Below are 72,089 nucleotides of genomic sequence, written 5' to 3'. Positions count from 1 at the left end.
CTTAATTCAATATCCTTTGTATGAAATGTAAAATTCAGGGAGTATATTAAGGTTTTTGTTCTAAAATTCTTAACACATGGAAAATATATGTATATAAAATTCTAGTATGAATTTTCATCTTACAAAATTTGAATACTCATTTTGAAAAACAGTATTTCCAGAAAGGAAAAAGCCTTCTTTTCTATATTATATACCACATCCTTAGCCTAACTAGTTTTGCTTCTAGAATAATAGGTGAATTAATTTATAATCTTATCAAATGTCCTGGTTATATCAAATTTCTATCAAGAAAAATATTTTTAGATGTTCTTGTTCATGTCTTTAAGATTCTGTTACATCATGTACATTAGGATTTCTGGGTCCGTAATTTTTCAGCATTTTCATTTGCACTAAATGGATGAGAGCAGAGAAGAGCAGAAATAGCTTTACCCCAGAGTCAATTTCCCATACATTCTAATTCAGGAATGTGGAGGAGAGGCAAATTATGACATCCCTATTTTTGTCACAGTCTCTTGCTCCCCACCATTACCTTCTCGCCTCTGAAAGCTTTTTATCCTATCATTAAAAAGATGCCAGCAATGTGTGTCTATATTCTGGCATTAAACTTATAACTACTGAGAACATGCCCATATTTCCCCTCCAGCTAGGTGATGAATAAATCTTAAATGACAGGAAAGGAGCCCAGTTACCAAGTTCAGGGCCAACCATTTCCATTTCTATGTGCCTCTGATGCTACCTGCCTCCTGAGAATGCTGCTCAGAACTGCAATGGAACTAACCTTACATAAACAGCAGCTGCCAGATGCCTGGACTGCAAGCCGCCTGCAAACCCAACCTGACATGGACAGTGAATGCCACACTGATAATGACACCTTGCTCCTGTGTGGTACCCAGCTTTTGCCACTCCACATTAAGTAGCATGGGGACAGACAGAGAAAGTGCCCAAACATATATACCATATGGAAAATGCATCTTGTGAGTAAAGATGAAAGTCATGTGGGTAATATAGTCTGGTAGGAAAATGCAGGTTTTTGTTGATGCCACATATGGGCTAGGGCCTCAAGGTGAGAGGAACAGGAGGCAAGATATCCTATGGAAAATAGATTGAAAGTCTAGTCCTTTGAGTTCTGGACTTTTATTTCTTCTCAGAAGACTTTCCTTCATTCCACTTATGCCATTAGTTTAACACAGATTCACTTCAATGCACAATTAAATTTCACTATAGTGTGAAGGAGTTTAGAGATAAATGACATACAGTTGAGGCAGAAAACATTACAAATATAAGCTTAGGTTAATCAATTCTCTTGGCATAAGTCTAATACAATAAATTCTTTCAGGTGGCCCCTGTTGACACTTCACTTTCAGACGATAAGAACTTCATAAATGGGAAGTTTCATTTCTAGTTCAGTGGCTTTTTGTTAGTTTCTTTGGCGAAGGGAGAAGGGGAAAGGAGGATAGAGTTATTGACCCCTTTGAGAATCTGATGCTTGCTAAAGATATGATCTTCTCCCCAGGAAAAAACACAGAGACACATGCATTTTTACACACAATTTCAGAGGCGCATGGACCTCTGCCGTTTTACTTCATTTCTGCTTTCCAGTCCAAGGACAATGTCTTGCCTTTGAGCCCCTTTCTGCTCGGGAAGAATAAAGTCCAGATTGAGCCCAGCGCCAGACTGATTTATTTTGGCTTCCAAAAAAAATTGTAATCTTTTCAGACCTGTCCTCACCCACCCCAACAGTGGCTGTGGCCTCTGCGTCTACTCAGGACTGTCTCTCTAAGCTGACCTTGTGTATTAGGCTGTCCTCACACTGCTAAAAAGAAATACCTGAGGCTGGATAATTTATAAGAAATGAGGTTTCCTTGACTCACAGTTCTGCAGGCTGAACAGGAAACACAGCACTGGCATCTGCTTCTGGGGGCTTAGGAAGCTTAAAATCATGGCAGAAGGTGAAGTGGGAGCAGGCACATCACATGGCAAAAGCAGCAACAAGAGAGAGAGTGGGGCAAGGGTGAGCCACACACTTTTAAATGGCCAAGTCTTGCAAAAATTCACTATCTAGAGGCCAGCACCAAGGAAATGGTGCTGAACCATTCATAAGAAATCCACCCCCTTGATCCAAACACCTCCCACCAGGCCCCACCTGCAACATTGGGAATTGCATTTCAGCATGAGATCTGAGTGGGGACAAATATCCGAACTATTAACACATCACCTTCTAAAATGGTTTCCTATGCTTGCTTCCTCACTTGCCATCTCTGGAAAAGCAGGCTCTTCTCTTCACTGTCTCAATGCTACAGGAAGTGTCCCTGGCACTTAGAAGTTCAGTTCAACCCTCTTTCCCCTTTACAATTGCTCCTGTGGGGAGCCACAGTAATGACAGGATAATGACAATTCCACAGTCTTTCCTAGCAAGCTTTAAAGCACTCAAGGCTGCTCCATTTACATTTTAACAGGAGAATCATTAGTCCCTTGATGGAGGGAGTTTAGCTCTTCAATTCACTGCACCTTTTTTTAAACAGTAGGGAACATTTTATCACAAACCCAGATAAAGAAGATAAAGTGTGACTTAATAGCTCCCTTCATGCATATATTTCATTAAAGACTACTCTGTTTTTGTAGCTACCAAGAATCACATTATTTTCATAACTGAAAATAAGTTAAATCAGCATATTTCTTATCCAACCATTTACATTTTCCCACAAAAGTGACAGTATGTGAGAATTAAGACTCTGCATATTAAAGTCCAAAGCACTCTTGCATTTTTCTTATTTTTATTGATAAATAATATTATAGAAAGCAGATTAAAATTACATTGCATAAATATATCTTTATATATGACATGCATAGAATACTTAATTAAACATTTAACTATAAATATAAAAGTCTTATTTTTCCAGAGGAGAAGTAACTTTGAACAATTCTAATTAATTAATGATATCATTTTAGGCTATATGTACCTTATTACCAAGTACATTTTGTGGTTATTTCCTTTTGTGTGTGTGTGTGCTATTTTTTTTCTTTGTATGTCCTTTAAAGAATTATTAAGGATAATGATTACTGAAATGTGTGTCATGTTAAAAAAAATTATTCTCACACTTTTGTTAAGAACAGTAAGGCAGACTTTACTCAGAATTCCTTCAATGGGGTTTTGCAGTAGAGGAGAAAAATTGGGCTTGTTCCAAATACAGCCAGGAGAAGTGGGAATTTACAGCCAATGAACACAGTTGGGAGTTCCATGGATGGAACCTCACTAAAAGGGTAGATATATTAATCTGTTTTCACACTGCTATGAAGAACTGCCTGGGACTGGGTAATTTACATAGCAAAGAGGTTTAATTGACTCACAGTTCCACACAGAAGCCTCGGAAAACTTACAATCATGGTGGAAGGGAAAGCAGGCACGTCTTATATGGTGGCAAGAGAGGCAGCGTGTGAAGGAGGAACTGTCAAACACTTATAAAACCATTAGATCTTGTGAGAACTCACTATCAGAAGAACAGCATGGGGGAACGATCCCCATGATCCAATCATCTCCCACCAAGCCCCTCCCTCAACACATGGGAATTATGGGGATTACAATCTGAGATGAGATTTGGGTGGGGTCACAAGGCCAAACCATATCAGTAGGGTAATTCTTCACTAAACTGACCTAACAAGATTCTTCTGAAGGCAGGCCAGGGTGATTAGATGTCACCTGGGACATGGTGGGGGATGGGTACAGGTAATTTGATCAGATATGGAGGATGGAAGATTCTGGCTAAATCGACTTGAACGGATTATTACCCAAACTGGACTCTGCTGCAAGGATGGAGACAGAAGCCCAAGGTGGGTCTAGTCAAGCAGAGGGCTCAGAGGAGCCTTACTAAAGTTTTGTCAAGGAGAAAATCTCTGTTAGTCAATACAAGATATGCCTTTTAATGTAGAACTATTGAAGAACTCCTTATGCTTTCTTCATTTGAATAAACACATTTAAAAAGAGGTTTTTGACAGGTATTTCCTCAGTAATTTCATCCAAATTTCTGGGAAACTAAACAGTTAGTTAGCTGCACTATTTCTCTTACCATGATAAAGCATAGAAATGAAAGGAGGTGAAAAAGTGGAGACAGTTAGTATGGCCAACTGGCTGACGAATCTTTGAGAATATGATTCTGATGTGGATGAGGATATGCTGTCCCCAAATATGGCACCTTGGTGTTTGAGAAAACTGCAGAAGCAGAAAGGGCTCTCTCTGACCTTTTCCCACCCTTCTCCCCTGAAGCAGGCTATTAGTTCTAGAAAAGGAGTTTCTGACCTTCACCTGAATAGGCCATAAAACCTTCATGTGAGCTCTGATGACCCAGAGAACAAACAGGCTTTGCTAAGTTCCTCCTGGCTTACTATCATTAGACCACACTTCTTTTACTCAGTCATACTTTTCCACAACGATCCATTTCTTCATCAAACTCAGAAATGAAAATACACATGTTTCTCTGCCTTTTTGGATCTTCATTTCTGAAGGCTACTGTGTCATGCAAGACTTCTATTAAATAAGTTTGTCTGCTTTTCTCTTGTTAATCTGTATCTGTCTTTTATTATAGAAGCCTCAGCTATGAACCTAGCAATGGATAAGAAATCTTATCTCCTCTACAGTTCTCATTGACAAGGATGACACAGGCATTAATATTATTAGTGACACTTTGAATATCCCCAAACATAACAGCAAAGTTCTGAGGAGGAAAACAGATGATCCACGGGTCAAGTGCAGCACACCAAATCAAAGCTCTTTCCAGCAGGCAAGTGGGAAGATAGGATGCATCACAGCAACCACACTTCCCAATGGTGCTTTGAACAAAGTTCTCATCAAGGGCTTCTTTAATTCTCTAAGTCTCTACCTGCTTCCCTCTGGGACTGCCCAGTCAAAAGCATGGGTCTGAATACATTTTACTTGTTTTTGTGTCCCAGTGCCAGCTCCATAACGGATGATCAGTAGATACTTCCTAAATGCATATATGACATCAGTTCCCTGTGAACATTTTCTTAAGACTTTCAGTTGTTAGGTTATTTTAATTAACTCTCGTATCATGGTTGCTCAATACTTACCGGGTGCCAACCTGATGGTGCATATCGCTGATCCCTCTTCCTGGATTTCTCCTGAGGTGCTGTGCCTGATTAACATCTACTCATCCTTCAGTCTCAACTAAGACCCCACTTCCTTCCAAGGTCTCCCTAATCATGCTGAACCAGGTTCTTCCCTTGCAAGGTATACCTGTAGCACCCTGTGCTTCCACTTTCACCACCATGTGAAGAGACCAACAGCTCATCAAACTGCTATGGAGATACTTCAAAGTAAAGACATCTGAACTGCAGAAAATTCAGAAAGAAATCTTTGAATTTCCTTCATCTGACAGTGCTTTATGAGAGTCAGCTGCCCCTAAAGCCCCTTTGGGGAGGTGTCCATTCAGGAAGGTAGTGACCTTGCACACCAGGACAATCCAAAAAAATGGTGTGAATGAGGCCCATCAGAACCTTCCAACCTTTGAAACTCTTTCTGCCCTTCTTATTAGAGACTAATAGACTGTCTTATTAGACTGCCAGACTAATACTCTAAGAGACTCTAACTGTTCTGGGAGCTACTCTCTATATAAGGTACTCCTGCATGCCTAATACCTTTTTCTCCTACTTATCTGTTTATTGTCAGTTAATTCACAGGCCCCCAACCAGTAGGACCTGAGTTGGGAGAGGAGAAGTTTTTCCTCCCAGCACATGACACTACTCATTACAAATTAATTTTAACATGAATATAAGCTCAGAGAGCAGAGACTGAGTTTGTCTTATATTCATTGAATCCTCTAGAAGGTTCCCTAAGCCCTTGCTTATCCTGGATGATTTTTTTACTTCATTCACACATGAACAACAAATTAATGTACTACAGTATTTTTGAATATGGAATCCATGTACTATAGTATTTTTTTCCAAAGCTAACTACTTCTCAATTAAACTAGTTATTTGATCCTTGATAAATATACTACTTATTCTCCTTATTCAAGTCCTCACCGCACCCTCTAAATTCATTCAATATTTCTCTATCCTGCTGTGACCACTAGAAGGCTCACAGCTGTTTTCTGCCTCTGTTGGCCCCCTTGCCTGCTGGCTCTGGGCTGGGTTCAGGCAATGGAAAGTACCAGCAGGTGATCAAAAGGCAGGAGGGGAGAGAGAGGTCAGAACTTACCTTTTCCCCATTTCCCCTTTCTCAGTGGAGAATCTCTTACAGCAGCTGTGTTCCTTTGTGATTTTAGAACACGTACAGGGACCCTGCTCTGCTAACTTTACTTCCTCTTCTTGTTTCTTTAGCCCAAGAGACATCAACAGCTTGTTGCTAGTCTCTGGGTGCCTCACCTCCCTGTTTGCTCTTTTAATCCTTTCTGTAAGTAGTGCCTTTATTAAAGTGTCTTCATGAAGCCATCTGAGATGGTTGTTGTTTCCTACAGGAATCCTAACAGACACAGTAGATAACTTGTTGGGGTTGTTGGTGTTATTTTATGTGTGTTGCAGGTGGTGAGGGCAGGAGTAGGGGGGCAGGGTGGTGAAAATGTCTAGGATTTTTGCATTCTCTTAATGGTTGAGCATTGTCATTGTTTTGTTATGACAAAACAATGTGAATGGGAATGTTATTCATACTTTCAATGTCTAGATGTCTAGATTCAAACTCTAGACTGAGTTTCTCTGGATCATTTCTTACCTTAACACTTTGATCTTTGTTTCTGGTCCATCAATTCAGTTGTCTCTTTTGGGAATCTATATTCCTTGATTGAATCTCCATGGCCTTTTCTCCATATTTTTAAATCTCACTCATCACCTCAATCTTTTGCCCATTTCTTCTGTGTTCTGGGAGAGTTTTGCAAATTCTTTTGTACTTCACTAACTGATTTTCTTCTATTGGCTGCTTCCATCTCTGTTTTAAATTTGGCAGTCATGATTTTCAAATTCAGGCAATCCTTAATTATTTTAGATGTTTATTCAAGTTATATAAATGCAATTCTCTCTTGAATCTTAATAAGAAGACAAATCAGTTATTTTTTCAAAACAGTCTACTGAAAATGGCTGTTCTCTGAGTTGGATCATCACTCTCATCCCCCACATTTTTTTGGTTTAAAAATACATTTATAGGCAATATGATTTTTCTGTTTACCTATTGTTCAAAGAATGCTATATGCTTGCCAGTTTTGCTTATAGTTAAGTAAAACTTGAGTTGGTTCTATCAAAATGATTGATATATTTGTACAAATTCTTTCAGAAGGGCATTAGGGGAGAAGCCTTCAGAAGATAGTCAGTTCTTGGATCCAGCATGGAGGTCATCAGAAATGACCTAGAGCTTGAGTTCCTGCCAGAAACCATGTTTTATTCCTTTTTGTATCTCTAGCACAATATCTGATAACAAAGGTTTGATGGATAAACGAATGAATGAGTTCAAAGTTCAAGAGTTTTAAAAGTAGTCACTGGAATAATTTTTCCATATTAAAAAAAATTAAACCTTTAAATATTCATCATTTTAGCACACTGTCAACTGAAAAAAATTGTAGGTTTAAAGAAAAGATTAATTTAATGTTTTTAAGGTCCAAAGTGTCATTTTTCTTAAAATGCCATTGTTTTCTAAGTTCTGAACCAGTATTCTTCGTCTCCGTACTTAGACAGAACAAATATGCAGATGAGTCATCCAACTTGCAAAGAGGCCATGGGAGTCACAATGAGGTCAAGAAAAGAGCAAACTGGCTTAGTGAGACAGAGACCAAAGTTCCACTGCCATCTTCCAGCTGTATGACTTGCATATGCCATTTAAATGAAGTCTGGGTTTTTTTTAATCTGAAAAATTTGCCTTATCTACCTCAAAAGAAGGGGATGAAAGTGCATCTTAACCATGAAGTGCTATGTAAATCTTAGTTGTGGTTATTACTATAATCTCATGTATTGATTTTAAACAAAATGTACTTTGAGTTGGAAGGTAAAAAATATGAAAGACTCTAAGAATGGGGGTGGGGGGAACCAAATGATCTGTGGCTGCACTGAAGGTAGAAAAAAAGGAAGTGAATTTGAACTAAAGAAGCAGAAGTTGAGAAAGTACCAAAGTCTTTGACTTTCAGAGTGACCGAACACCAGCATAGTTCACCAGAGAAGATCAGGGATGCTGTCTCTTCCTAAAGGGTACCAAAAAGAGAGTAAACAGATCATTCTATATTGATCAAGGAGTGGCAAACTGACATCCGCAGAACAAATCTGATTCCCAGATGAGCTCTATTTGTTCAACAAAGATGTCGTTGTTGTTACTTTTTTTATTGAATTTGAGTGCTTTGCGGCATCTAGTCTTTCTGCCACTCTAGGTCCCACGACTTTCTGTTGCCTTATACTCAGCCCTTTAATTATTCAAGATACCTGCAAAGCCCTAAAGGCCTTTGAGGTTATCACTTCTACTGAAGGCCAATGTCCCGCTATCTCTCCTCCTAAGTTTTCCTAAATGTGTTCTAATGGTCACTATGCCTGCAGCCTGTCCTCTCTCTACTCCATCTAGCATATGATAAGTCCTTGAGTCTAAACTTCTCAGCCCAATATATAATATCCTTTAAGAAAAGTTTTCAAACTTCCATTTTCAGTCTCATCTCCTGACTTATTTCCACACTTTTCCCTTTAAGTCCTCCAAACTTTCCATTTGCTAGAGACACCATCCTTATTTCTACTCTCAGCCTTACATTTGGTGCTTTCTATGACTTGAATGCTTTTTATTATTCAGAGCCAAGGTCAGATCTCATTCCTATGAGGCCTTTCCTAATTTTCTTCCACTACCCAAACACTCACTTTAGGAAGAATTAGTTACTCTTTTTTCTGTGTTTCCACATTAATCTATCCAATTCAAGGACTTCTTTGCATGTAAATCTCTATATCCATATTTCCCTACCACATTGTAAAATCTTCAAGGCCAAGGACTGCATCATATTTATTTTTGCATCTATCTCAGGTCCTAATACAATGGTTATACTATGATTGTAACTGAGTAAGAGTTATGGTGGATACACAAATTTCAGCAGATGTCCACAAAGGTAGATAAATGAAGAAACATAGGAAGAGTGCCTGTTGTTTTCTGTTTCTTTTATGATCAGTTAATACTTTTATATAGACCTTTGATTGGGAAGTGATATTTTGTGGGGTACACTGCCTACCACAGGAATGGAGAACCAGTCTTTTTTTTTTTTTTTTTTTTGAGATGAAGTCTCACTCTGTAGCCCAGTCTGGAGTGCAGTGGCATGATCTTGGCTCACTGCAATGTCCACCTCCCGGGTTCAAGAGATTCTCCTGCCTCAGCCTCCACAGTAGCCAGGATTACAGGCATGTGCCATTGCACTTGGCTAATTTTTCATATTTTTAGTAGAGACAGAGTTTTATCATGTTGGCCAGGCTGGTCTTAAACTCCCGACCTCAGGTAATCTGCCCTCCTTGGCCTTCCAAAGTGCTAGGATTACAGACGTGAGCCACCGCGCCTGGCCAGACAACCAGTCTTTCAAACATGTACCTTTGATGACACAGAGCAGTCCGGGAACGATGCTAAGTCATTGCCCCCTTCTTTTGAGGTAGATAAGGCGGATTTTTCAGATTGCTACTTGCAATCTTCTTCCGTATCTAAAACTGCGAAAACTACCGGTTATAGCACAGACTGAAGGAAAATTGCCTGGCACACTCCAGGGCACACCAACTTTCAGCACATATGTGCTCAAAGCTTGGTGACCTATACCCCCAGAACACTGTGATTCTATCTTAACAATGTCAATAAGCAGGACACTTGATTTTTCACATTGCTTTAAAAAAGAAAGAGTGATAGATTTGATTTGCAAAAGAAATACTGAAAAGGAAAACAAAAACACAAACAACACACAGTTTCAAGAATGAAATGCCCTAAGAGGGATTTCATGATTTCTAGATGATACTCATTATATATAAGTCTGTGCGATATTCCTATGTTACGGTGATCCAGCACAATACTGGTTCTTCATGACATTGGAATAAATTAGGAGATTAGGGTTAAGCAAGGTTGTACAAAAAGATTTGACCTTTGAAGTTTGGAAGTACAGTTGCATGGGGAAATAAGAGGAGTATTTGTCACATCTCTGTAACTTAAAAAAAATGGAAAGGGTTCTTTACACAACATCTGAATTTCTTAATTCAATCAGTATCATTGAGAACATATTAGGTACTGTTCTACATGCTGGGACTAGAATGATGAACAAAACACGAAGAACCCTACACTAATAGAACTTGCATTCTTGTGGATGAGGCTGACATTTTAGTGATGGATTCAGATTTCTTCTTTTTAAAATTTCAGAGTCTTGTAATTCCATAGGAAGTCAATATTTTGGTGAAAGGATTTTTACATTATGTAAAACAAAGCTCAAACAACAGTAATAAATCATTTTAGAAGAATAAGAGGGAGACTGAGAAATATCCTGAAATGCAACTAAATAATCTCTTACACTTGCACTCTCTCCTTCCATACCTACAACTGCAAAAAGCACTAGTTAGCATAGGCAGGGAGCGAGTATCTTCTCGTTTTCACTCCTCTCAGGTGTGCTTCATGGTCACTAGGTTGGTCAACTTGCTTTCTCCTAGGAGCTGAGAGGAACTCTTCTGCCAACAAGTTGCCTGTTTCTTTGGAGTGAACAAGGCAGAATGGACCTGTCTGGATCTGGGTCATGTTCTCTGAGACTGTGGTGTAAGCTTGGAGTAACTCTTAACCTGTGGGTTCTGGGGCATGGAGAAGGAGGTGAGCACCTCAGGAGACAGCCAAGTGGAATCAGAGAACCAGAGACCACATGAGCCAGCAGAGCACATCTGAACCAGGAAATGTGACTGCTCTCTGGGGCAATGGGTTTCAACCTTGTCAGACGCAGCATTTTTTTTTTTTTTTTTTTTTTTGAGATGGAATTTTGCTCTTGTTGCCAGGCTAGAATGCAATGGCGTGATCTCAGCTCACTGCAACCTCCACGCTGCCAGGTTCAAGGGATTCTCCTGCCTCAGTCTCCAGAGTAGCTGGGATTACAGGTGCATGCTAGTACATCTGGCTAATTTTTGTATTTTTAGAAGAGAAGGGGTTTCGCCACTTTGGCCAGACTGGTCTTGAACTCCTGACCTCAGGTGATCCACCAGCCTCCGCCTCCCAAAGTGCTAGGATTATAGGTGTGAGCCACTGTGCCCGGCCTGACACAGCTCCTTTTATAACAAATATTTTCGTAGTGTACCTTAAGTGAAATTAATAATATAATTTACTCCACACTTTTTTTTAAAACGTCAGTATAATGCTGTAAATCTATACGCTTAGGCATAGTGGTGGCTTAGTCAGATTATGCATAGAATCCCTGTGAATCCCTAGTAGTGAACGTACACTGATAAAGATATGTTGGTCTATGGCTTAAATGCCACAGTGAGGCAATTTTCCATAATGTTTTAACTCTCAATTTACATGGTGGTTACATTATATTCCTAAAAAATTCAATGTATATTAAAACCATGAACAACAACAACAGCAAAAACCAACTTTGAATTTATATGTAAAATGTAGTTAGGCTCTGGGCCCAGAATAATATGGAGGTTCTTCACCAATATGAATGCCCACCAAAATAATTGTAAATTGTGTGGGACACAGGACAACATATGATTGTGTGAAACTGCCCTGTGCACTGCATCAAGCCTAATACCCCAATCCCTTATTTTAACCTCCCAGTCATGGTGACAACAGAATACCTCTTCTCCTACAAATTTCCAAAGCCCTTGGGGTGTAGAGTGCTACTGTCCCTGGTCTACCATACTTGAGCTAGCCCAATGCTGTCCTACAGATGGGGTCAGATGGGGTTTTCACTTGTATCCAGCCATGTGCTTAAATGAGTTGATCAAACCCATTTAAAGGGCTTGGTATGCAATTGGCATTTTCTTTCAACATTTGAAATGCACAAAACTTTGACTGGAAAATTGTACTTCTAGGGATTTGTCCTTTAACTCATCAACCACAAACATGGCTTAAAGACTATATATCACACTTAACAGCAAATTTCTCTGGGTAAGGAATTGAGAGATAGGAGTATGGGGTGGAGACTTTCACTTAAACTTTCTATTACACAGTCTTTCTTTATAATGAGTAAGTTTCAGTATTTATTAAAACAGTATTTTTAAATGCTAGTTTTACTCAAAAATAATAAAGGGCTAAAAATTAGATGATGAACTTGAGTACTGAACCCATGACTTGACTCAGTGACCCAATCAATTGAGTACATTAGTCCCAACATATTATGGCCATGTCACCTAACGATGTCTGATCAATGTCTTCATCCACTTGGGCTACTATAGCAAAAACCTGTGGAATTACTTGGTAATTTTAAAATAACAGAAATCTATTTCTCACAGTTCTGGAGGCTGGGAGGTGCAAGACCAAGCTGTGATGGAAGAGATGAATGCTGTGTCTTCTCATGGTGAAAGAGGCAAGGTAGCTCCCTTCAACCCATTTTATAAGGGCACTAATCCCATTCATGAGAGTGGAGCCCTCATGACCTAATCCCCTCCCAAAACTTCCCACCTCTTAGTACTATCACGTTGGGAGTTAAGTTTCAACATGAATTTTGGAAGGACGCCAACATTTAGACCACGGCAATCAGTCAATTTGCAGCTTAAAGATCATCGTGCCATGAACTAAAATTGCTTTCAATATATATAATCATCCTTTACATTCATCTAGTATTCTGGCTTAAGAGCCTTTAACTCGGTTATTAACACATTACATCCTCTTTTATGAGCCTTCAATACAAAAATCATTGCTGTCGAAGCTCTAAGATTCACAATGTATTTATTGTTCTTTCTTGAAATGAGAATAATAATTAAAATATTCTATGTAATTTGATACAACTAAGAAATTAGTGGACCATTAAATCAAATAAATTATTGATAATAATTGTTTGAATTTTTCTTGAAGCTCTACCAATGTATTTCTACCTTTAATTATCTTATTAGATATTCACAAAGACTGTATAAAGGAAGTTAGAGAGGTTAGTGTTATTGCCATCACACAGAATAGAAAAATGAGAACTAGAAATGGTGCGTGATAGCCTGGGCCATCAGCACCAGAGCTGGGGGTAAAATCTATATCCCCAAATGTTCTCAAATCTCCACTGCAGCCTGTCTAAATTAATGGTTCTTTAAACAAAACAAAACAAAAAATTCAAAAACAATCTGATTCTTTTAATTCTTCAATAAGGCCTAAGCTGTACCTGTTTCTTTAACAATGTTTTAGATACAAGAAGCCAGACAAGGAATCCAAAGATCAACCACACACTCCATTGGCTTTTGCCATTTCTCATTTTTACTGGCAGCTGCATTTCAAGGAAAAGCTGGTGAACTGCAGGGAGCAGATAATGGGGACTTCTCAAGGTATCAGTACATCCAGACCACTGTGCAAAGCAGATAATCTACGGCATCTGTTTAGAATGAGAGAGACAGCAAAGAAGTCACAGCTGAGCCCCAAGAAACCCTCAAAATGTGAGCACTTTGTTTATGAATCAGCTGCCCGCTCTATGGCTTGAGAATTAAAGAGCCTCAGCCATGCTGTGGTCCTCTCCATACGCTTAACACAGACGCAGCTACAGTGTAGCAGAAGTTGTGGGAGAAATAAAAACAGCAATCATTGATTGAGAGTCTAACTTCCAGGTACCAGGCTGGTTGTTTTATGTATATTGTTTCATTTAATCCTCATAGACCAAGACAGATGGTCATTTCTTTTTCTTTTTCAAGTTTCTCCCTGAAGTTGAAATAAAACACCAAGAAGAGGGTTTACTCGGAAGGCCAAGTGATTAAGAAGTACCTATGTTTCAGTAGTATGTTTCTATCCTTTGCCGTATTTTAGCATTATAATTCTGCTGCTTGCCCTATTTTTTAAAAGTGAAATATTTATACATATAATATTTATAGCCTTTTAATTGGAAAGTTGTGATGACTCGTTTGTAAGAGTTTAATCAAAGGGGAACAAAAGCTTTATTAACCTGCCTCCTCACCCCCCTTCTTTGCACGATGTTCTTGTTTATTATCTGTTGGAACATACTCCTCATATGGTTTGAAATGAAAGGATGATCCATCTCCTCATTACCGATCCTCTGCTTGGTGATGAAAAACAAAACAAAACATATGAACAAAGGAAAATGCCTTCCTGTCATTTCTCAGCCTTCCCCGCACTGCTCAGCCGGATGTTAAAGACCTGGACTTAATGAAAGAAGGTGAGAAGGTGAACAACAACAAAAAAAGCCCTAATGAGCGTGTATTTAGTTATATGGGAAGATCACTGAGAAGTGGCAGTAATTTTCTTTGTACCTAATACAACGCAGTATCTCCCAAGGTCAAAGAGGCCCATGGCCCTTCCTTCCTTACCCATTCATTGCCTACCCTGGCAACCCACTTCTCCACCTACAGCAGGTCTCACAAAGTTTAATTTCTGACGGTGAAGTGAAAAAGAATCTCTTCCAACACCAACTTGTAGTTCTTGAGAAGCACGCAGAAGTGGTGCAGGAGTTTCTTTCAGTTGCTTGCATCGCAGGTGGAGCATCTCAGGAGCAGGCATTTCAGACCTTACGCTGTGGATGGCAGAGCCCCAGCCCAGTCTGCAGGCTTACTGACACTTACCCTTTAGACTGGGAGTGAAGAAGCAGATTCCCATCTAGCAATGCAGAGCCACTGAAAAACAAAACGCTTCAAAGGAGAGCCAATAACAGCTGTCGAAACTCTAAAGCAATGCTCCGAATTAGAATGAAATCGTGTAGTCATAATACCATTCCTAAAATGTCCTTAATCAGCGAGTGTTCCAGCCCTGTAGTGTGAGCATCACACTGAAAATACCAAAGAAAACGTGAGGACCAAACTTGGACCGAACCCCCAAAACTCTAAAAGAGAGTGATGTTGCTTTCCAAACCAGGAAATCATGACTCATCATCCCCAACAGACCACCCATTTGGGGAGTGGGAGAGAAGCACGACAAACCATGACAAAAAAATAAAATAAAACCAAAAACATCTTGAAGTAGAGCTCCTTTTGGATCCACAGCTATCTCACCAAAGCAGACATGCTTCCTTGATGCTCTATGGCCAGTAGAACTCTTAACACTTTGGCAGGCATAAATTGAGATCTTTCTTTGAAGTTGAAATATGCAGCCTTAACTGTGCTCTCATCCTCTACATTTCACTGAGTGAATAACCTAAATTACACAGAACGGCAGTAAATTGGCTCATCATAGCCCTGTTCTAATTTTAAAAGGATAAGGATCTGAAAAACCAGGCAGCCTAGTACTGAAGGGACTAGTGAAGCCTGTTAAGGGGCTGCCAGGGCCTTTCCTCAGAACGTAATGGATTCAAATTCAACCTGGGTTTGTGATGACCAAGAGCCATTCAGCACTTCATGTTAAATTTATGTGTACTCTCAACATAATGTTCCTAATAGGGAGGCTGACAGCTTGCATTTGTCATTCTTGCTGACTGTCTCAGGAGTACAGTGGATGGCCAACCACATGTGGAAACTAAATCATTTCCTCCCACATAAAGGTGATCCTTGCAAAATGTGAACTCCAAGGTACTGAAGAGCATCTTTCCTTCACGCCGTCTGCTGTCTGATCTCTGCCCCTCTTCCGGTTGCCCCACTCCAGGGGAAAAGTACAGCAGCTCTCTTGACTGTCAGTCTGATACCTTGACGAAAATTTAAAGATGCGCATGAATGCCCACAAGAACGGTATTTGCCAAGCAACATAACTCTCTTGGTTTGGACACAGCATTCACTTGTGGTGATAAAATGCCAGGTCATAAGTCAAATTTTGACTCCATTACTGAGTATTATCCTTGAGCTCTAAGTGGAAAGTCAGTACAATTCAGCTGTCAGTCTCCAGTTTTCCCCCAACCCTGAACAACAATAGAATAACAAACTAAACAGTTATCTCGGCTGGAGTCACTACTAGATGAGATTCTGAGTGATTGGCTCTGGCCACAGGTCACACTGGCCCATCATCGATCTTAGATTTCTGCTTGGAATTTCATAGAATTCAGTGAAGAAACCCACCATCAATCAAAAAATATTTGGGATGACTTAGAGACACAATAATCAGATTGTTTCTCTTTATGAAAAAGCAAAAGCTGGTGTAGCTGAATTGAGATACAAGATGTCCATGGAGTACCTTTCACAGGTTGATACTGACCACCACGCAGGTACAGATCAACATGTGGGAGAGTGCTCCTTACAGACGGGGCACCACCAGGGTGTGTCAGTGTTGTTTAGCTGAGTGATGTTGAACAGCTCTGCCACTCCAACAGCACAGGCTCTCCAGCTACAGGGGAAGGTGGCAGCATCCAGGTGAAATCCTGTGGCCTGAAAGCATTCTAGGAGTCCAGCTCCCCCAGGTTTCTTGTGACTAAAGACGTCCTTATCGCAGTCAGAGGAAGCGCTGCCTTGATTCTTTCTTTTAATTACTAGCAGTACTTTGAACCTGAGCTGCCAGGTGGAGGAGAGACTTTGAAGTTGTCATCTGGCCTCTTGGGAAATCAGAGTCTGGGCGGTCATAAGGAGAGAACATTTTTGCAAATATTTCCTACTGCCAGGGGTGTGAGGTGAAGGGAAAATCTAACAACCACGACCCCTAAAAGAAAAAAGCAACAGATGTTGAAGCCTCCTCCCCCTCCCTGTGAACCTTGCTCTGGAGCTGTCTCTGCCATGAAGGTGGGCTAAAAATACCTGTGAGTAGAGCCTGTCCCAAGCAGCAGGGTTAAGGCTCAGCACTAATCCCACATCTACTATCTATCTCCCAGTCATTCTTCCATCTATCGATGGGTCCATCAGACCTTTATTGATAACCTTTGCTAACCACCTACCTAGTAGGACTTAATCATTTCAGCGATGGACTCTCTCAATGGAGTCAAATGGTCATTTGCTTGACGGAAATACTTCTAAAGCAGACTAGGGGGATTTTCAAAAATTGCACTAGTGCTCTGCGGGAAGCCTTTGTACGATTTGGCCTGACGTTTCCAAAACGGGTTTACAGCTTTCCCTCCACCAGGACCCTGAACTCAACAATCTTCCTTCTTTCCCTGGGATGAGAGGCTCGCTTTCCCGGATTCTCACCACGTAGTTCAAATATGGGGTCCAGATATATTACGGTTGCTGTTGGGGTCTGATCAGGGGCGGGAAGACCGTGGAGGTCGGTAAAACAGAGCGGTGCGGGATGATGTCTGGGAACACCCGCAAGGCGTCATAAAATGAACGCCAAGGCGGCCACAAGAGGAGGGCCGGGAACCGAACCCAGTGCCCAGCGCGGGGCCCTTGTGGCCGACGTGACGTGGCTCCGTCAAGTGGAAACCGTGCGATCCTCTCCCGACCCAACTCACGAGAGATAAAGATGTCTAAATAACCACGACCGCCGCCGCACACCCTGCCTGGCCCCAGGGACAGGGGGGAGGGGAGCGCCTCCTCGGCAGAAGCGGCGGCCCGGGCTTGTTTGGAGGTTCGCAATTCACCATGATAAATGTAAAGACCAATTAAGGTTTGATCCGTGCACACGGGAGGCAGACGGCGGCTGATAGTGGAACCAATTAACGAGCATGTCCCCTAATTCCTGCCGCGGTCGCCGAGCACACCGCGGCTCCCCAAGCGCCCGCCGCGGCCGCCCCCGAGTCCCAGAGCCCCCAGCCCGGCCCTGGAGTGGGGTGTCCTCCTCCAGCGAAAAGGTGCGAGGAGCGGGGCCCCGGGTGGCCGGGGAGGGGGCGCGCCGGGCCGGGAGGCGCGGAGCCAGCCGCCTACGGAGCCCAACTGTTTGCATCGGGGACCGGCGGGCGGGGCGCGCCCCAGTGGTCGCGCCGGGCAGGGGCGGTGGGCTCTGGAGAAGGCGCCCAGAGTGAAGCTGGGCGGCGCCCCGAGGGCAGAGGACAGGTGGCCGCGCGGCCGCAGCCAGGTAGCGAACGGCTCGGGGGCTGCGCAGCGCGGTCCCAAAGCTCAGCCCGGCCCCGGCTCGCTGCCACGGCCTTGGGCGGAGGGAGGGGGCGCGAGACCGCACCCCCAGGCCCGGCGCGCCTCGGCCTCTGGGCTCCCGCTCCCCTTCCCCTTCCGGCTCAGCCCGTTGCCCCAGACGTGACCCCCGCGCAAGATGTTGGCGCTGCGCGTTGTCCGGGCGCGCGTGATTAATGGCCCCCAGGTCGTGGGCGGCGCAGGCACGAGCCCCTACATGGCCTGGCCAGGGTGTGAGGGTATCCCGGAGCACAGCGGGGTCATGGCAGCGGGGGCCTCCGGGAGCGCGGCGGCGGCGGAGGAGGAGGAGGAGGAGGAAGAGGAGAAGTAGGTGACGCGGGCCGGAGAGGCTTGTCCCCTCTGGCCCCAGGGCTGGCGTCGCGGCGGGTCCCCCGTGCCAAGCAAAGTTTGGAGCCGCGGGCGCCGCGCGCAGGTCCCTCCCCGCGCAGTTCTCTCGGCGGGGTCTGTGCCGCCGCCGCCGCTGCCAGGGCAGGACAAAGGCTCATTAACACGTGATGGGACCGCGCTTCATAAATGGGACTGGAGCGAGAGGGAGCCAGAGACAGCGCGAGCGGAGGGAGAGGCAGGGACCGCGCAAGCGGGACGAGGCGACGGGCGCCCGGGCTGGCGGAGACGGGCGGCCCCACGCCGGGCCAGGCGGGGCTCCCGGGAGGACCCAGTGAAGAGCTGGGGAAGGGGCGAGGCTCGCCGGCGGTGGGAGCAGCGGGGCGCCAGTCCCGGTCGCTGTCGCGGGCGGGCGCTGGAGACTGGGACGCCGGCGCGCGGACCGACTGACTTGCTGACCGCCCGCCGGAGGCACACCCCGCTCCACCCCACCCCGCCTCGCCAGCAGCCCGGCGCCGGCGCCGCCTCCCGCACGCTACTCCCTCTGCCATCCCTTGCTTCTCCACTTCTTTTCCGCCTCCGCCTCTTCTTGTCTCCCGCGGCGCCAGCGCCTTCCCTTGGCCCGGGCGGGGGCCTCGGCTCCCTGCAGAGCTCTCCGTAGTCAGTGGGGGACATTTCGTTCTAGCGGACAACCAGTCCCTGAGCTGGGCGAGAGGTGCCAAGGGAGCTTCTGTCCCAAGGACCAGGGGATGCGAAGGGTAAGACCTGGCAGAGTTGCGTTTGGAAATACTTTTTCCGCCTCCCGCCCCCTCGGGTATGACCAGTGTGGTCCCCAAGTGTCCTTCGTGGAGTTCTTATTCCGTGTGAGCGAATCGTGCGTCGGTGTTTACTTAGCTGTATGGCCCCAGCCTGTTAACTGTGATCTGTGCTACTTCTGGAGATTTCTACCATTTACTATTTATTGAATGTGTGTGCACCTGGCTCTGTATGCACTGATGTCTGTCTGTAGAAAATGTGTAATTGTGCATGTTTGAAAAACGGGCGCTTGAGTTGTGCTGAATGCCTATAAACCATATTATCTACTAAGTCTTCCCAGGGAAATACATCGATCTCTGCTGCAAACCTAGAAACTGACTAATGTAAAATAGTAAATGTCATATAAAGAGATGTATGTCAAATAATAAACTTTTGATAAAGAAGAAGCTACAGGAACCACTGCTCTGAGGAAAAACAAATGTCCATGTAACTAATACCTAAAATTGAGTGTTGATGGAGCCATTTAACTCAGAACTAGCCGTTAGATGACTAAAGTTAATGTTGCATTTTTAAAAGACATTTCTTGTTAAGGCTTACAAATCATAAACGGATCACCTCTCAAATACAAATATGTTTGCTGTAATAGACGTGAGAAACTGTCATTTGGTCATTTGAAAGTTTAAAAGCAACATGCATGTTTCTAATTTTAATAGATTGTCTCTCAGAGATTTAAAATTGAACAGATGAGAAAAACAAAAAAGAATGTTTAGTAACGTGTTAATCATTTTGCCTCCCATCTTTTTTTATTTTCCTCCAAGTAAGTGCTGTTCTTGCTTTTGTTGTTGATTTCTTGATATATTAAGCCTCCTCGGGCATGTAATCCAATAAGAGATTAGAACAGATTTACTGGTTTTAAAGGTGTTGAAATATATCTCTATGGGGCCCATAACTTCTCCTCATTTTTATTACCAAGTTAATATCTTTCGAACAAAGGGGGAAATGCAATTTCTTAGAGGAAACTCAGTGGACACTGAGTATTAGTGGGGTCACCATTGACATCAATCTATTTTGCAGAATATTGAGAAGCTCAGAGCAACCAACCTTTAAGGTTCCGGTAGGACTTTATCTGATTTAAAGTGTTGCTTTTCTAATCCTACCCTACTGACAGTTTGCAAGGGAAGATACACTGATTGATTTTTCTCTGTCCCTTTTTTCCCTGGTTCTCCTCCCCCTCCCCTGCTCTCTAACTCAGTTAAGAGCAATTTTATAAAAGTAAAAGGCCATGTAGAGTTTCTTAAGTGAGACAAATTATTTTCTGATTACATCCATACATGAGCAGAAGACATGCCCCTCCAGAATTTTAAACATTGCATACTACAGGCACTTATTTGTAAGCACAATGACAGTTACCATAGTGGGGCAATAGGCTTGATGTTGGACATGGTCTTATAAAACTAATCCATTTTAGCTTATCAGGAGAACTTACTGTAAACCGACTCTTTTTGTTTCAAAGATGTCTCCCACTCCAGGCGAGGAGCGCTCTTGGCTGAGGTATGTATCAAGTGTCTGATGGGGAGAGGTCTCATTGTATTTCTAAGTGTCCATGGGGATAAAATGATGCCACAAGGTGGAAATGCTCAATTCCGGCCTTTCAAGAATAAAATGACTGTGCTTGCATACTCGTTGTTAGGAAAGCAAATTAGATATTCATGCCCCTGAATTTTAATAGCATTAATATATGTGTATGTAAAAAGAATGTTATGACTAGAACCTTAAATAAGCCATAAGTGATTATTATTTAGTGTGTAAAGTTTTAAATTCTGATGAAAAGCAGATCTCACATTGAAGTCGTGCTTGGCTTTGTTTGTTATCCACTGTTTTCTGTCTTTTTCTGTTACCCATTTCCCAGTGGACCATGTTCCTCTCTGTCTTGCCTGTGAGATTGCTCTTCTCTAATAAGCCTAGCTGCAGGATCAGTGTGTTCTTTTTGGCATTTCAAAATGGTAAAATAGTGAAATTGTTAAATGTTACCAAGATGAAACTGCTGGGAATGAAATTCTTCAAAAGAACCACTATATTTGTGGCCTATTTCAGCCTCTTCCAAAAGAAAACTCTTTGATTCGGTTTACCTATTTTCCAAAGAAGGAAGCAGCCCCATTGATTGTGTTGATAAGTGTTTAGTATGCAGTGTCAGCTTATTAATTACTAAGGTAAAGCCTGAAAAACTGTTTCAAAACAGTCATATAACACTGTTCTTTGCTTTGACTCAAAATTAACATTAACCACCGGGAAATTTAGACAGGCTCCTTGATTGTCTTGCATATTAGTGTTTGGAATTAGAATTCAAATACTTTGCTGTGTAAGAATAAACTATTATGAGATGGAACTTATAATAGCAGTTTATAGTTCACCACGCTTACCAAATGTTTCTTACCAGAAAACAGTTGGCCTAATAAGGGATTATTTCCCATAACTAGCTATCCAGGAATGCTGCAAAAACAAGAGTAACAAATTGAATTTGAAAATACCTAATGACACATAATACACAAAATGAAAGATTTAGTTATAGCTTCTTGAATTTATAAGAATTGTGAGTGACAGTTATTGTTTCTTTTATTCCAGGAAATATTTTGGAGAAATCTGAATTGATCTATATTATAAAGTTAATCCAGTCTAATCTAAGAATATACAGTGAATTAAATGCTAATTAAAGCAATGAAAGCATGATAACAGGCAGTAACCTAAAGGACAGGCTCCATCTTACTTACCAAATTCCATGTTAGCTCAGTTGCATAAAGAACATAGATAAGACCTTTCATTCCCTGCTGCAAAGGGTGTCATGCCTCCACCAGTGTAAGTCTGTTTCTTCTATCTTTGTATTTATCATTTTCTAATTGAACTGACAAATAGTTTGAGTGAAACCAGGCTTTGGGTTTAAATGAGTTATAATTCTGCTATTGGCTCTAAAACAGCCTGGACCCAACATTGTTTGAAAGACTGTGCTAGGGCCAGGTTTACATACTGCATATCTATATTTTGAGAGGCAGCCTTCTTTGCTGATTTTTCTCTTATATACTGAAGACTGGTAGAGAACTCAAAGAATAAGAGGAAATCAAAATCAGTTTATATACTTTGTGTTGCCAACATTTTAACTTCATGTTTTCTTCCCTGACTCTCCAGTTCTTTCCTAATCCTATTCTCAGAGAAATGGTAACTTTATATTATAGCTGCCTGAATGCATTTTTGGGGACTTGGGAGATTCAGCTCTTTGCCATTGAATTGCTATTTAATGCTTTGATAAGCATTTAATTCACTACATTTTCTTAGATTAGATTGGATTGACTTTATAAATTCAGATTTTTCCAAAATGTTTCCTGGATTAAAAGAAGCAATAACTTCATGCAGAATATATGTATAATATCAAAGTATATATTGCATAATTTTGGACAACTGGACATATAAACACACTTTTATTTACATGTATAAACATTTTTGTAGATGTAAATCATGACTGAAATAAAAATTTAAATATGTGCCCTTTACACATTTGAACATGTAATTCTGATTTTTGAACATATAATTCTGATTTTAAATAAATACTACAAATTTGGGGAAATGTCTGCATTCACGCAGCTGTGCAGAGGGACACTGAAGAGTTAAAGCAGATAGATATCCACCTTGAATGGAAACAAGGCCGTTCTTGTTTTCTAGGATAGGCGGAAATCCGTGCCAGTGCCATGTGTTCTAAGAATCTTGCAAATATACCAGGATGAGCATCACCACATTTGACTATAATTTTATCATGAACACTGATGGGTTTAAGACAGTTTTTTTTAGCCAATCCTTTTAGTTGTTTATTATTTTTTTTGGAAATTAGGGCTATACAAGTTGGAGGAAAATACAGAAGGTAATTACTACATCTCAGAATGCATATTAAGATAGTTATATTTTTTATATAACATTACAGTGTTACCACAAGTGAGTTAAAACTATAGGAAATTTGTTAGGGGGGCAGGTTTGTAAGGTGGGTGATTTTTAGTGGACCCTGTCACCTCTCTTGCTACTTTTGAAATTGTTTGGTGTTAGAGCAACTTCCATCTCAAACTTCCTCACATGGATAAGAGGTATGTAGGTATGTTTAATATATATTGGTAATAAGAGGTCAAAGTCATGACATAAAGTAGTGTAATTACTTTATCAAAATATTTTTTAAAAGCTTTCCTGGGTTATATTTCTTGATTAAACAAGGTGCCTCATAATGAAAAAAAGTACATTTTTTATAATAGTTTAGAGGACAGTTAGTTGCATGTGTAAATATATTCTTGATCTGGTTTCCATTGATATTTTCCATATATTTGAAGTCTTTTCCATATAGACTAGTTAATAATGGATAACCGCTAATTTAAAAGTGTCACTTGGACAGGTTAAGCTAATAACTTAATCACCATAGAATTCTTGAGATTCCCCCGTAGTTTGCATGGGTTTTTGAGGGAAGAATTGTTTACTCCCAAAACCTGAGCAAATGGGCATGGCAGAGTCATCGAAGTTGTTCTGGGAATACTATGAATTCTATTTTAGCCCCAGCTGGAGAAATGTTCACACCTGCACTTTAGGAAAGCTTTCAAAGTTTTGCTTTCTTTGCTTTATTTTCTTTTGTTTTTGAATATGTAGAGACTGGTTAGATGGAAACCATTGTTTTTGAGCAAACTCTTTTTTAACCCATTGTGCTACTGCATAATATTCTATATTTTTTAATGTTTCCAAAAGTACATTTTGCATTTTTTGAATGCAATAATTTAATTTGCGTTTTCTCTCAACACAAATGGCAAATAATTTTTCCCTAAAATACAATATTTTGCTACTTAATGTCTTATTTTTCCACTCTTATTTGAATTAATTATTTATGAAATTATGTTTTTCAAAATTTATGTTTAAATGAGAGGGTCCCCTTCTTTCCTTCACCATTTCTTTATTCATTCTTTTTTTTTCTTTTTATTTATTTATTTTTTATTATACTTTAAGTTCTAGGGTACATGTGCATAACGTGCAGGTTTGTTACATATGTATACTTGTGCCATGTTGGTGTGCTGCACCCATCAACTCATCAGCACCCATCAACTCGTCCTTTATTCATTCTTTTAAATCATAACTTTAGAGAAGAAAATTGGAATCAATATGAGTCCCGAAAGTTGAGTGAAGTTTTAAGGAGTATTACATTCAAGTTGGTGATAAATTCTAACATGCTTTTGAAAAAACAAATTCTAGTCCAGGCGAGGTAGCTCACACCTGTAATCCCAGCCCTTTGGGAGGCCGAGGCGGGTGGATCACTTGAGGTCAGGAGTTCGAGACCAGCCTGGCCAACGTGGTGAAACCCTGTCTCTACTAAAAACACAAAAATTAGCCGGGCAAGGTGGCAAGTCCCTGTAATCCCAGCTACTCAGGAGGTTGAAGTGGGAGAATTGCTTGAACCCAGGGGACAGAGGTTGCAGTGAACCAAGATCACGTCACAGCACTCCAGCCTGGGTGACAGAGTGAAACTTTGCCTCAAAAAACAAAAAAAAAAAGAAAAAAGAAAAAAAACATTTTTAAAGTTCGTTTTAAATAAATTTCTACTTATACGGACACTTGTACTAGGTAATTCATAACATTGATTTCTTTGGGTCAAGAAGCTAAAAGTGATGTTTTTATTTATTTATTTTTAATTTATTTATTTTGAAATAAAGTCTCACTCTGTCGACCCAGGCTGGAATGCAGTGGCATAATCTCGGCTCACTGCAAGCGATTCTCATGCCACCATGCCTGGCTAATTTTTGTATTTTTTGTAGAGACAGAGTTTCACCATGTTGTCCAGGCTGGTCTTGAACTCCTGACCTCAAGTGATCCGCCTGCCTCAACCTCCCAAAGTGCTGGGATTACAGGCATGAGCTACCATGGCCGGCCTAAAAATGATGTTTTTGATATAGCAAGTTAACCAATATAATTGTTGGTCTTTAAAAAAAAAAAAAAGATCGTTTAGGTACTAGACCGTTGTCACTTGTGTTTGCTTTTAACTCAGCTATGTTTAAAAATAAATCAAATTTGTTTATTCTTTATATGAGGGACTTAATGCCACTATGACCTTAGTATTTTGGTTTATTCCATGGTATTTGGCTAAATGGATCTAATTTTCAGCTCATTGAAATGCATTGCTACCAGAATTTGCTAAATGTTTTCTTTAGCTTTTGTACAAGTTGTGGTGAGCAGGCAGTATGCATGTGAAAAACGAAAGCTAGACAATTTAACATATAACTAAAATAAGTGCAAGACTAGCCAAAGAATTTTGTGTCTCTGCATATGTGGGAATTTGACTTTGGAAGATACACAGCTACTTTTGGAAATGACATCTAATGTCTTATAAACAAAAAAGGAGAAATCTTTGAATTCTTATAGTCCTCAGCTAAAGTAACTAATTGTGAGTAATCTGATCCATTTTTATTGACAAAATAATTAGAGAGAGAACAGTTTGCCCAGAGTCATATATTTAAGTGCTTTGGGATTTATTTCTAAATATTTGTAACTTTTAGGTATTTTTGAATTATGTCCACTATAAGAAGTGTAAATTGCATAATTACCAGAGTCATTCTGTAAAATAATTTGCAGTAGATCTGTATTACTTGGGCCTACAGTAAAATTTTCACTTTAGTTTGTTCTTTCCTGGGTTCATCTCTTAAGGTGTAGTATTTTATGGTTTGGGGAAAAAGAAGAGCAGAAACAAGTATTTCCAGCTTAAAAGAAATAAGCTGACATGTTAATTACTTTTAGGTTTTTCTTGTTATGCTCAATAATCATGGGTTCCTTCACAATGGTGGTGAAGGAAATGGCTTAGCAATCCTATAAAGCTTTGCATAGCCTTTGTAAATAGAATTAGGAGAAAATGGTGTGGAGTTCTTAATATATATCTGTATATTATATCAGTGCACATTACATTTTGAAGCCACTTTCCTTTGCTGGACAAAATACATAAAAAAGTTTCCTGAAAAAGTCCAGAGAAGCCCTGAATTGTAGACTAAAACAAACTGGAGAGGTTCTCCACTCTTAATTCTTGTTTTCTGGCTAAATGACATTATTCTATTCCAAACAGGAATACCTTGGTTATACAGATCTTCTGTGGGAGGTTATTTTATCTTGAGCTGGCTCCCGTAGCAATCTGTTTCAATGATCTAAAAACCTATACTTATAGACTATTCTTTCTTCTTATCTAACCTTAGTTCTTCTTAAAGGTTAAATCTACTTCCCCTTCTCATTTAGTCCTTTTCATATGTCTCCATAATCTTTCACAGTGGATCTTAAACATCAGAATGTGCTAGAATCTCCTAAAGGCCTTGCTAAGAATGGAGATGTATCCCAACCCTAGAGTTTTTGTTTCCGTAGATCTGATCTGGATCCTGAGAATCTGTGTTTCTTCTAAGTTCCCAGATGCTGCTGATGCTTCTGGTTGGGAGACCACCCTTTGAGAGCCACTGACCTATAGACTAACCCCGCATGCACTTATAAACCGTTGTGTAACTTCTCAGACTGGTCTTTCAGATGTACATTATAGTTTCCAGCCCATTAGTACCTGTCTTATTTACTAATTCACTATGTTCACATCACTGTTTCTGAACACTTTTCAGTTCCTGAAATCTCTTAATTCTTAATTGTATCACACAAACCCTAAGAAACCCTGAATGAACACAATAGAACAGCCTCATGGTTTCAATGGCATAAAAATTCTGCACTTGCATCCAATTTGCATACATACTTCTTAATCACAACTACATTTCCAAAGCACATTTTGCATTGCTGCTGAAACCTCGTTCTTCCAGTTCTGTTTGTATGTAATTATTTACATCTTGAAAGCATATTTTTCTGTTTATGTCTTGCATTGTTAGCACACACAGAAAATTTCCTAAGCATTTCAACTAAAGTAGGTGATAAATAAGTACCTAGTTTTTAAAATAATGTCTGAAGGAAATCCTGTATTTACACAATAATAAAAACTTACTTAAAATTATTTTAGTGAGAGAATGATAGGAAGGAAATTGAATTATTTAGAAAGTCACGATGTCCTCAATTTGTGTGAATATTTGAACCAGGATTCATTTCTCTTGTTAAGTATTCCAGTTTAGTCCCTACAATAATAGGAGATTAATTTTCCATTCTTTTCATCACAGAGTTAGGACCGGTGGTGATGATTTCATATTTGGAAATTGGAAAGCTGAATATTTTATAAAATAGAATGAGTTGGTTATTAATACTGATTGTGGGTTCCTGAGACCACCCCTCTTACTTTTAACATCTCTTGGTATAAACGTATTTGTTTTAGGTAGAACTGCTTTCATTTTCTCATTCTTAATTACTTTCTTGAGGCAGAATTCCAAATGTTCAAAATTAATTTTTATCAATATATTAAATTTTCTCAATGCCTTTTTGCCTCAGAAAAGTAATTAGAAATTTAGTTTTTGTAGGCAGTAGTAATAACCCATTTTAACTCTCCATAACATATTTTCCTATTTGTATTTTAATTAATTCAGTTGTAAAATACATAAAATGTTGTAGCAGGAGGAGAAGTTGCTCAACCAAAGCAAGAACTATGTCCACCGAATAGAATAACAAATTGATTCCTGAGGGCTTATAAAAGCCACTCCATCTAGTGGTTGAATTTTCATGTGACTTCTCTTGAGAAGTTGTTTTAGAAACACACTTGCAAGTGGAGAAACCCATTTGGGAACATAAATGCATAATAACGTGCATTTCAAGGAAGAAAAAAGTCCATTATAATAGTAATTTCATATACTGTCTTTAAAGGTCTATCAACAGCATATAATTAAGATTCATTCAAGGTTGTGCATGTCACAAAAGACCTCTTGATATGTCATTGTTATGCGGCTGAACTTTGCAGTTCATAATATATACTCAGGCCGAACAAGAATTGGAATAAAAAGCAAATACCTGATCTTAGCCCATAACTTCCACTTGCCATCAATATTATTTCTATGTGATACTGAAATAAGAGATCCTGGGGTAAATAATTGATGGATTTAATGTAATTTTCCCATTTGGACACTTTTCAGACGGATGTTTGTATGAGACCAAGATTCAGGTTTAATGCCCTCATGATCAGGTGGCTTTATGCCAGAAAAAACTGTCCATGGTTAAAAGCTGTTCTGTTACATTGGATCTTCCATGTTGCTGATGCATACCAACATTTACTTAGTAAACAGGTATTGAATACCTACTCTGTGCCAGGCACTGTGCCAGGCAGAGGACCTATAAGATAGTTCCCAGCTCTCAAGGTGTTCATGGTCTGAAGGGTTTAGACACAATGAAGACAACTACAGGATGGCTCAGCAATGCCCATCACCTCTCCTGGGAGAAAACCTCAAAGCATATAGAGAAAGAGAATTTACACAGCCCAATACTATCTGATGATTAAATATATTCCCTTTGTATGTTTTTATAACCTATTCTACTCTTTCAACTAGGGAAAGAAAGACAGAAGGGTGGGCTGTATTCGAGGCGGAGGGTGGAGGGGAGAACCATTTCCCTTGCTTTCTTGTCCTGACCTATGTCGCTTACATGGGTGTGAAGCATGGACATATTTTGGGGGTCATCTGTCACAGAAAAATGTTATATCTTAGAATATAATGTCCACAATCCTAGGCACAGACTGTATGCCCAATAAAAATGTGTTAAATCAAACATTCGAAGGCCTATAACTTTATATCTGTCAGCCACATTGCTGTAGTAACGCAGTTTTACATCCACTGGGCACCAGGAGATGGTAACGGTCACTCATTTGTTGGAACAACAAATGATGCAGGGTTTATGTAATTTATCTACCTGATTCCAGCCAGACACTTAGGAATGGGCCACAGGAAGTCGTCTTCTCCCTGGTCTAAGAAAACCACATGGCTCATGGTGGGAAGTTGAGTGATTTTGAGTGTTTGAATTTCTCCATATAGGGAACGGATGTGTGAAGCTTTCATTTACTAATAAGCATGTCTCATTCAGACGTAAAGAAGGTGCCCTCTTCATGTCCCACTGGTGTTGTGGAAAGTGTCATTACCATCTATATTCCTGACAATTGACTAATGAAGCCAAGAAATACCTTCCCTTACTTACAAAATAGTGGCAAAAATGACTTAGGTTTTATTTGCCAGTTACCGCCATGAGCACCAGTGACTGCAAACAAGGTGCTAATGCAGAGTTAGGATTTATAGCTTATAGTTAATTGGCATACTTTGTTCCTGAAGACCATGGAGCAAGGATGACTTGCAAGTGCTTTGGGCAGCCCTTTTTGCTGTCAACAGATCATTCCTTCAGATTTTAGTTGTTCACTGTGTAACATTATCATGTGCACATTAGATAATGTGTACCTTCTCCCAAACCAATTCTTCTTCCCTGTCAATGAATGAAAGGGTATCTTATTAAATAGTTCTTGGAACTCAAAGTTCCAGCTCTGCCCCGTCTAGTTAGAGACCTTGGGCAAAGCATTTTTCTCTCTGAATGTGTGGAATAGAGATTGTAATAGCACCCATGTAAATATTAAGGAAAATATGTAAATATTAAGGAAAAATAATGTATTTTTTCCATGACTGGCATATAATAAAAGTTTAAATGTTTCTTAAATGAAAATATTTGGAAATTAGGATTTTCTTTGTTGTGCATTTACCCAAATTCTCTCAGATTTGAATCTGGAGAAATAAGACCTGGCTTTTAGTTGGACTTAATTTGTATGCTTTTGGACTCAAAGAGAAAATATGCCTTCATTGATAGATGAAGAGAGAAGAAACTGTGAAAGGTGTGCTGCATGTAGCATACTTTTCACTCTTGCTATGGACTCCTTGATACTGAACTGCAAAAGTAAGAGCCTATTTACTAGCTTCTACACATTTTGTGGACCAGAATAATATATCACCTTCTTTTAATGACCAAATCTCATATGCAAGATAAAGACAGTTTTATAGAGTATTTTGAATATGGCCATGGCTTTTACTTAATTGAAAACGTTGCATGTTCTCTGTTAGAGGAAGGCTGCTTTAATCATTGCTTTCCAGGCGGGCACAGTGGCTCATGTCTGTAATCCCAGCACTTGTGGGAGGCCGAGGTGGGCAGATCACTTGAGGTCAGGAGTTCAAGGCCAACCTGGCCGACATTGTGAAACACTGTCTCTACTAAAAATATAAAAATTAACTAGGTGTGGTGGCGTGCACCTGTAATCCCACCTTGTTGGGAGGCTGAGGCAGGTGAATCACTTGAATTCAGGAGGTGGAGGTTGCAGTGAGCCAAGATCGCACCACTGCACTCCAGCCTGGGTGACACAGCGAGACTCCATCTCAAAAAATAAAAAAATAATAATTACTTTCTTTACCTAGCATGTAGAAAAGATCTCTCTCAAGAAAAATGCCAAAGCACTCTTAATTGGAGGAAACAACTAAACAGAAGAGCAAAATTAAATAGTAAATGGAATTTGTTATATAAATCAACAAATGATTTTATTTGTATCATTAATTCAACAGGCTTTGTTTTTTTAGCATCACCACATAGTGTCTAACCCAAGGAAATTGCAATACATCATTTTCTTGAGCCCTGAAATTGTTTTAACTAGCCTCTAAATGTGAAATCTTTGGCATATTTCACATCAAATTTGAACAGAAGTACAGTCTAATACAGTCTTATAAGTCTCTTAATGTCTTAAGTTCATATCAATTGATACATTTTTATGAAAAATGTAACACTCATACAGTGTTAGTAAAGAATAGACTAGAGAAAATGGTGCATTAAATAACTTCTATTTTATGTTACAAAATATATGAAGAACTGAAGGTATGAGAGCCAATTGAGCATTACCAATATAATGGAATTTTCTTTCATATGTAGGAAAAGGAGCTGACATTAATATAAGAAAGAAAGATTATGTATTTTGCCTGAATTATCAGGATAATTAAGTCAATCAATCATTTCACTTTGCTGTAGAAGATGAGGGAAAAGTGACCAAGCTTCTTTAATAATTCCAAAACTCTAATGATTAGGTAAGAGTTAGAAAAGACTCATTGCACATTCAACTGGAGTGGAAACATCATTCATCAAGTTATGATGTTGGCCTATGGCATCTGCTGTGTATATTGACAACATGACTTAGACATAATGCAGTTATAAGAGTCAACTAAAATTTCCCCTACTAACTTCAGAGAAATACAGTAGCACAGTATTTTCTTGATCAAATTAGTAGAAAACAGACTTGTTCCCAGAAATGAATGGAAAATAACCAACAAATATATCCACTGGAACTTGCATTCTCTTGAACTCTTCACAAGGCTCTTGAATGAGGCCAGCCAAGCGAACAACAGAACCAACAAAGTAGAAAAACAACAGGTTAAGCAAGGGCCTGGAACTTCTGCATTTGACATCTTGGACTCCTGTCAATGTAGACACTGTGCCAGGCATTGTCTCTTTAAAGCACTTAGAAACTTAGAATATCAGAGAAGTATGGTGGGTTAAAGCAGTCTATGATATATCAGGGAGCACCAGTCCTTCCAATACTTCTGCAGTGTTTTCAGCCTAGAACACATGGAACATTTTAAACCCTTTGTGGTTATACAAATAAAAATAAAGACTCTGGATAAACATTTAAAAAAAAAAAAAAAAAAAACTTTGTGCAGCAGCCATACCCGCAAAATTTCTTTGATGATACCATAGCTTGCTGGCTGATAGATATGGTTTTCTTGGAAGGAGGTAGTGGAGAGGCAGGTTTGCATATGGAGAAATAGACAAAAAGAATAGACGATATTAGTCTAAAAATGGAAGTGATATTTTAAAAATAATAGATTTAACACATTAAAATATTTTTATCTTTACTATGAAGTCATGATTTATATAGCTTACACTGTTAGAATATGTTGGCTATATTTTTTAAGGCAGAATTCTAGGAAAATTCCCTTATATGTCATTCAATCATTCTTTTACTATAACTGTAATAAAAACCAACTGCTTCTTTAATAGGTGCACCTACACATCTTGCTAGAAATTTCCAATTATGATTTTCCCAGTAGCAAACAAAAACAAAATTAATGGCAGCTACATCCCCCAAAGCCTAAGCCATATTAGTAATGAACTCTCAAAGAAAGCTGTTGATGCAAAAAATAATAAGGTGGAAATTACTATAATAATCCAAATGCAGAAATAAAGGAAAGAATTATCAAAATGCAGAAAGCAGTGTTCCTGCCATGATCCCATTAACTGTTAAAATAGCCTGTGCACAGTAGTATTTTGACATTACTGAGATCTTTGAACTACATGAATTCCATGTATTTTTAACTGTATTCTTTAATTAAATTGGCTTATATTGGACAGAAATTACTCTATTATCGTATAACCACACCATGCCCTAGCTTAGATTTTAACAAGCTAGTTTGTTTTAATGAGAGTGTTTGGTTGCATTAAAATGGGAAATTGTGATCACACTTGCAGTGATCTTAATCTAAAGTAAGTCACAGAAACATGTTTTTTGCATTACTGGAATAAGGTATGTGTTCCTTTGTCTTCACTGAAGAAGCTTTATAGCTCTTCCAAATAGTGACTAAATTTTAACTCGTCAGGGCCATGCAAGTAGGCAGACTTACCTAGATGAGCTTTGATAGGAAATAGGGATTTAGTAGCAGGTAGTCTTAATTACTATTGGCAAAATGCCTTAATTTAAGTTTCTATGAGTCCAGAAGACTTAAATATAAGATGCAAAATGGCTTTGATCTAGTTATTGTCAATTCTGAAATCATCACGTAAAATCTAAAAACAGAATGTGGAGTCTGAGGAACTTTGATTCATCTGCAAATCCATCATATTCTAGGCAGTTTACTTAACATCTGATGGCCTCCATTTCCTCATCTGTGAAATGGAGATTGTAAATAAGCACCTAATAGGGTTGCCTTGACAATTTAATGACAGAATATATGTAAAGTTTCTCAAATGGCTGTATATAATAGACATTCAATAAAGGTTCCTCATCCCTCACCCATGTCTATATATCTACTATTTGCTTCATGTTTTAAGTGCTGAGGCAAAAATAAGATTGAATAATTAAGGCAATGAACATTCTTGAGATCTGATTAGTACATATTATATTATTATAATATATTCTTACAATATAATTAGTATATAGTACATAGCAAAGAGCCATAATACTAAGTAATGATAATAATAATACCCATTGAAGACTTACTTTTGTGTCAGACACTGTTTTACATGCATTTATATTCATTTAATTTCAGATCAGTTCTGCGATTTAGGCATTATTGTCATCATCCTCATCTCCATTTTACAGATGAAATACTGAGGCTTAGAAAGACTGATTGCCCAAGTACCATCTAACACCAATCTTGGTCTGCTAACTCGTAATTCCATTGACCAGGTGCTTTGACTGGTTGGAATCAGTGAAGAAAACAAGGAAGATGGTAATATCCCTGCCTTAGCTTAGAGAGACGGTGTACCAAAAAAAGTTACAAGCAAGGGACCTAGACCTGCACTGTCCAGTATGGTAGCTACTAACCACATGGTGCTATTAAGGGCTTGAAATGTGGCCCTCATCTGGGTTCAGTCCTTGCTCTACTACTTACTAGCTTTGCCTATAGCAAGTTACTTACCCTCTGTGCCTTTTTTCTGAAAATGGGGATAATAGCACCTACTTCATAGGGTCATTGTGAAATAAGGGAATTGATATATGTAATAGGCTCAGTGTCATCAGTCCATAAGAAGCTCTCTCTATATGCTTAAAAGAGGAAAATCAGCAAGACTCAGTGGTCTACCTGATTGTAGAGGTCAAGAGAGAGGAGGTGTCATAGTAAGTCCAAGTTAGGAACTTAGGTGACTAGAAGGACTACTCCCAATACCATAAGAAATGTGAAAAACGATGTGGTTGGAGTCCATTTATTGCAGCATCATTTCTAATAGCAAAAGATGATAAACAACCTAAACCTCCATTAGTAGGAGGCTGGTCACATTCATCTAACAGATCCTTAAGGCAGCCGAATGAAGAGAGAGGTTTTATATACTAATATGAAACTGTTCACAATGTGTACTTCTAAGTGGAAAAGAAAGTATGTATAATAATGTTAGTTACTATTTGCTAAAAAGAAAACAAAGAGAGAGTAAATGCATATATTTGTTTGAATATGTGTGGAGTATCTCTGGAAGAGGTAACAAGAAACTTATTCCTTGCCTCTGAGGAAAAAAACTAGGTGGCTGGGATATAGGGATGAGAAAGATTGACTTTTCTCTGTATATCTTTCTTTACCTTTTGAATCTTGAATCTTGTGAATCTAATACATAAAGACAATCAAAATTTCTGATAAACTAGTTTCCAGTTGGAAAGTGTAAAGGGGGAGTTAGTTAATTGAGGGAAGATGGCGTAAGGAATGGGAAGATTACTGGAAGGGCTCCCAGGAGCTACTTGGAGACGGAGGCTCAAACTCTGGTTTTCAGGCTAAATGTCTATTGCATTAATTACTTTTTCTGTCCTCTAATTTTGAGAAAAAGGCTAATGCAAATCACTGTTAAGATACCACCTAATAAAAATTCAACTGCCATTTTATTAGGTTCAGGGAACATTTCTGTGGGAACTCAGCTCTCTGCTATCATGCTATCAGGCTGGTAAACCACTTAAGAAAAAAAGATGCCATTGTGTGTTTTGAAATCTCATTCTAGTTATGGAAATAAATATATGAACTCCTGATTACATGACATGATAAGGCCTGTAATAGAGGGAGGAGCTGGGGAACTAGTTATGGCCAGTGGGAGAGGCTGGTCAGGAAGGTCTCAGACATGGAAGTAGCATTGGCACAAACCTGGAAAGATAAGTTTAGTAGGCAGAGAGCTTGGAAGTGAGTATCCAGATGGAATACGGGGCAAGGTGAAGGAGGAAGGTGTGCAGGTATGATGGTATATTCAAAGAGCAGCAAGTCAGGGTCAGTAAGCCGGGTGTTTAAGTATAGGTGGGAGTTGAAAGGCAAAAGCTAGGTTTGTGGATGTCAGGATCGTGTAAGGAACAGCTCTCTCATACATTGTGACTGTCTTCTGTGTCCCTTTGATTATGGATGAAAACTTCCATATGTAAATGGAGTTGTTTAGCAAACATAAGTTTGCAAAGAGCAAGAGTTGACTCCTGAGAAATAGCTGAACGGTGGGACATATAGAGCATGTTCTAGAAGAAGTGATATGAGAAAGGATATAACAGACAGACAGATGAATGGGGAACCTAAGGATACTCAAGAGTTAACATTGGAGCCAGGCTGAGGTTAGGAACTCAGGAGATATTTTAGATAAAGGAGCTGGGAAGCACTGGGCAACTGGCTAGGCTGTTGGCCTTTGGTCTTTTATTTCTGCATCCTTTATTTCTGTAGCTGCTAGCCTTTGCCCCTGAGACACTGCCCTGACTTGATTGGTGTTAGCAGACTGCACCAGCACACTGGGTGCCTCTGTGTGGCTTATACCCTGGAGCTCCTGCCTCTGGTCCAGTAGGTGATGGCTCCCATCTGCTTTGTTCTATGACAGTTGCAGGAGAGGTGTGCAGAACTGGTTCAGAAGCCCAGACTAAAAAAACCCTCAGTTTCCTTAGTGATGATAGAAGTTATCCATGGGAGATTTGGGGCCCTCAGTTTGGCAGTGCCTCCTACTGCCGTCACAGGTTACAGTGGTCTTGTAAAAGGGTTACACAACCATGGAGGAGCTAAGGGAGCCTTTTGGCTTACCTGTCATATTAGTGCTGAGGGCTCTTTCTTTGTTCATCATTTGGTATGGCATTGCCAATATTCTTGTTTGCCTCTCTGTAGCCAAAGTTGCTTATTGCATACAGCTCATTCCATGAGAGTTTAGATAATTATATAGGCAGCTTCATTTAAAATGCTAATAATCTTCCCTAAGTAGAGCATATTTCTACCACAATTGGATTGGGCAGCTCTCCAGGCTAGATACCTTGATTCAAGTTACATGATCATTTTTTTTATCAGCATTGGAAGAATCCTTCCCCTTCCTTGGGGTAGAAAAGAGCTTCTTGTTTTTGTTCTATTTTGAAATACATATATCCAATCAACCAGCTTATTTGGAACCTTCTTCTGTGTGTCAGACATTCTACTAAATGCTGAGTAGATACTAAGATAAAGTCCCCAGTAAGATCTTCAATGAACTTACTGTCTAGTGGGTGGGAGGAAGTAGTGGAACAGATGCAAACACAAAGAAGTATTAGAAAATCTGGTCAGTACCATGATAGAACTCTGTTTGGGTATTCTGGGAGCCCAGAGAGGGTGTTCATCGCCATGGGAAGCAGGGAGCAATGGCAAGAAGTGACATCAAAGTGATGGGAAGGAGTTGACCAGGCAAGAGTGTAAGGGGCAATGGGAGCAACAGCACTGAGGTGAAGAGCAGTCAATTTGCTGTGTTTATGGAACTAAAATTCATCTGGTGTAGCCCAAGTGGCAAGGCCAGGGCTGGCAAGAAGAAGATTGGAGAGGTGGGCAGGGGCTAGATCATAGGAAACTTTTTACTAGACTTCATCCTGTAGATGGGAGATAGAAAGCCATCCTGTTTAGGGAGACAGGATGTGGAGAGGATTAAGGACAAGAGCCTGAGGGTCAGAATTGGAAAGGAGCTCAGCTGGACGGAAACATAGAAGGCAGACGAGCTTGCATGCGTGTCTGGAAGGCCTGGGCCTGAAAGGGAAACTGCGTGAAAGTTTATATTTGGTTTGTAGGGCAAAGAGATTGAAAGAGGGGAGTCACATAATCAGCATACATTTATGAAGATCACCCCCACAGCTGTGTGGCAAGTGATCAAAAAGGAACAGGACCAGAGAAGGGCAGGAAAACTGATCAGGAAGCAGGGGCCCTAACTCTGGTGAGCAGTGATGATATCCTGGAAGTGGAGGTGGCAGAATGTGGGAAGGTGGGCCACATTTAGCACTTTATGCCTGTTCCCAATTACTGTTCTTAAGAATCATGGCACTAAGGTATTAAATAAAATTATTTTCATTGACTCTGTGTTCTGTGCCTACCTACACTGATGCTATTTATTCTTGCATAAATATCTTTTCCTTGGGGAAGCCCCTTCAGCCCTCTAGACTGGGTATCTTCAGGGCATCCTGTATGTTCCCAGTTGTAGCTCTCCCCATGCTTTCTTTTAATTTCTGGGTCAGCTGCCTGCCTCCTCTGCTAGACCATATCCTTCATGCAGTCAAGGACTCTTTTTTTTTACAGAGTGTTGCTCTGTTGCCAGACTGGAGTGCCGTGGCATGATCTCGCCTCACTGCAACCTCCGCCTCCGGGTTCAAGCGATTCTCCTGCCTCAGCCCCCTGAGTAGCTGGCATTACAGGCATGCCACCACGCCCAGCTAATTTTTTATTTTTATTTTTTGTATTTTTAGTAGAGACAGGGTTTCACCATGTTGGCCAGGATGGTCTCAATCTCTTGACCTCGTGATCTCCCCACCTCAGCCTCCCAAAGTGCTGGGATTACAGGCGTGAGCCACTGCGCCTGGCCAAGGGCAGGGACTCTTTCTTGATGCTGTCAACACAAGTGTCTAGTACAGTAGCTAGACATAATACAAGTGCATAGTAGATGTTCCATAATTTGTTAATACATGAGTAAATGAATTATTAATTCAGATATGTAGGGTCTCTGAATTAATAAGTCATTTATTGTTAGTTCAACATGTTAAAAATTTGTTCTAAAATAATGATTGTCTCTCCCCCCACCTCATACAGTGTGATATGTTTTAGGAACAACAAATGCCAATTAACAAATAATATATTGTTTTTTTTGTTTTTTGTTTTTTGTTTTTTTTTTTTTTTTTGAGACGGAGTCTCGCTCCATTGCCCAGGCTGGAGTGCAGTGGCCGGATCTCAGCTCACTGCAAGCTCCGCCTCCCGGGTTCACGCCATTCTCCTGCCTCAGCCTCCCGAGTAGCTGGGACTACAGGCGCTCGCCACCTCGCCCGGCTAGTTTTTTGTATTTTTTTAGTAGACGGGGTTTCACCATGTTAGCCAGGATGGTCTCGATCTCCTGACCTCGTGATCCGCCCGTCTCGGCCTCCCAAAGTGCTGGGATTACAGGCTTGAGCCACCGCGCCCGGCCCATATATTGTTTTAATGATTACTTTAATTGTTATAGATATCACTCTGTACTTTTAATTTTTTTTTTAATAACTAAAGAAATGAATAGCCCACATTTTAAACCAAGATTTATAAACAGTAAGATCAGTTCTCTGGCTGTTTATTTTGAAATAAAACCAAATTGCTTAGCTTAGAATTGAGGAGCCTTTCCTCTTAGCTGTTCACATGGAAATCCTTGGACACTCTCCGGCCTGTCTCCTGTCACCAGGCACACTTGTGTCACCAACCTGCTTATGAGGGGGGCTATCAGGAGGCCTCCTCCATTGTCCTTCTCCCCGCTGTTAAAAATCTCAGCCTTGGCCGGGCACAATGGCTCCCGCCTGTAATCCCAGCACTTTGGGAGGCCGAGGCAGGTGGATCACCTGGGGTCAAGAGTTTGAGACCAGCCTGACCAATATGGTGAAACCCTGTCTCTACTAAAAATACAAAAATCAGCCAGGCGTGGTGGTGTGCACCTGTAGCCCCAGCTACTCGAGAGGCTGAGGCAGGAGAATCGCTTGAACTGGGGAGGCGGAGGCTGCAGTCAGCCCAAATCATGCCACTGCACTCCAGCCTGGTGACAGAGCAAGACTCTGTATCAAAAAAAAAAAAAAAAAAACAACTCAGTCTTCCTATACGCCTCATTGCAAGTTTGGTCTTTGTGACATTTTTCTTGTTTGATGTAGACATCCTAGAAGTTCATGTCAGCCATGGCTCAGTCCAGACCTCCCCTTCTCTGGGTGAAGGAACTTGTCTTGAGGAGCAGCTCTCCCCACATGGCCTCAAGCTTCCTCAGTTCTCACTAGCTCCCTCCTCCCCGCCCTACATGTAACACACAGATCACACAACTCACCACTTGATTCTACACTGTCTTATTCTTTGGTTGTCTTTTACATTTAGTCTCATTAGTCTGACAAGGTGAGGTCTCCAAGAGTAGTGGTCATGTGACACATCAGTGCTCTCCCCAGCCCCACCAGCACCGGGATACCATGTGTATGTGATAGGAGAAACCAGGTGCTAAACACTTCCTAACGTGACTATGAAATGGACCTTGCCCCCAAGAAACATTTCATTTAGGCCCTGGAGGTCCTTCCTGGATTCACACACTGACTTCAGTACAGAGGGTTTAAATAATGAAAAGATCATATGTTTCTGGTGTGTGTCACGCCATCCCCGAACTTTGGGGAGCTTTTCTCTGAGTGACTGACTCATTTTGCTGACTGAATCTGATGAGGACTTGACCTCCTACTGTTCAAAGACAGGAATGAGTTGCCATGACAGTACATTTGCCACATTTATAGTGTCTCTTTGTTTTTATTCTCCCTGTTTCTCATCATTCAGCTTATTTGTTTTCCCTCCTCTTAGGATTGCCCCCTGGGGGTCACTTTCTCAGTCATTTTGAGCTCAGCCTAATCAAAGACTGAGGTTATGAAGTCGATCCTAGATGGCCTTGCAGATACCACCTTCCGCACCATCACCACTGACCTCCTGTACGTGGGCTCAAATGACATTCAGTACGAAGACATCAAAGGTGACATGGCATCCAAATTAGGGTACTTCCCACAGAAATTCCCTTTAACTTCCTTTAGGGGAAGTCCCTTCCAAGAGAAGATGACTGCGGGAGACAACCCCCAGCTAGTCCCAGCAGACCAGGTGAACATTACAGAATTTTACAACAAGTCTCTCTCATCCTTCAAGGAGAATGAGGAGAACATCCAGTGTGGGGAGAACTTCATGGACATAGAGTGCTTCATGGTCCTGAACCCCAGCCAGCAGCTGGCCATTGCAGTCCTGTCCCTCACGCTGGGCACCTTCACGGTCCTGGAGAACCTCCTGGTGCTGTGTGTCATCCTCCACTCCCGCAGCCTCCGCTGCAGGCCTTCCTACCACTTCATCGGCAGCCTGGCGGTGGCAGACCTCCTGGGGAGCGTCATTTTTGTCTACAGCTTCATTGACTTCCATGTGTTCCACCGCAAAGATAGCCGCAATGTGTTTCTGTTCAAACTGGGTGGGGTCACAGCCTCCTTCACTGCCTCTGTGGGCAGCCTGTTCCTCACGGCCATCGACAGGTACATATCCATTCACAGGCCCCTGGCCTATAAGAGGATCGTCACCAGGCCCAAGGCTGTGGTGGCGTTTTGCCTGATGTGGACCATAGCCATTGTGATCGCCGTGCTGCCTCTCCTGGGCTGGAACTGTGAGAAACTGCAATCTGTTTGCTCAGACATTTTCCCACACATTGATGAAACCTACCTGATGTTCTGGATCGGGGTCACCAGCGTGCTGCTTCTGTTCATCGTGTATGCGTACATGTACATTCTCTGGAAGGCTCACAGCCACGCCGTCCGCATGATTCAGCGTGGCACCCAGAAGAGCATCATCATCCACACGTCTGAGGATGGGAAGGTACAGGTGACCCGGCCGGACCAAGCCCGCATGGACATTAGGTTAGCCAAGACCCTGGTCCTGATCCTGGTGGTGTTGATCATCTGCTGGGGCCCTCTGCTTGCAATCATGGTGTATGATGTCTTTGGGAAGATGAACAAGCTCATTAAGACAGTGTTTGCATTCTGCAGTATGCTCTGCCTGCTGAATTCCACCGTGAACCCCATCATCTATGCTCTGAGGAGTAAGGACCTGCGACACGCTTTCCGGAGCATGTTTCCCTCTTGTGAAGGCACCGCGCAGCCTCTGGATAACAGCATGGGGGACTCGGACTGCCTGCACAAACACGCAAACAACGCAGCCAGTGTTCACAGGGCCGCAGAAAGCTGCATCAAGAGCACGGTCAAGATTGCCAAGGTAACCATGTCTGTGTCCACAGACACGTCTGCCGAGGCTCTGTGAGCCTGATGCCTCCCTGGCAGCACAGGAAAAGAATTTTTTTTTTTTTTTAAGCTCAAAATCTGGAAGAGTCTGTTGTCTTCTCGGTTATATTTTTTTAAGTTTACCACGCTCAGTGAAAAGGTGATTGCCACCGTGATCACTTACCAGTTTGCTAATGTTTCCATAGTTTAGGTACTCAAACTCCATTCTCCAGGGGTTTACAGTGAAGAAAGCCTGTTGCTTAAGTGACTGAACGATCCTTCAAAGTCTCAATGAAATAGGAGAGAAACCGTTGGCTACACAATTGGAAGTCTAAGTACCCATTGAAAAATGCCATCAAATGAGTAATGCCTTTGTAACCACAACTTTCATTATAATGTGAAATGTAACTGTCCGTAGTATCAGAGATGTCCATTTTTACAACAGTTATAGTACTAAAGTAGAGATATTTTGTAAAATGTATTATGTCCCGTGAGATGTGTTACCAGTGTTTATTATGTGCTATTAATATTTGTTTAGTTCAGCAAAACTGAAAGGTAGACTTTTATGAGAACAATGGACAAGTAGTGGATATATGTCAACGAGAGCACTTTTTTTCTATATTATTAACCATGATATAACGTTAGAAATAAACCTTAATATTCCTTCAAATATCTCTATTTAATTTTGACACTGAAATGACCATAAAGATTTATTTTTCTGTTACCTCAACAAGAAGAATTTGAAGACTTCAAAATATTGAGCAGAATTCATTCATACTTAAAAATTTATTAGCCCTGCATTTTCATAGGAAGACACATTATCTTCTGGACTATAGCTATTCTAATGGATTATAATCAGAACGGAAGAGGGAAAACATATTGACTTTTTTGAGCGACATCTCTGACTTTCTTTAGTCTTTAGCTATTACTGGATCTCTTAAGACAGCATGTGTTAATCTTAATGTATATTGTTATCACTGTGCAGTTGCTGTTTACTTGAATAGTATTGTGTTCCTATATTCCAGGTTTAAGTAGATTTCATGCCTGGGTGGCCAAACAACAGTCTTCATTTTTTTTTTTAATTGCAAAGAAGTATTGTCTGGATCAGTAAAATTATACTGTGTGTGAGTGTGAATATAAATGTGTGTATGTGTGTTTCTCTTCTGTAACTGTTAGAGTAATGTCATAAAGTGAGAAAACTGTGACCAAGTATAAACTGTTACCACTTGCTGCACTCTTGCACATGGATTCAGTTTCTAAAGTTGAGTTCTTCCTGTAATCGTATTGATAAAAATACTGACTCTAACCATTCAAAAATTTCACCCCATCCCTCCTTAAGAGATTGGATCAAGTATTACTAAATTGACCTTTAGGAATTACATAAGACCAGTGTTTAGCAAGAAATAATGACAGACATGCAAGTAAGGGCTGTATTTATAGTGTTATTGCTGGGAAAGGAGAGTACTTTGGTTTCTGAGCACCAAATATTGAGCAAGATATCAGTCACTAAAAGGAAGAAGTTCTTAAAAAATAAATAAATAACATTTTTCAATTGTGTGTGTAGGTAGTATGCACTATATACATCGTGTTAAAGTAGGACTATCACACCCAGCCGATGTGGCTAGAAAGGCTGAATCCGACAGTGGATGCGACACAAAACGGCAGTGAAGAGCCAACACACTTGGGATTGAGGTCTAGATATGCTGCATCTATGCTTTGCCTACATGCCCTTGGTGACAGCCGAGCACCCAGCTCTGTCTTGGTAGGTTTGGGCTAAGGAACAGACCTCTCCTTTGCTCGTGGTCAGCATGATACACTAAAGCATGCAGATAAACACAGCTCCTTTCTTACACCCTGGTCTCATACTCCTTAATGGCGCCATGGGTGCTCATTGTTGGGCCTTTTTCCAGTAAGGAATGATATTGCTGAAGAATCTACTTAACCCTGACAAATTGTATTTATAATCTCTTCTTATACAGATAAAACATGACTCCTACAAGGCCCCAAGGTCTACATAGTCTGAAGTGAAGTAGAGAGCTGGCATCTATTTGGTGATTTCTGGCTCTCGAGATACCCAAGCAGCATGATGGGGCAGTTCCCCTTCTTGCAGTTCATGCTCTAAGGCAGGATGTGGCTTGTGAGATACTTTGCATTGTCTGTCTGCACACCTTGAATCTGCCTGCTGGTTCCGTTACTTTACCTCTCTGTCATATGCAGATGAAGGCTCAGGGTGCTAGAGGATTAGTAAGATCTCTTTCTAAAGAAAGGAGAGATTATTTACAAGAAGGACTCACCAGGGTCTAGTTTCCATTTAAGAATTGCCAGTCTTTTGTCCGGCATCATCCTGAATATTAATCCACATGTTTCAGAGCTCACCAGGCAGTACCAATGCTCTTTTCACAGCATGAAGAGCTAGTAGAGATGAAATTCTTGTTATGGTAGAAAAATTTCAGGATTCATTTTTGAAACTGCATTTGTGCGTATGCAATGTAGATTTTATAATGTGTTGTGCTTTCAAGATCTAAATCATATATAATAAATTAAGGGACAATGGGGCTGACAGCACTAAAGTTGGTGCTTATTGATATTCTAAGAAATACCTGTGAAGTATCATCACGTATGTTATACAACCTTCATTTAAAAAGGTTTAAAACTAGTTAGATTCACTTTGACACTTTTCATATCATTTCTTAGCCCAAGTGACGAAAATGTTGTCCCCAATGAATATACTTATTAGAATTACTATTTGTTAATATCACTCATTATTTAGCCCCATAATTAACTCCATTAATTTAATCATCATTTAAATTTAAGTAAGTTTTATAAGGTCTGATATCAGAGGTATCTTACTTTCCTCTGAGGATGATGTGCTTACCCTGACCATGCATTGTACCATCACACATGTCTTCAGAAAGGGCCAAATTCCCAACCTGCTCTTTTTTTTTTTCTCAGAGTCATGATGAATCAGTCCTGGAATGTTTCATCTGGGCAAGTAGGGCTGCCTCCAAGAAGAACCTCTGATTTATTTTGTATGAAATATATGTGAAAGAATATAGATCTGGGAGATGCTGTAGACATCTGTCCTACACTTGAGATGATTTCCAAGCCTCTCTGGCTCTTCGAGTTAAGTCTATCTGGTATTAAATGCCAAGGACCTTTTGCTGCCTAAACCCACTCTGCAGGAAATAGGCCCAATCACCAGATGAGAATTAGGCCCTGAATGAGTAGCGCTCTAGTTATTGTCCTGTTGATTAATATCTGCCATTTCATGTCCATAAAAGAGACCACCCATATCATGCGCACAATTAGATTTCTCACACTCTAACTGTATATTTGTATGATATTTTGAAATCTCCTAAATGCTGGGCAATGGCTATTAACAATTAATTGTCTTGCACTGGCCTTCTGATGAAATGTTAACAATGCCTATTGTAATATAGAAAAAAACATTCTATCTACTGATTTGGGCTGAATGTATGTAAATAGGTTTCTAAAAAGTCAGATGTTTCAGCAGTGGCCTACAAATCAGTAATTTTCAGATGGGAGAGATTCTTTACATTGCTGTGGCATCTTAAAAGCTGTCTTCATGTAAATTGACTGTACTAGGCCTACTGGGGATCAGAGTTCCCAAGAAAGGAAACCTTTTCTTGTATCTGGATTCAAATTTATTTCCAATGTTTCAAGTGGAAAACATGACTCTTTATTGTCTGTAAATCTAACATTATTACTTTTCCTCTTAGAAGAATATTGTATTGTTAGATGTTTGTTGAGCTGGTAACATCGTTGCAACCGCTGCAAAATCTTCGTTAGTAATCTGTATAATACTTTGTATACAAGTACTGGTAAGATTGTTATTAAATGTAGCTTCAGTCGTTAAATTACTATAGCAAAGTAGTACTTCTTCTGTAATATTTACAATGTATTAAGCCCACAGTATATTTTATTTCAATGATGTAATTAAACTGTTACTTATTCAAAGAGAAAACATCTCATCATGTCTATTGTCCAAAGTTACCTGGAATCAAATAAAAATTCTAGATTACCATGAAGAACATAAAATGCCTTTGAACTCTGCCTTATTTCACAGTCTGATGGCAAAATACTAAGGATTTGATTTCTAAAAGATTGCCGAACTAATTTGTTCCTCAAAAAGCACTTAGAACTTTACTTGAAAAGTGGGGACATATTGGATTAATCTACTTATTTTTAACATAGGAAAAACACACAAAAAGCTATTTTTTACACAATAAAGCAGAAAAGGCTACCACACCTTTAAAAAGCATTATTTCATTAAAGATTTAAATGATTCTGCAGTAAATTAAAGCAAACATACCATTCATAATGTGTAAATTAAATTGAGACTTAACAGACATAGTACAATATAAACTGAAAAAATGTATGAGCATTGTATATTTTGAACCCCAGAAAAGAGATAAGTGCTTTTCAACACAGTTTGTAAAAACTCATAATTTCAATTTGAACAATAAGAGAAAATACCTTTAAATTTTATAATGAAGAAAGCATTACCATGAAGTTTAAATATTACTGTCTGAAATAAAGTATGTTTGCAGTCAATTTTGAAAGATTTTATATTTTTCAAGTAATTAAATATTTGAAAATAGATTATATTGAAATATTGAGAGTAGATTATCTTTGCTTCTTAATGACTATAGTCAAAAATTGATCGTTCTGCCTCTTTTAGTAAACACTGGCTAGGTGCACGCTGAATGCTTCCTATCAAAAAGCAAATGATAGGTATTCTTAGCTCTTAAATTTCATACTGAGACGTGATGAGAGAAAGATACTTATTTCAGTGTCTTCATAGAGTATCTTATGACTCAAAAACTAATCCACAATCAATATGTGTTGCTATCTATATTGAAATACACATTTGGGATAATGTAGAAACAAAATCAATTAAGACATGCAGAAACTCCAGTTTGCCTCATGGATGGTTCCAACTGGAAAATTTCTGTAGTCATCTCTAGAATATTCTGTAAGTTTTTCCTGGATTGAAGGTGATACATGTAAAGTTCTTGACTCCATATTGGATTTTAGAAAATGAACTGTACACATCATCATCGTTCCTTGACTCCCTACCCCTGGAATGCTGATAGAAGAAATTTGGAGGTTATATATCTGTTTAGCTTAGGAGGTGAAACATATAATGGGTGGGTCTCTGAACATCTCAGAAATGCTGGTCATTTGTACTGTCTTAACCACTTCAAAAGTTTCTGGGTAACAGTAAATAACAAATACCTGGGCTTATAGACTACATACCTCACTGTGACATATCCAAAAAAAAAAAGGGAAATGACCAAAAGAAATTGACAAATGGGAAGAGTAATTAAAATATTACAGTTGCAATCTTAGCTTAAGAGAAAAATCAGACACTGGGACTTCCCAGTATTAACTGCGGCACCTCCTTCATTACTTTGAACTTGCTCAAATATTTCTGGAGCAAACAAATAATTGTTCTCTTAATACTAAGAAATAGATGACTAATGCAGCACTTCGTGTGTTTATTTTAATAATAATAGAATACATCTTTGGGTAAGCCTGATTTATTTGAAAATGTTCATATGTTCCTTACTGAGTACACAATCTTTTTGGCTAATATCAGAATCATGGCAAATGTCAAAGATACCCAGTTTTGACCCAGGCAGCCACCGTGTTGGAAAGAACACTGGAGGAGGAATTACCAGCTGTGTAGATTTAGACCCACTCGTAGCGGAAATGTAGAAGTGCGTGCTCACTTTCTAGCGGTTTAGACTCAAACAAGCCACAACCCCGATTCGATTTTCTCATCTGTAAAAATGCCAGCTCTGAAAATAGCAGTAACATCAGATGGTATAAAGTGTTCTGAAGAGCTTTGAAACCTACAAAAGGCTACAACAATGTAAAGTGTTAGAATTAATCTGTGTTGGAATGCTTCATTTTGGCTTAGTTATTCAGTTAATAATGTCTATACCAGTTGTTTAGCTAGTGATCAGGACAAAGACACTCTATTTTATTGTGCCTACTGAATGTCAGGCATTGTACCAGCACCTAACATATATTATTTAACCCTCACAGCATCCCTGTGATGTCTCTTATTAACTTCATGTTATAAGCAAAAAGAAAACTCTGTGAGGTAAAGACAAGATAACTATGGTTGGAACCCAGGACTTCCTCATTCCAAGGCCCAAATTATTTTTATTAAGCAGTGCCTCCTTGTATTCACTTTTCTTTCAGTTAAAGCCTTATATTACACTAGTATTTATTGAAAATTTCCCATGTGCTAACAAATTTACAGATGAAAACCACCACCTCTACCTACCAGAATGCCTAGTAAAAATAGTGTTTAAAATTCGAACATCTTATTCTATATATGTAGGCTCAAAGAGGCCAAGTATCTTGCCCAAGTTTACGTGGGTAGTTAGTAAGTTGCTCTTGAATGCAAACCAGGTCTTTTGTCTCTAAACTCTGGATCTTTCTATCACACCACATTGCCAAGGAGCATGGGTGTGATGAAGTACATGTTTCTATTTCCTTTCCTTCACTTTCCAGACAGCAGCAATTCAAAAACTTTGTCAAATATATTCTGGATGTCAAAATAAATTAAATTTGTGTTCTTTGTTACTTGGCCTCATATGAATCATCACACACCTTGGATAGCTGAAAGAGTGGCTGAGGGGAAGTTAGATTTATTTTATCTCCAGAGCCGGGCACTAAAATAATTCCTGGTCCCACCTACAGTAGCTAGTTTTCTAGCCTATTGGCTGCTTTCTTGTTTTGATTTTAGCTCATTTATTTAAAAAAAAAATTGCCTTTTATTTTTAACTTGTACGTAGAATATGTCATTGAGGAAATAATACTCTGATAGCCAGTGAAATGTAAGTTGTGAAAACTGTAAAACACAATTTAGCAAGTATTTGCTGAGAACCTACCTCATACTTGGCATTGATAACAATGGTTGGTATTTATCTAAGTATGAGATGAACCGTCTCATTTAATCTTCTCAGCCACTCTGTGAGGTATTAATATTCCAGTTTGACAGACAGTAGCCTGGTGAAGATCACACAGCTAGTAAGTGGTATAGCTCAGATTGACTCTTAGCTATTAGATTACTGAGTTGAGACCCATAGGCTGTGCATATATCCTGTTCAACTCAAGCAACATTTATTATCTACCATGGTGAATCATCAAATTACTTAAGATCTAATGAAAGTAGGTGAGCACTTAAAAAGATAATTACAACACAATGCAATCAATGCTAAAATGGAGGAGGCTAGGGGAAACTAGAAAGGGCACAAATACCTGACTTAGGAAGAAGAGGTGATGCTTGAATAGAGCACTGAAGACAAAGTGGGATCTAGCTATGAAAAGAAGAAAGGGAAAAATGGGGATAAAGGAAGCTACAAGGAGATAAATTATGGTGAGTTGGGGGTAAGAGGTGAGAGATATAAGACAGTGTGATATGTCCAGTGAATGACATATAGTCTCATGTGTTTAGGACATGGTACCTGAAGGAGAGTAATAAGGATGAGGGTGGGGGGTCAGATAACCAAAGGTCATAGATGCTAAGGTGATTAATTTTTCTTGATGCCCCTGTGTTGTGGTTTACAGAGGTATGAGCGGATTCATAATATTAGTCAAAACGGTCAAAGTTTAGATAGCTTTTCTCCTAGTTCTGCTAGTTCAATGAGATTTCTTTACAAAGCATTGTATGCATCTGTAAAAGTATCACTTCCTGCTTGCCCAGAAGAGCATCCAGGTGGGGATTGGGACTCTGTATCTTGTTTCCACATTAGCTGGCTGCATATTTTCCCACTTGATGACATCACCATCATTGCGAGAAAGTGGATTATTCACTTGGAACAGAGGAACATCAATTAACTCCCCACACATAGCAGAGTCATCAGTCACAAAGTGTTCTTGGTCATTATTCACCTGGGCTGGGGCAAACCCTCTGATCTCAAGATGACAGGGACCATATTGAACGCTAGCCCTTGGGATTTCCATCCCTCTGCCCTCCTGCCCTCTCTGTAAATAAGATTATTGCTGCTGCTACTGCTTGGTTTGCCTGAAGGGATACAGAAATCCTTCAGGGAACAAACAGATAAGGGCTAAGAGGAGAATCTTTTTAAGCTGTCCAAAGCAACCCAACCCTACACCTGACCCAAGTGTACTTACTTCATTCATATTGAATAACACAGACTGCTTTTCAATTAGACTTTTGAGTTTATAAAGGAAGGAAAAAACTGAAGACATCTTTGGGTTACACTGCAAGGAGGGGAGTAAAGCTTTAAAATATTCTGGCGTTAACCCTTTTCCAAATCAATGGCACATTTCAGTTTTTATAAAGATTTTACCATACACATTTCACACAATTTTTTGGTGTAAATTTTGTGTCTTTTTAAGGAAGAGGGAGCTTTGCCATATATTTTTGAACACATTATATTACAAGCACTTACAAGCCTAATAACAATTTTTCTGGTTTGTGCTTCATTAACAATCTCTGATTATTCTACAATAGGACACAGACCCTTTAACCATTCAGTTCAGTCTCTGATGGCTTGTCACGTTAAATCCCAATCTTTCTAACCTGGGTGGCTATGAGCAATTTGTCTTACCCAGTAATCCAGTGTGAATACTTTCAAGTGTTTGTACCCTCCTACTGATTGGAGAAAACCTTAGAAAACATCCTCCAGTTCTTAGGAGAGGGAAAACCCCTATGTATTTCAAAATTATTTGCCTAAATTAGATAGATCCAAATATTCCTTGGAATGATCCAGAATAGGCCACACTCACTGCAAAATGCCATTATCTCCCAGGGGGGCTCTCGAGAGAGATGAGTGTGATGGACACGTCATCACTGCAGCAAATATGCTTCAACAAAAATCTTGGTGCAGTTGCCCCTCCCAGAGAGCCCTCCAAGAAGATGGGGCCCCATGCGAATTGACTTCCTCCTTAGCCTCGTTTCTCACAACCATTATGATGTGCAAGTGGAGGGAAAACAACAGAGTTCCTACATGAAGGTAGGACTGTTGGTAGCATTTTCTTTAATGATGATTCTGATCAGTCCCAAAGCCTGAGAACTCTTAGTCTAATCACATTATGTCCAAGTGGAGGAAAATAGGAAAAGAAATACTGATTCTTAGAAACTGATTATGAAGTAAATTCTTTAACAAGGTGGCCTAAGGAGATGCCTGAAGTAAAGAAGCTTCTTGAGGCTTTGTGTGCATGCTAGTAGACTACCCTTGGTGTTTAGGAACCAGAAACAAACAATACTATGGTTAAAATGTGGTGTCCACCAACAGAGTCAGCTTCCATGACTCTCCATTTCTAATTTTTCTTCCCCTGTCTTGTGGGATAGGTTACTTTGCCTATAGAATTTTTCATTTAGACCAGAAGAATCAGAATACACTCATTCTTATTTATAAATGAACATATGCCTAAACAGCCAAAAGAGCCTCCAGGTCTGCCTCTAAGGATGATTAGGCATGTGTGAGGGAAGTTGTCATTAACCAAAATAGGACTTCTCATCTCAGATGCAAAGACGAGAATGAATACCAAAGCCAAGAAAGAGCTGTAAACCAAAAGACTTGGCAACAAGGCTCAATGCCATTGTTCTGGTTACTATCATCTCTGACTTTAGATAATACAAAGCAATCTTAAAAGCAAGTTCTTTCCTTCATGTCCAGGGCTAGAATACTCCAAGTGTGCCTAACGGATGTTAGGCAGTGAGCCAAGAGAAAGTCAAACAGTAGGCAAAAGCAGATTTACTATGTTTTAAACATTTTTTTAAAAAAAATCTGGCTTATTTTTTATGGCACTATATGTTTGTGCTGGAACTCTGAAGCCGTCTGCACAAACGACAGCAAAGACAGAGCAATCATCTGGAAAATGGGAGCTAAAAACACAAGCTTTTGTCTAGGAGTAGAAGATAAAAGATGAGGCATAAACAGCAGAAAACGATGAAATTTATAAATGAAAATGAGCTTATTCTGATTCTTTGGGTCTAAATGAAAATTCTGTAGGCAAGTGATTAAAGTATTTGCAAAGATACAAGATTTAGAAACTTAAAACAAAAACAAATACGTAGGCCTTTCTTACCCAAATATACATAAAAACAATAACAAATAGATTTAACATTAAAAAAGCAAAAGCTTCTAAACCAGACTATATGAACTGGTCTCCTTGCTTTTCTCCCATATGCGAAGACTGAGTGTTCAAGCAGTGTAGAAACCTAATTAGGTGTGGCCCATTGAAAATTTTATGTTCAATTTACAATAAGCATTTCTCAGCTTTGAAAGTGGAAACAGCCAGGCTGTTTATAATATTTCCCTGGGAGAATGAGTCCCTTCATCTACCAGATATTCAATGAAAAGCATCTTGGCAGATTTAGCTATACAGGTGTTTTAAGACAACTTGATATATTAAAATTCAAATTCGTAAAAAAGATAAATGGTGAGGGAATTATTTCTTCACATAAATACTTTGCACCTGCAAAAGAGCTCATTGCACAGTGAGCCTTGAGTTGTCAACTCCTCTGGTCGATTAAAATGTCACTAAATGTTCATAAATCCATTTTACAAGAACTTTTTCTGAAACTGCTCTATTGTTCAAAGTGAGATGTTCCTATACTTTAAAACATTTTCACCTATCTTACCCTGTAATCCTACACAAGTGCTTCTTGCATATTTTTGTATTCTGTAACCCAGAATTCTTGGATAGGCATGGCAACCTGAACATGCTCAGCACTTCAGGGCATAGGAGCCCCTCTGCAGATGTGAAATTGTGTTAGGGATATAGGCAAACCTCAGCTATTCACAGTAACAGTGGATGGGAATTAAGTGTGTAATGAAATCCATAAATAATCCCTAGATCCCCGAATCCTTGATAGTCAAGTATGAAATATTCTGTCCTCATCAAAGATTTTGTCACTGATATTAACAAGTGGGAGAGAAGGTTGATTAAAGTCTGATGGCTTCTCTCGCTGACCTCTGTCTACAGACAGAAATAACAGGCAGGCAAGTGGTCAGAGAGCAGCACCAGGCCTGGGAGCAGAGGCATCCTGCAGACTGTGTCATTAGTTCCTAAATAACAAGGAGAAGATCATAAACAAGGCAAAGAATGCTAAGCAGATTTTACTGCCATTCAGCAATGGTTTTGTCCACGTCTGTTGCAGGCCCAGAAGACTAAGCACCTCAGCCTCCTATAGTGTGTTGCATCCTGTCCCAAGGCTCTCCAAAATGGCCATGATCACCAGCTACTTCCTCAGGCAATGGCTCCCTAAAGCTGCAGAGACTCAGTGAAGCTACTGTGCCGAAGCAGAAAGGATGCTAACCCTGAGTTGAAACCCTGATTTAGTAGCTCAGTTTGATGTTGGCTGTACTTCTTCCCTAACCCACGTATGAGGCCCCATTAAATCGTTCTCCTGGTTGCTTCAAAGGGAAAATAGGCTGGCATTGTGACTAGACAGGATCACTTCTTTGGCCACACTTTAGGTCTGTAAGGTACAGTATTAATGAAAGTTCATTTTGAGATGGAGTCTTGCTCTGTCTCCAGGCTGGAGTGCAGTGGTACGATCTCAGCTCACTGCAACCTCCACCTCCCAGGTTCAAGTGATTCTCCTGCCTCAGCCTCCTGAGTAGCTGGGATTACAGGTGTGCACCACCACATCCAGCTAATTTTTATATTTTTAGTAGAGATAGCGTTTCACCATGTTGGTCAGGCTGGTCCCGAACTCCTGATCTGGTGATCCACCCACCTCAGCCTCCGAAAGTGCTGGGATTACAGGCGTGAGCCACCGCGCCCAGCCTAATGAAAGGTTTTAATGGCAGGATTTGGACAATGAGATAGCAGTGGAAGTAATGTTAGATGGGCTGATTCTTCCCAGGAACCCCCAATAGGGTCCAACTCTATTATTGGATTTCACCCCAGCAGTTTGTTTGCATTCCTCCTTACCTTCCTCTTAGAGCACTGACAGCCAGAAGGGTTTGAGAGGAAAAGTGACAAACCTTTGCTATATAGCTGAATTGCTGGGAGAATTCTTTTAAAAATATGATTCTGTCTTCTATGATCAAATTCAGTGCCACCTTGCTCTCTCCAAAGCCTCCTGGAGCCTCAGTAGCAGTCAATCTCTGTGCATAGAATTCATACATAACGTCAAACCCTGCAATATATATTTTTTCCCAAAGGTTACATATATGCAAAGAATTGAAGGCACTGAAAATTAAAAAAAAAAAAAAAAACAATAGTTGATTCCTAGTGGATTTAGAAATATACTTGAAACTTCTCCATGTTACTAATACGTCTATTTCAGTCCTGATTTGAAATCTAATTTTGGGAATCAGTGCAACATAAATTGAAAAATCTAACTTGTATATTTGACTAATCAAATTAATAGGATTGTACAATAATTCTCAACTCTCAGATATTGTGTTATGATATTTTGGTAAAATTGCTTTTTGCTGCATTGTCCTTGACAGGGTAAAGCACTGTGCAAAGACCAGATTGCTTTACTCTATTCTTTGATGATAGTTGGCATTAATTCAACCAGAATTTATTTATTGATTTATGTGTATAATTCCTTGATTTTAAATATCCATTATGCTTCTTGCCAACTTTCACTTCTTGCTCCAATGATGATTATTTTTACCAAATCCTATGGGATATGAAATCACTTGTAAGGGTGTTAGAATAGAGAAGTGTAGGTGACAGGATGCTTTCTACTGTAAAACAACATTGATCTGTGCCTTTTATGCCTTATAGGACTAGTTTGCAAGGCATAAAATGCACAGATTGCAAGGGCTCATCACACAAGTTGTGATTTATCCAATTAGAAATTAATTCAGATTAACAAGATCTTTTGTTAGTCAGCTAATACCCTCATGGTACATTGAACATATTAGTCATTTATACTTTAGTGTAAATTCTTTTAAATGATAGCTTCAATTATGTGTATTTTTTGACAAGCACTTTAACTTCACTCACCACGTGCTGGACACTGCTCCAAATGCTTCCTAAATTAGCATGAGCTAATCTTGTAATATTAATCAGAGTGTCTACCTGCTGTACTCAGGACAGTTCTTCCCAGTTTAAAGTTCTTCCCTAACTTAAAACAAAAAGACACAGCATGCACAGAAAATATTATTTCCATATTACATGAGAATAAACCACCAAAGCTGCATATGGCTGGAAACCACTGGCCTCAGGCCCTATCTAGCCACTCTAAGGACTGAGGAAAATAACTCAACCCTCCCAAAGCTGTTTTTTCACACATTGGTTTAGAATGTCTGACTTAGGAAACTGAGCTTTAATTTGGCAATTATATAGAATAGGGAATACTGGAGCATGATGCATGTCTTGAGGGGAGTTGGAAGGCATTGAACAATGTGGAGCAAGAAGCCCACGGATTTTTCTAACCTGTCTGAAACCTCTTCTAACCTCACGTGAAACAACAGGATTTTTCTTCATCAGTTCTTAGGGTGCCATTAGGCAGATTTAAAGTTGATATGGTTCTGGTATTTAGGGAAGAGATACTGTAATCCATGTTGCTATGTACATCTTCTGTGTTTAAATAATATCTGCTCTGTAGATCCTGATGTATTGTCAACAGTAATTCTCCTGTGCACATCTTGATCTCATTTCTGAGAATGTCTATGGGCTGCTTTCAACACCTCAATCTAATGTCCTTTAAGTTTCCAGTTCTGTCAATCAATGAAATAAGTGCTTATTTGGCTTCTTTTTTCTTTCTTTTTTTTTTTTTTTTTTTTCATTTTTCTTTTTTTTTCAGACAGTCTCACTCACTCACCCATGCTGGAGTACAGCGGCACCATCTCAGCTCACTGCAACCTCCGCCTCCCAGGATCAAGAGATTCTCATGCCTCAGCCTCCTGAGTAGCTGGGATTACAGGTGTGTTTCACCACACCTGGCTAATTTTTGTATTTTTGTTAAAGACGAGGTTATACCATGTTGGCCAGGCTGGTCTTGAACTCCCAATTTCAGGTGATCTGCCTGCCTCAGCCTTTCAAAGTACTGAGATTACTGAGATTACAGGTGTGAGCCACTGTGCCCAGGCTTTTTCTTTCTTTCTCTCTCTTTCTTTCTTTTTTTATTTTATTTTATTTTTTTGACAGGATTTGGCTCTGTCACTCAAGCTGGCACGCAGTGAAGTGATCTCAGTTTACTGCAACCTCCATCCCCTGGACTCAAGTGATCCTCCCACCTCAGGCTCCCATGTAGCTGAGGCTTAAGGCATGTGCTACCACACAGCTAATTTTCGTATTTTTTTGTAGAGACAGCGTTTTTGAAATGTTGCCCAGGCTGGTCTCGAGCTCCTGGGCTCAAGTAGTCCATCTACTTCGGCCTCTCAAAGTGCTGGGATTACAGGCATGAGCCACCAAGCCCAGCTAGGAATTTCGGTCTCTAAATAAAATATTATAGTAAGTCATTTTTCCAAACAAAAATGGTTAAAGGTGATTTTGATGGGCTGCAACGGAAGAAGTTCTATATTCTTTCAAAACTAGTAATAATATTGTTGTTCATATACATGTCATTTTTTTCTACTTTTTTCCCAATAATTTGTTACTTTCACTCAATTGAGTGTACTTGTTCTCTGATCTCCATGGTTCTTATTGTAGGCATGTTCTTCTGTTTCCTAGTAATAGCTGGTGTCATGTCAGAACCTTTCATTTCTGATTTAATTGATGTAATGCTTTGACCCAAGAAGCCAAAAGTCATTTACAAAGAAATTGCTTTGTAAAAACCCATCAGGCAATAGCCACTACCTGCCATTTACAGCCTAGATACTGCTATTTACAAATGTAGATACTAGAATCACCTGAGAATTCCTTAGTTTTAAAGTCATGTACAAACACATAGCAGATCTGGGAATTAAAACATTTTAGCCACTGTAATATCCTCCAAAAGCAATGCAGTGATGATGGGTTTGGAAAGCAACTGGAGACCAAGGGGGAGGGAAATAACAATGGAAATACCCAAACTATTAAGTCAATGCATTGAAAATTTCCTCAGTCTCGCTGCATAACATCTGAATTTGCAGAATAAGTGCGGTTAAGTGCAAAGTTTAGAAAACAGAGGCTCTTCCACCTGTGGGAGGTTAGACTACAAAAAGCTGCTGCATTCCTTTGTCCATAAATCCAGAGAGACTAAGAGGCAGTTAAGTTTACAGGGGTTTAGCTGATTAAGAGCATAAGCTCTGGAGCCTGAGTGCCCGGGTTCAAAACCCAGTTCCACCACTTTGTGACCTTGAGCAAGTTATTGAGTTTCTCTCTACCTCCAGTTTTCTCTATTTGTACCTATCTCATAGTATAGTTTTGAGAGTTCATAAGAAATACACACAAATAGCAATGTAAGTACTTGAAGAATAAAAACTGGCCAGGCATGGTGGCTCACGCCCATAATCCCAACACTTTGGGAGGCCGAGGCAGGCGGATCATGAGGTCAAGAGATCGAGACCATCCAGGCCAACATGGTGAAACCCCATCTCTACTAAAAATACAACAATTAGCTGGGCATGGTGGTGTGCACCTGTAGTACCAGCTATGTGGGAGACTGAGTCAGGAGAAACACTTGAACCCGGGACGAGGAGGTTGCAGTGAGCCAAGATCATGCCACTGCACTCCAGCCTGCTGACAGAGTGAGACTCCATCTCAAAAAATAAAATAAAATGAAGTAAAATAAAAACCAAGTATTCTCATCTTTTCTTATTATCATGACCATCTGTTCTCCAAATAACCCATTTTCTAGAGTAAAAGATATGTTGAAGTAGGTGCCTTCCACTTTGAAAACTTCTACCTGTATCATCAGGTATTCCTCAGCTCTGTGGCAACCCGTCCCTACCCTTGTTGCCTGCACACATGGTCTGCCTTGGGCAGATACAAAGGTTGGGGTACTGGACCTATTGAATTTTTCCTCATTGTGGCAAAGTTTCATCAGGAGCACTTTCATTGTGGTTTGGTTCTAAAAAAGCTCCAGGAATGCTTCTGAATTTACATTATAATATTTGCCATCTCATACTGGTTCCAATATTTTGGCCACACACACAAAAGGTTTTCATTTGTCAATCACTTCCTTGTTCTTTAAAGAACTATTGGGAATCTACTTTAGGACCACATTCTAATGCTGCCAAACAGCCCACCCCTGGGCTTTAAAATAACTTGGAATCCAACCCACCCCTCCACTCCACCCACAAATCAAAATGCCTGCAGTCTCCAGTGCAGAACACTAAGAGGGGGCCTTCTTATATTTGATATCAAGCATTTTCTTTCACTACACACATATAAAAGTATAAAAGAGCACTACACCCTTATTAAAGGAATCCATCTTCCTTTTCCTTTCACCCTTCTCCCAGTACAATGCTGTGTCATCAAATGCTGCTTCTGTTAACCCTGCCATTAAGGGAAAGAGATGTATTATTTTTTATGTTTGTTTGTTGTTTTTGAGACAGAGTCCGTCTGCAACACCCAGGCTGGAGTGCAACGGCATGATCTTGGCTCACTGCAACCTCCACTTCCTGGTTCAGGCTCCCGAGTAGCTGGGACTACAGGCACATGCTGCCACACCCGGCTAATTTTTGTATTTTTAGTAGAGACGGGGTTTCACCATATTGGCCAGGCTGGTTTTGAACTCCCGACCTCAAGTGATCTGGCCGCCTCGGCCTCCCAAAGTGCTGGGATTATAGGCATGAGCCACTGTGCCCTGTCAAGAGATGTATTCTTTGCATCCAAATGCATTCCTCCTTTTCCTTTATAGATAATGATTATGTCTAGTCAAAAGCACTATTAATACTATTCTGCAGGCAGAGTGTGGGTTGATCTGGTTATCCAAAGACGATGAATAAAAAGATGTCTGTAGGAAAACTTCCTCCAAACAACAACTTCCTCCTTACAAACAAACTTTGGGAGTGAAAGTTACCTCTAGACTAGCTTCAGCCTCAAAGATGCTGCCTTTACCTGTAATAGTTGTTAAACTTCAGTGAGGTCAGCTGCTTTCCTCTTTTTTGAGATGGGCAATCTCAGAGAGTGAAGAACACAGCAACAGGCTATCTATCTCTCAACACGCTGTGACATAGTGCTGTCGTTTGCCCTGGCCTGAACTGGACCTGTGGCAGCCCTGGGCAGTTTAATCATTTGGCATCCCTTGGAATGGATCTTCATGAATGATTTTTTCAAGATACGTTTAAGATAAAAGGTGAGTATTACTCTGAAGGAGACTCAAAGAGAAAAACCACCAGTAGTATTGTTAGAGGCGTTTAAACTAGAACGACTCCATCTTGAACTGGGGCTGAGTGAAATTAGGCTGATACCTGATGGGCTGTATTTCCAGGAGATTAGGCATTCTTAGTCAAAGGATGAGATAGGAAGTCAGCACAAGATACAGGTCACAAAGACCCTGCAGATAAAACAGGATAAACAAAACCTGCCAAAACCCACAAAAATACAAGATGGCAATGAAAGTGACTTCTAGTCATTCTCATTGTTCATTATACTATAATTATAATGCATTTACATACTAAAAGACACTCCCACAAGCACCATGACCCTTTGCAAATGCCATGGCAACATCCTGAAGTTATCCTACATCGTCTAAAAAGGGGAGGAACCCTCAGTTCCAGGAAATCCCTGTTCCTTTCCTAGAAAACTCATGAACATGCCACCTCTTGTTTAGTATATAATCAAGAAATAACCATAAATATACTCAATTGAGCAGCCAGTGCCACTGCTCTGACTATGGACTATCCAGTCTCTTGTTTCTTTACTTCTCTAATAAACTTGCTTTTATTTTACTGTATGGACTTGCCCTGTTAAATATAGTGAACTCCATGTTTCTCTTCAAAGAATCAGTTTGTTAGTATGTTCAGCTCTCTTATTCTTTGTTCTCCATTTTAAAGTTTAACTTCCTGGTTCTCTTTGCCCTGTTGCCTCTAGTTTCAGTAAACAACTTTCCCACCAGTTCTAATCAATAGTTCACATCTGTTCCCTGGTCACCTGCTCCGTACTGAGTTGCCCCTGGTCACCTGCTCTGACCTGAATCATCCTGAGTCACCTGTTCCGTAACCGTCCTTCCTGCCAAACTGCTCACCCCGCCACTCTGGCTCGTACCCCTGCTCTCTTTAAAATAGCCAATCAGAATTAGCTCAAACTGTGCAGTCCAACCCTAGCCAACAGGGGAATGACAGAGCAGTAGGGGCTACCTGTGTCAGGAATAAGAACACCTTCCCCTCCCTTGTTCAGGGATGGTCTTGCCATTACTCCATCTGTGAGTTACACCCTTCTATAGAAGTAAAAATTGCCTTGCTGAGAAAATTAAATTTATGTTCGAGTGCTATTGCTTTTGCAGCACCAAAAATTTATTTATAACAGCCCTGAATTCTTTCTTGTGCAAGATCCGAGAACCTCCTCTTGGAATCTGGATCGGGACCCCTTTCTAGTAACAGTATTGTCCCAATTTGTATGCCCCATCACAAAATAAAAGCCCTGCAGTTAACTGGACTTACTTTCTTTTTCTTTTTCTTTCCTTTTTTTTTTTTTTTGAGACAGAATTTTGCTCTGTCACCAGGCTGGAGAGCAGTGGCACGATCTTGGCTCACTGCAATCTCCACCTCCCGGGTTCAAGCGATTCTCCTGCCTCAGCCTCCTGAGTAGCTGGGATTACAGGCACACACCACCACACACAGCTGATTTTTGTATTTTGAATAGAGACAAGGTTTCACCATGTTGGCCAGGATGGTCTTGATCTCTTGACCTCGTGATCCACCCACCTTGGCCTCCCAAAGTACTGGAATTACAGATGTAAGCCACCACACCTGGCCTGGACCTACTTTCTTTAAAAGTAGTGATATACCACTGAGCTACAATCCATGGGCTGTATTCTTGGTAATGTTAGCCTGGGTGTATGGCTGACCCTCACTTCCACTCCTGATTAGGAAGCCTCGCCTAGCAGTTGGGTGACTGTGGAGCCCCATGCTAGAGACAGCAGGCCTATATTCAATTTCCACAGAGGGTAATGAAGAGGGGAAACCAAACAGACTATAATTAGCTATTGGTTTCTTTCTTAAGATTTTATCAAGATTCCGTTTAAGAAACAGAGTCTTTTTAAACCTAAATTAGTCCTCAGCAAAACCTATGAAAATCTGAAGGCACAGTAAGAATACCTGGAGCCTAGTAATTCTCAGCGGTTCCATTCCAGGTTCTGTTAGGGTGTTTTCAACTACAATGAAGAGCTCTTTCCATTATATTGAACAGTAAAAGCTTCACACAGTGTTTCTTAAGCATTCGCTTGCATTGGAATCATCTTGAGTATTTGTTAAAACACAGATTGTGAATCCCCAAACCCAGAGTTTTCAATTCAGTAGCTCTGGGATAGGAACTGAGAATTAGCATTTGTAACAAAGTTCCTAGGTGCTGCTCATCAAGATAATGTATCTCTCTACCATTTTAGGTAACATCCCTCACAATTGTAATTAAGTAAGATGATAATTGGTCATTTAATATTTGTCTTCTCCTTCAGAATGTAAGTTTCTTGAGGGCAGGAATTGAGTCCATCTTGTTCACTACAATAGCCCCAGTTCCTTCTATGGTGTCTCAAATATTTATTTGCTAAATGAATAAATGCCGTAATGTTTATTACTTTGCTGTCTGCTTACATCTCTCTTAAAATCATATTTTTCTTAATAAGAATAGCAGTTATAATAATAAGAACTAATGATCATTAAGCACTTAAAACATACTAGAAATTATGCAAGTTTTGACAGCCATAGTCTCATTTAGTATCATAAAAATCTTCTGAAGATTTTGTAGTACTGTTTCCTATTTTACAGTTGAAGAAACTGAGATCCAGGGAAATGAAGTAACTTGAGACAGGTCCCATTACTGGTAGGTTACAGATCCAAGATTTAACCCAGGCAGTCTGACTCCAGGTTCTTAAGTACTGTATTACTGTGCTTCCTGTATACATCCTAGTAAAAATTACTATATGTTGTCCATGATCTGCCCCTGTTTACTTCTCAACTCTTTCCTTCACACTTACACCCAGTGGCCCAGCCATACCATGGTGCTGTACCATGCGGTTTTTACTTTTAATGTTTTTTCCCTCATTTTTGGTCTAGAAAACGTCTATTCCTCTTTTGAGACTCAAACATCTTGTAGCTGCCTAACAGTTTCTCCTTGCCCACTGCCTAGACAGAGCTGATGTTCTCAAGACAGGGCAATTGCAATAGAGAAAGAGTTTAATTCACACAGAGCCAGCTGTATGGGAGACCAAAGTTTTATCATGACTCAAATCAGTCTCCTTGAAAATTCAGGCATTGAGGTTTTTAAGGATAATTGGGTGGGTAGCAGGTCAGGAAGAGGGGAGTGCTGATTGGTTGGGTCAGAGATGAAATCACAGGGAGTTGAAGCTGTCCTCTTGTGTTGAGTCAGTTCCTGGGTGGGGGCCACTGGACTAGATGAACCAGTTTATCAATCTGGGTGGTGCCAGCTGATCTATCAAGTGCAGAGTCTGAAAAATATCTTGAGCATCAATCTTAGGTTTTATAATAACGACATTATCCATAGGAGGAATTGTGGAGGTTCAGAACCTTGTGGTTTCAGGCTGCATAACTCCTAAACCATAATTGCTAATCTTGTGGCTAATATGTTAGTCCTGCAAGGCAGTCTAGTCCCTAGCCAAGAAGGGGGTTTGTTTTGGAAAAGGGCTGTTATCATCTTTGTTTCAAAGTTTAACTATAAACTAAGTTTAACTATAAACAAAGTTAGTTTGGCCTATGCCAAGGAACAAACAAAGACAGGTTGAAGGTTAGAAGCAAGATGGAGTTGGTTATGTCAGATCTTTCACTGTTGTAATTTTCTCAGTTACACTTTTTGCAAAGGCAGTTTCAACCTTAAACTCTATAAAGCTTTTTCTGACTGCCTTCTGCCTGACCCCATTAGATAGGCTTGATCACTTCCTTGTCTATACCCTCCCTGTGCCCTATTTATCTATAACATTTTATTGCTTTTTATTGCACTATTGTTGGTCTGTTCTAGACCTTGTTCCACAAAGTCAGGGACTGGGTAGGTCTTAATTGATTTTTGTATCTTCAGAACGTAATACAGATCTTCCTAGTGGGCATTAATAAATATTGCATACAATTTCCTTTTATAATTTTTATATAAAATAAAAACATGCTTCTTTCTGATATATAACTTCTTATCACACTAAAACTTACCCCTTTTAGCATTTTAAATTTTAATCTTTATTGTTTTTGTATCTAGAGGTTCTATTTAGTTTTTTCAAAATCTACAGAGTCTCAAATTTATTACGTTCAGATTTGGGTAGCTAATTTTCACTTATTTGTATGTCTTGATTCTCCTTCATGGTGATTCATTTCCTTGTGCGGTTTGTAATTTTTTAATTTGTGAACTCATCTTCTGCAGGGCTTATGTTCCCCTAGAGATCTTGATTGCTCTGGATGTGGGAGAGAAAAGAAACAGTTTTGAGTCCTTTCAGACTTGTTTCCACTGGGGATGTCAAGTCATTGAACAGTGTAAAACCAGCGGAGGAGACATTCAGACCATAGCAACAGGTTAAAGATTAAATATCTACTAAAGAATTCTATGCCATCATAGAAATTGAGCATCTTTTCTTTGCTGATCCATATTCTTATACTCTAAGCTTTCCATGGGGTAAAACCATGTCCAAATGCAGCATGCTCTGAGATATCTGGGTGCCATGTAACAATAACAAAGCCCATTTATGAAAAAAAGTTATGTTGTCCACATAGAATGAGCCCCTCAACATATCTAGTCCAGAGACCATGGGTATCCTAAAAGAGCAAGAGTGAGAATCAACTCCCAAATAAGAGAATTCACGAAGCTCACCTTCTTTCCACTACTTAAAATCTTTTCTGTTATTGAATCCCTTTGGTTCTTGAAATGTTTGGTTTTGTGTATTGGCTTTTTTAAAATTTAGGCTTTTTAAAAAATTTAATATGTTGTCTCCAACTGTTTTCCTTAATTCTGACTATAATCCATTTGGGCACAGGTTCTGGAAATTTTTCATCACCTCGAAACCCTCAAGTGAGAATAAGAAGCATTCTGTTAGCTGGACCCCAATGAGCTCCATCCCCAGTCTTCCTTATATGAAGGGAGATCAAACCCTTTACATCCTTTAATGCCAATGGCATACTGACAGAATGGATATTGTGAAGGTATGTACAATTTCTACACCAAAGATATTATCTTCACACTAGATACAGGGAAATTCTACTTGGCACCCCCTGCCCCACCCCTGCTGTGCAAAACAAAACAAAACAAAACAAAAAACAAAACAAAACAAAAACTAAAGCCAATCAAAAGTCTGACTAGCTTCAGATTTCATACAGTTGGGGAAAAATGAATATATTTACAAATGGAAATCAGAAGCATAAGCTCTCCTGAGTATTAGCTTCAAAACATCTTGCTAATTAGGCAGCCTTTGTCATCTCCTTACCTTAAGTCAGTGTATGCAAGAGCAATCTATGTAGAAGCACTTGTTTTTATGGGAATTTTGTTAGTAGTGAAAGATGTTTGTGTCAAAATGGAATATTTAAGGTTATCTTCTCATTGAATATGACACTTGTCACAGCATGATTGCCAGCAACAAGGGAGAGTTAATGCAAATAGCTTAATATTACCATGTCTGTGATGTCTTCCATTAGTGTCACAGTGTGTTGGGTTAAATATACTACTAGCCTGGTATATCTCTATTGTCCCTTTATCCTCATGGGTTGCTGCACCCAAAAGAACAAAAGGGTCACCCAGCTGTGATGTGAGTAAATGTAGGGATTGGAAACTATTCTTTTAACCTGTTATTATTTTTTGACCAGTAAAAAGCACTCAAAAAGCTTAGATTAAGCAACTGGCAATTCAACTGTTGATAATGCACAGTGTTCAGGGAGCAGAGGTGGCTTAGAGGATTCTACCGTGCAGTCATAATCTTCCTGATGTTCTCACATAGCCCCGTTAGACAGAAGCTGTTAAAGACACCAGTTTGGGACATAAAGGTTGTTTTCTTTCCTTTTGCCTCCTATCCAGGCTCCTATCCTTCTGATAATTTGGCTTCTTCTTTAGGGGCTCTCTGACTTTGGTCAGTAAGTGCAGTCTGAGAATCTGAAATATGTGTGGGGAGAGAAGTGGAAGGTCAGAGACCATGACAATCTCATCCAGCAGGAGTCCACTTCAGTGCATCTACTGGGGGCAGTGAAGGATGTTGATGAATGTTAGCATGGCTGCTCCTGAAACCAAATGCTTTCATTGGGATGTAATATTGCTTTTTTTCCGTGACTCTGCAGGGTTTCTGTGGCATTGGGCTTTGTTTGAAAATTCAAAGAATTCTCCAATGGCAAGCTTGGCTGTTCTAAAAAATAATCAATTAAAAATCCAAGTGCTTTAGACACTATGAAAGCAAGTCACAAATGTTCCTAGTTTGCATTTGAAAAAAAAGAAGAGAGAGTGAAGGTTTTTTAGTACCAAGGACAGCGACAGCTGTCACCTAATGGGGTGAATTCCTCTCACAAAGAAACTCTAAGCAGTGGAAAATGCCAAGGTCTAACACTGTGTTAGCAAGTTAAACCAAAATATAATATGTTCTAAATATTTTATTGTATGATCGGTTTGATTTGATTGCTTTGTAGGGGCTGCAGAGATGTGGAGACAAAGGTGATTGCCTTTCTTTAGGTGCTCTAGTCTTATCAGTTATGTTAGAATTTCCACAATTTGATCCTACTGACTTCCCAGAAAGGTTTTCCCAAGGTGTAAAATGTTTTGTTTTTACTTATGCATTCGGTATATCATCCTCATCTAGCTGTCTCATTCATCACTGCACCAGCTTTATCAACACCTGGAAGTAACATTATGCACACTGTACAGCCGTATTTCTGTAGTCTTCTCCGGATGTGAATGGTGAGAAACATTCTTTCTGACAAATCTCTTCAGAAAATAAGCATGGAACATATCACCTGTGCCTGGAAGGTGAGAGAGGTTGGGAAGAGGGTCCTTAGCTGTATGTTCCAGTCAAGCTTTGCTCCTACCATGGGAGGTGAGGATGCTGCAGAACCCTGGGAAAATCACGGCCCTTTCCTTGAGCAGAAAATGTGGCTCTAGCCCCAGAAAGCAGTCCCTCACCACACAGTGCACCAGCTCTGCTTTCTCACAAGGCAGACAGGGAAGCCAACAGCAATCATAAGAGCTGACGTTTATTGAGTATTTAGGAGGTGCCAGGCACTCTAGTGTTTTGAGCATATTAACCCATTTAATCCTCACAACAACCTTTCTATAGATGGAGCAACTGAGGCATAGAAAAGTTCAGACATGCATCCAAGGTTACAGAGCTGGTAACAGCAAAAGGCATTTGAATCCAAGCAGTCTGTTCTAGCTGTTACTCTTCAAATCTTACTGCATATGCATTGAATGTCATCATCAACGTGGAACATAGAGGTGCTAAAAGGAAAGGTCATGAATTAATCTCGTATTATGAAAATACACATCAAGTACTAGATACATTAATAAATAACAGCACCTAAGAAAAACAATAAAGACACTTGACCAACAGAATGAGTCAGGTAAAATAATATTGTCATTGCTGTTGTGTGTGTATATGTATGTTTAAAAGAGAAAGATATGGTTCAGTTCTTGTCACATTTGTTTTCCAGTATAGTCTCAGCTTTCCTTTACAATGAACCCTTAAGTAACAGAGACGACAGCTGACATTCAGTCAGTTTTCTACTCATTGGGAGAACTTTCCCCTTTCCTTTCACTTCATTTTGCATATTTATTTGCATATATCTTCATAAGCAATGAATATGTGCCTTTTCCTTAGACCTAGTTATTTTCTTTTCTGTGACACGGGTCTTGCTCTGTTGCCCAGACTGGAGCACAGTGACACAATCATGGCTCACTGCAACCTTGACCTTCAAAGCTCAAGCTATCTTCCCACCTCAGCCTCCTAAGTAGCTGCAAGTACAGGCACACACCACCATGCATGGCTAATTTTTTTTTTTTTGTAGAGACAGGATTTTGCCACCTTGCCCAGGCTGGTCTCAAACTCCTGAGCTAAAGCAATCCACTTGCCATAGCTTCCCAAAGTGCTGGGATTACAGGTGTCAACCACCATGCCCAACCAATGACCGAGTATTATTTTTATCTATGTTGATTCTCTATCATTGAATCCCTATCTTTTAAAGGGCTGCTTCCTTATTTCTCCCACAGCTCACCTCTTGGTGGTTGCTTCTTCTAGGCGTCATTTTAGTCACTGTCAGAAGATTCCTTTTCGGCTGTGTTGAACATTTGAACTCAGGTTTCAGAGCCAAAGGTTTTTGGATATTAGTTTTAGTGTCTCTACCATTGAATTGTTGGGTTGTGCCACCCCCAATCATCTGAGGATAAATTACTTGAAATGGAAGAGGGAGAGACAAAGTTCAGATTAGGACTGCTCCCTCAGACTGGGGAGAAAAATGTGTTGAAGTGGAGGCCACCAAATGACCCAAGAGACTCAAAGGAGATTCAGTGGAGGTGAACAGGGTGGTGGAAAGTTCCTGCTGATGAGAGAAGCTTAATGCATCCTCCACCTTGGTAATACACACCAAGGAGCCAGTCCAACCCCTTTGACTACATGGGGTTCCAGGACCTACAAACATCAGTACTGTATTTGGTTTGGAAGTAAGAAGCCAACACCACCAGGGAAGCAGGAGTGACTACATCACTTGTGGGGCCTGGTGCAAAATGAAAATGCAGGGATTTCTGTTTTAAAAATTGTTAAGAATTTCAAGATCACAACAACAGGCATTACATCAAGCTTGGGACCCTTCTAAAGCACAGGCCCTGTGAGACTGCACAGGTCGCAGGACCATGAAGATGGGTTTGCTGGGAAGTTCCTATGCAAACAGAGGGATCTGTCTCTGCTGAAAAGTCCTTTATTTCACAATTAATAATTGGGTTTTTCCTGGGAGCCCAATAAGGGAGAATGCACATGGTGATGATAGAAACTCTGTTGAAGAACTTGAGATAAAATATCAATTTTACAAGCAACTGTCAGAACACACACAAAAAATCATGTGATAAAGTTGTATGAGCAGTTAATAATCTTTCTAGCAGCAGAAAGCTATCATCTCTGTCTGTGTGTGTGTGTTTGGAGATAACTCCAAATTGAAAGATACTTTCCTTGAGGACACTGGGTTAAATTCCACGAAAGAAAGAAAGAAAAAAAAGGCAAGCAAAATTTTGAGATATTAGATGAAAAGAGGAGTTGCTAGAGAAATGGGCAAGAAAGGGTGTGTATGTCCTGGTAACAGGTGCATGTGAGTTATATTAGAGAGGGAACAAGAAAAAAGAGAATTATAAAAAATGCAGCTATGTAAACCAATGTAAAATTAGTATAGGTTAAGGAATCAAAACAAATGTTTAACTGCAAAATGAAATTCTTAGGAAGAAAAATGTTTGGTCTGCTGAGTGTATAGAAGCAGGGGTTGTGGGAAGGATGGGCTGGAAAGACTCTGATTAATCAGCTTGGAAATCCTCAAATTAGTAACTAATGAAAAACAAATTTGCTTTTTTCTCTCCTCATTAATTTGTATTATGTGAAGGAAATTACATTGACAATAAACAGTTAAGAACTGAACATTTTGTTAAAACAGAGGATACAACTGTATTATTAAATAAGTACACAGCAGTTCCTCTCAATTAGTTACTGTTTATAAAAGGCAGTGAGACTCCTGGATGCAGAGGGCTCTGTAACTCTGTATATATTACTATAGTTCTGACTGTGGTTAAAATGACCATGAATGAAAATAACACACATGCTACACAGGAATATGTGTATGGGAAAGCCACCGTGTCCATTTAAAAAGGTGATAAAGATGATTGTTTCCTGGCTGAAAGGAAAGTCTCCCCTGAGAGAATGACATATGAACATGCTAGTTCTGCACAATGCATCTCTATGGGCTGTGCTCTGGGGTCAGTTAGGGCCAATAGAGGTCAGAGAGAACTGGTTCACAGCTATTCTTTACAGTGTTACCTCCTGCTCAGCACCTGAATGAAACTGACAGAGATTCTGATAAATGCACCAGGAGGACAGGAAATCTGGTTAGTGTCACTGGGCTGCTGGTCACCTGGGGAGACCAGAAAGGGAAACCACTGTTGACTCCTAGAATCTAGGCTTTGAAAGGCCCTGAAAAGAATCTGGAGTTCCCCTGGAAGGGTTCTCTAATAATAAAGCTATTATTATTATATCTACTATATCTCTAATAATAAAACACCAAGAGGATCAGGATGAGTGGGGTGCAGAAAAAAGATGTAGGCAGATGGGAGAGTCTTCAGAAGCAAGTGGACACAAAGGTAATTTTGCCTTCGAAGAAAGGTTTAATTTTGGAACTGTGCTCTCTCACTCTCTCATGTGCACTCTCTCTCTCTCTCGGTCTGTTTCTCTCTCTCTCTCTCTCTCTCTCGCTCACTCGCTCTGTGTGTGTATGTGTGTGCATAGTGAGTGTAGTATGAACTTACGGTTTTGGCAAGAACTTGCCTTCTTTGGAAACTAGGCCTAAGGACAACATGAGAGGAGATTTGGCCTGTTGGTTTCATGGGGATAAAAGGAAACAAACAAATGAAAACATAAAGTTGAACGTAGGCAGAAATAAGCTCGAGGCATTTGTAGAGCAAGGAGTTCAGCAGTTGTCAGCAGTCAAGATAAGGAACCGATAATCAGGACTTTTAAAAGGCCAAACAATTGTATGCCAATAGCTGCAGGATTACAAGGCAACGTTAAATTATTGACTCACATGGTTGTCACCCAAACCCTTTTCGATTGACTCACATGGTTGTCACCCAAACCCTTTTCGTTTGCATTTGGGTAAAAGGACTCCTTTTGAGCTGGCCTCAGCCCATGCTGTTTTGCATCAGGAAACATGGTTGCAATGATCAAGGATGGTTTCATTTTGGATTAACACTGGCAGGGCTCTGAGCACAGCAGTTGACACTGTTGGGGCTTTTATCCATAGCAGGTAGCTGAGTGAGCAGGCTGACCACTCGCAGGTGGCCATTCCCCAGGGATCTGCACCTCCTTGGGCCAGCCTTGGGGTGTTCTCCAGGCATTAATAAAGAGTCAAAACAAGAAACATAAATGTATCCCTGCTGCAATCTAATGCTCAACGTGAAAATGTAAAAGAGGAGGCTATGAAAAATGAAGTTGAGATTGGGAAGTCAGGTAACAAAGTGACAGAAAGAAAACTAAAAGATGGATATGGGCTGTACAACCAGTTACTCTCTAGATCTCTTCTACTCTGAGATTCATCATTCCATAATTTCCTAAGGAATATAGAGGAAAATATACAAGTGTTTAAAAAGTAAAAAATGTAAGAAAAGTCAGAAATGTCTCATTGATAACCCCACTGAAAGAGGCTGACTGGCTTCCTGCTGCGATCTGGTCTAGAGGAGAAGAACAAAAGCCCCTTACTGAAGCTCTAGCTTACCTAACTTTCAGCCAATTAGCAACAAAAGACCCTAGGAACTGTAAAACACAAATTCCTGCTTCAGGAGTGTAGGGACTTTCCTGAAGTCCCACATGCATAGTTGGGACTCAAACTCAATCTATAAAGACATTTTCAAGATAGGGAGGATTTGTACATGTAAGAGGAAGAAAATGGAGCTAGGAAGAGAAAGGGTGGTGGGTCACTCAAGTAGAAGGCAGTCAGCCAGAGCATGAAGGAAGAAAAGGAGCTTTGAAAATGAGGGTCTGAATCCTCTGGGTCAACAAAATATGAAAACAGCATGAGTGGCGAGATAGTGGACTGAATATTTGTGTTCCCCCCAATTTTATATGTTGAAACCCTAATGCCCAGTGTAATGATGTTTAGAGATGGTGCATTTGGAATGTAGTTAGCTCATGAAGGTGGAACCCTTAGGATGGGCTTAGTGCTGTTATAATAAGAGACACTAGAAAACCAGATGGTTTCTTTCTCTTTCCACCAAGTGAGCATACAATGAGAAGATAGCCATCTATATTCCGGAAAGAGGACCTTCACCAGAACCTGACCATTCTGGACTCCTGATCTTAAACTTCCCAGCCTCCAGAACTATGAGAAATAATTTCCTGTTCTTTAAGCCATCCAGTCTTTGGCATTTTTGCTACAGCAACCTGAGCAAACTAAGACAGATAGATACTGCAGATCTGGCCTGTTTAGCCAATTATTACTGGACTTGCACAAATTACACACTCTGGGAAAGAGAACTTCTACTACAGACACACATACACTAATTCATTAATTCACTTTCTCTCTCTCTCTCTCATATACACACACACACACACACAGACACACACACACACACACACCACCCTCATATACATATACCACACAAAGAGACCTGCTCTCACCAAAAACTTTTAAAATAAAAGCTATGCTTTGTCAGGCTGGGTGTGGTGGCTCACACCTGTAATCCCAGCACTTTGGGAGGCCAAGGTGGGAGGATCACAAGGTCAGGAGATCAAGACCAACATGACGAAAGCCTGTCTCTACCAAAAATACAAAAATTAGCCATGCATGGCAGCACATGCCTGTAGTCCCAGCTCCTCAGGAGGCTCCTGAGGAAGAAGAATTGCTTGAACCCGGGAGGCAGAGTCTGCAGTGAGCCAAGATTGTGCCACTATACTCCAGCCTGGGTGAGACAGCGAGACTGTATCTCAAAAAAAAAAAAAAAAAAATGTTGTGCTTTGTCAACCAGCAGAAGATAGAAAATTAGATTTCTGGCTCTCTGGGTTTCCTTCGTGTAAAGACATTGGTGTCAAAACCTCCCACTGGTATAAATGCCCCCTCACCCCTTCACTCTAGTCCTTCAGCACAATTAAAGTCCTCAGACACTACCTCAGGAAATAAAGGAAGACTTGTCTTTCTCCTGCACCCCAGGGAGTGCGAAGCCAGTCTTGACCTGACATAAAGGAGAGGATCCAGTTCTTGAGACCTGACTAAACTAGGTGCCCTCTCTCTAGTAAACACTCTCTATGTGCCCACATCAAGACATACTAGAACTTTCACTAGAGGGAAGTTTATTGGTGTTGCAACTGTAGGGCTGTTTAAGTATTTGTTCCACTCACAAATATGGCTGAGATAGGCTAGAAGACTCTTTGGCAGATTTGAGTCTAGAGATCTAGAAAAAACCAATGGAGGCAGTCTACGGAAATATAATAAAGGCTATTCTGAGAATAAGATGCCATCTGGCAGAAAAGGCAAGGCAGGGAATGGAAAGGAGCTGTGAAGCAGAAGATCTAGATTCGAAATCTGCTCTTTCAGTTCGGTATTTGTGTTGCCTTGAGCCAATAACTTGCTTCTTTTATGCTTCACTTTCCTCATTGATATCAAAAGATTAATAATGCCTGAAGAGTTGCCTGAGGCTTGGAAGGAAGAACATCTGGCACACAGTAGGTGCTCAATAATTATTGTGGAGACAAGGGAGCAGCCAATAGAAGATGAAGAAACTGCATCTTCCTTCATGGGAAGGGAAAGGTGTCTTCAGTAGAATTCTGCTAGCTGAATCATGAAAACTAGAGGAAAAAAAGATAATGTCCACACAATTTAGGTTGGGTAAACATGAATTTGATGTAGATGATAATAGAAAAATGTCAATGAAGTGCCCAGAGGAGTGGAAAAACATGCCCACAGATTGCCATAGCAGCAGGAACTAATGTATGATTGGAGGTTCTGAGAACTCTGACTATATTGGTTTTAAATAATTTGTACGTTGTTAAATTATTTGCAAATGGCTGAGACAACAGAAGTGTTTTGGTGCTTGCATTCATGTGCGTTTGGCAATCTTTCCAAAACTTCCTGAAGAAGGGCAGATGCAGTCAGGGAGGACTAAAGAGGAAAGGAGCAGTTATCAGATGTGTGGCTCCTAAGACACAAAAAGACAATGTAGCCATGAGCCATGGCAAGACAGGGAATAGAGTCACATTGACTTGCATTGAGGAATTGAT

The 72,089-nt window shown here is 40.1% G+C and overlaps 1 protein-coding gene across 7 annotated transcripts; it reads left to right on the top strand.

Annotated features, from left to right (window-relative positions):
* The first annotated feature begins 18,787 nt into the window (after positions 1 to 18,787).
* On the top strand, positions 18,788 to 45,157 carry CNR1 (cannabinoid receptor 1). 7 transcript variants are annotated; one of them, XM_025382624.1, is made up of 4 exons: positions 18,788 to 19,136; positions 20,648 to 20,685; positions 36,896 to 37,038; positions 39,657 to 45,157. In XM_025382624.1, exon 4 carries the CDS (start codon positions 39,720 to 39,722, stop codon positions 41,136 to 41,138), a length of 1,419 nt encoding a protein of 472 aa, XP_025238409.1. In that variant the 5' UTR covers positions 18,788 to 19,136; positions 20,648 to 20,685; positions 36,896 to 37,038; positions 39,657 to 39,719; the 3' UTR covers positions 41,139 to 45,157. The 7 variants fall into 7 exon arrangements, with proteins under 7 accessions (XP_025238409.1, XP_025238410.1, XP_025238407.1 ...); XM_025382625.1 differs by lacking the exon at positions 20,648 to 20,685; XM_025382622.1 differs by lacking the exons at positions 20,648 to 20,685; positions 36,896 to 37,038.
* Positions 45,158 to 72,089: the final 26,932 nt, after the last annotated feature.

The sequence above is a fragment of the Theropithecus gelada genome, chromosome 4 (assembly GCF_003255815.1).
Source record: "Theropithecus gelada isolate Dixy chromosome 4, Tgel_1.0, whole genome shotgun sequence".
Lineage (NCBI taxonomy): Eukaryota > Metazoa > Chordata > Mammalia > Primates > Cercopithecidae > Theropithecus > Theropithecus gelada.
This window is presented reverse-complemented; position numbering and strand designations above follow the sequence as displayed.

What these genes read in the sequence shown, in the direction of transcription:
- CNR1 (XM_025382622.1), top strand. Translation starts at nt 39,720, where the DNA reads ATGAAGTCGATCCTAGATGGCCTTGCAGATACCACCTTCCGCACCATC.